A 72,089-nucleotide genomic window follows, 5' to 3' on the forward strand; every position below is an offset into this window, starting at 1 on the left:
CAAATAGCTTGGTTCACAGCACGCTTTAACAAGATTACCAATTAACAGGTTTGCCACAGAGACACCCTGTTTGTTTTAATGTCAAATTTTTTTCACCCTTGTCGCTGTCTTTCGTCTGCTCCTCGTGTTTAAGTTGTCTCAAGTGACACTCGTTCTGTTGCTCTCCCTCCATGTATTGCTCTGTTCTCTGCTCACCCACCCTCCTCTATCTTACTCAAGGATGAGGAGGACATGCTTGCCAAGGAAGGAGGGAATAAAAGGGATGAAAGATGAGTAAAGTGTGGGAGAAAGAAAAGTCAGGGTGACCGACATATGACGAACCGCCATGCCTGAACCGAAGAAGCCAGGTAAGCCTCTTTTAAGTTCATTTTCAGCATCGATTTTACATTTAACACTACGGTATATTTTAATCACCACTATTTGTCATTTTATATGTCAGGCTAATGTAAATGATGCTCTTATACTCTGACTGGCAGAATGCTTGAGTGTCTGGCCCACACTTAACATTCATAATAACATCCATTTGTTGATCATTTCATTCAGCGAGCTGTGTCAGACAATCAGTAGATAAATCTTGATCATCGATTCACGCTTTTTATAAGCGAACTACCTGCTGAGGCAGAGAAATATTGCTTTATTTGCTTAAAACGTAATTTATGGTCCTGAATGTAAACTTATTGTAAGGAGATGTTTAGACTGCCTCAGCTGTGACAGGCGTTGAAAGATGAGTTTTATAGGTTGGGTTGGCAGCAGTAGGAGTGAGAGGTCAATTTTCAGTTTGGGGTTTGACAGTATACTAGACTAGACTGAGAAAACACTCTATAGCTTGATACCCATCAGCTGAATTATATATCTTGGTGACGATTGCTAAGGCTGGAATACACTACACAATCTTTTTTTTTTTTTTTTTTTAAATCTAAACAGATTTGAAAACCTAGGCATCATACACTTACTGACTTCGTAAATGGTTACAGAGGAAAAACTGTTTTAAACAGTCTTTCAGGTCATTTTGAGTACAACAAACTCACATATAAACATGTGCTTCATTGCTAGGAGACGCATGACAAACAAAAACAATATGTGTTCTAAAATCGTCTCAAATTATCAAATGTGTTTGATGGTATTACAGTCTGAAGATAAACATCCGTAGTCAGTGCCCATCATGATTTTTTGTGAAACTCTGACTGCCAAAAAATTCTACAGACTGACTCTAGACCAGACTGTAAAATTTTGAAAAATTTAGTGAATTTCAGCCTTTTATGACTAATCATTAACCAGTGTACAACACTCTTCTGTACCTATAACGAGATGTAAACTTGAAATATATTTGGTCTGAGGTAAAATCACAGTCCAAGAGGGAGAAATAATCAAATTCAAATCACATTATATGTGAATACTCTGAGGATGTCACATAAGGCTGCATGAATATGATGTTTCGCCTGCAGAAATGTTTTCTTAAAGACCTTCGTTCAAATACTCATTGCTCAATTGACCCTGTAAGTAAAATTCGGATCATTATGAAAATGAATCTATTGATTTAAGTAGTGCGCAATTTAAAATCAATAACTCATGAAGTGTGTGGTCCTTAAAGTATTAGTACTGATAGTTGGAGTGGGTTAGTTCTGAACATACAGTATGAAATTTAGTTGCTGGCACTGATACAGAGCTAAAAGCTTTAGCTATACTGCACCTTTTTATAGAGCTTTTAAGGAGAGTGAATTGCAGGTTTAACCAGCAGACGAAATCATTAGCATCAAATATCAGGAGATGATGTCTAAAGATACCAATGTTCATCCATGTAAGTGATGTTGTGAACTTGTGTATCTGACTTATGACCTTCATGGACTACACAGTCTTTGACAGACACTGAAAAACAGTGTTGTAGTACTTGAGACCATATTGTAATGGTCTTGTCATGTGCATTTTGATTCGGAATTGACTCGTACTCGAAAGTATTAGGAATTGGCCTCATTCCCGAGTCCACTCGAATCCCATTCAAAATGATTATTATTGTATGTTATTATTTCTGTAAAATGATGTTTGGTTGACACGTCCAATGATTGGTGATTTTCTTGTGCGCAACTGCGCATGACTTGAGACTAACGTTAGTGCAAAGGCAGCAGGACTCAGGTGGTAGTGGGAAGTTCGGATCATTTTACTGACTCAGATCTTTGAATCTCGTTCAGCAAAATTAACAAATCTTTTTTTTAAGTTACATTTAAAATGTTACATTTTAAATTCCCCAACACATACTTGCGCAAACGTTTATCATATTTGTAATAAAAATAAACTATTGGCTAATGCAGTCACGAAGGCTGAATTATGAGTAAAAAATGATTTGATTAATTAATTGCTTAGCAGGGTTTGAGGCTATGCAGTCTGTTAGTTCACCTCACCTCCAGATCAGAGTCATTTTTTCTTTTGTCACCTCACATTTATCACGTCTGTTCCCCAGAAAGATTAGATACCTCTCGTTTCTAGAACTCCTAACGTTCTGGTCTCGACATATTCTGAACTCGCTCTTGACTCGGACTCGAATGAGCTGGTCTCGACTACAACACTGCTGAAAAACCTCCAGGTGAAAGAGGAAGCACTAAAGGTTGTCAGTGTTTCGAGCTGCTGCTGAATATCTCTGAAGATCCTCATAGAGAAGGCATTACTCCAGCAACAGCAGGATAATAAGCAAAACTTGCTGTTATAGTCTCAAAATGCATTTAATGTACAGGGAAGTAATTGTGGCGCTAAGCTGCTTAACGGTGGATGCTGTTAAGGAAAACAGATATGGATGCTTGTAATTATTGTAAATGGAACTGGAAATTCCAGATATTTAGAAGATGGAATAATCCACAATCAATCTCAGGAAACGGAACCGTTTGTGCTAAAAATATAAAAAAATAATTAAAAAATATAATATTATTTTAATTTTAATTATTTGTTAAACGTACTAAAAACTAATTTATGCAAATAATTTGACCATGTTTAATGGGGCTGACACAAATGAAAAGTCTGCGTGAGCATTTTACATGGTGATTACAATAGCAGTAAAAAAAAATGTCATTTTATATTTATATAGCATTCAAATGTAGATTTTTTTTTTTTTTTTTGTATTATACATTAAACAGATTCAAAACAATTGTACAATGTGACCAATGTGTTCAGTATTCCGTTAAGGTCATCATTTGGGAGCGCATTCTCCTGAAAACGACCCTTTCAAAAAAGCACAAGGTCAGATCAGTGTCATCATGCCTTCTTGAGACCTGCCTTGTCCTTCTAACTCAGCCTCATGACTTGGTGTTAAACCCAGTCTGAGAGCATGACATCGGGAGTGTCAAATAACTGGTAATCTGTTGCTCCTTCTCCTGTCTATCCTTTCGTTTTCTCATTCACACTTCAGACCACACACGAGGCCCCTCTTTTAGTTCATTGCTTCTTAAAGATCACATTTACCACCCTGCACTCAAGTCCCCGGGTCACATACAACGTTGAGTTGGGACCTGCCAGGACAAAGTCTGTCTGGATCTCCTGAAGCCGTAGTGACTGGCAAGGAGCACGATTCCTTAATAAACAGCTTCCAGAATAGCCCGTGGCCTTGAGCAGCTTTTAGGAGGGTGTGCGATTTTACAAATGGGCATGTTGACAGAGGAAAAGTGTTCAGAGAAGTGTGTCTCTGTGCATATTGCTCCATAATTATGCATACTCTGTAATGATAGTACTGTAATAGTGAGTCAAGGCTGTGCGCTATAAATTGTGCATTTGCATTAATATTGGATTGGGACTGAAATAAAGCCGACTGTATGTGATATGTCACATTAATATAAATTACTTCACAAAGAGTCTAATATAATATCCAAGCTTTATCATAATAGTGAAATGTCTGGCCTATGACAGTGTGAGATGGGTGAAGGATTCCTTAGGATTTCTAAAAATGTCCTAAAATGTTTTGAAATGGCTTTTTGATTATTTGGTTGTGGTTTAAACATCTTCTGTGACAATGTTGCGATTAATTTTCCTTCTTTTTAAGCATGTGTCGCCTTTCCATGCTGTAATAATGACATTTATGTCCTGGCAGGACAACAAGAGTTCGGTTCCCTTTAGCCCTGCTAATGAAACACCCAGAGTATTGAGTATTAGTGAAGTTTAAGCCTCTCACTTGGCATCTGAAATGTCATTATTATGATGCCCCCTTTTCCCAAATCCCCCTATTTTCACCACAACATGCAGAGCACAGAAATCCTGACGCAGACACTGTCTGTGAACTCTGTGATCCGGGATAGACAGACTCTGGCTCTGACCATTTTGTTCGTGTGTGACCCACACATACACACACACAAAACTTTACCATACAGGCCTAAATATTTAGAACAATAATAATAATAACAACCTTGCATTCTAATAAATTTTAAATACATGTGAAATTTCACAGTTCTTGTTTCTAATTTTGATACACACAGCAAAAACTAGCTTAACTGATATAAAGTTCAAACATGAGTCAAGTGAACAGTCAGTCAGTAAGAACAAATGAATAAATTACAAAAAATAGCACAAATAAATACAATAGATCAGAAATACAAATGAAGTAGTGCTTTAAGTTTTTTAGGTATATGTCATCTAACCATATTCAGGTGTAGAAATCAGATGTAAAATAACAGTTTAGCCTTTATTCCTAAGGTCTCTTTTGAATGGTATTTGGGGTGGTACACCCTTATGCTAAGGGATTATTTTACATATGAATTGATTTTTCCAATGGAGGGCATCCTTGGACATTCCCAAAGGGAGGTTTTGTATATCTTAGGTAATCCCCTCACAGACACACACACACACACACACACACATGCAGTGACAGTGTCTTAACATTCAATGTCTCATTTCCAGCTGGGATAGTGTAGCATTACCTCATACCAGTTAACATCACAACGCGCTCCTCGGCATGCATCTCCTTCATGATGGATTACACACAGATGTGTGAGCGCTCGCTTTTGGTGTGTTTCTGAATATGTCCTCCAACTTAACTGTAATGGGATATGTACTGCATGACCTGATATCGCTCTATGACTGTATTTATCAACCGCTGTTGCATATTGCGCACCTCAGCAGTGCTCAGTCCTCCTCCTGGAGAATCTGGAGTCATGAAATATTCAAGTAAACCCAATGACCTTGATTAGCTGGTTCGCGAATATTTGATTAGATTTGAACTAAACTCTGCATGGAGGTAAATCTCGTGGAGCGCACTGGAAAAACCACTGTGCTAATTTGTATCTATTTAACTCTTCTAAATCAGTGTTTCTCAACCAGGGGTCCATGGACCCCTAGTGTTCCTTGACATAATGCCAGGGGGTCCTTATAAAATATTTGAATATAAATTTTTGTATATTTTGACATTGACATGTTAGCATAAAAGAGGAAGATAATATATGTATAATGTGCCTGACAATATGACTAAATATAGGACAAGTCATCAAACGTAGCAGTAGTAAATTATACTTGATTGCATTTGGTCGTCACAAAGACATTAATGATACCAATGCGCCATTTTTATTGGGGTCTGGGGTCCTTGAGGATGGTTCCAAATATGATGGTGGTACATGACTCAAAAAAGGTTGAGATTCACTGTTCTAAATCATCAAACTTTTCTCCTGCATTCTCAGCAGCCGCAGTATAAATCATTTCCATTCATGTAAACAAGGTCAGTTTAAAAAAAAAGGTGTATCTTTAATAATTATGCGTGAGTATTGTAAGTAATAAGGTGTTTGCATAACTTAACAAAAAGGATGGTGGCCTGGGACCAGTGTGAAAGAGACTAGACATTTAAAAAACAAACTATTAAAAATGACAAAAACACACAACAAAATGGCTAAAACTTTAACTTGGATTAAAATGAAAATGGAAAATTTTAAATTAAAAACTGACTCAAAATGTTAATAAATACTAGGGCTGCCCTTGACTAAAGATGTTTCTGATCTAGTTGTTCATTGTAAGCCATAGTCGACTAATCGCACTTTTACCAACACTCAAAAAAATGAACTTTCACTGTTGTTAGCTTCACTCAAACCACCCTTGTTCACATTACTTAAAAACTCATGTAACTAAAGTACAGTCCAAAAGTTTGGAACCACTAAGATTTTTAATGTTTTTTAAAGAAGATTCGTCTGCTCACCAAGGCTACATTTATTTAATTAAAAATACAGTAAAAACAGTAATATTGTGAAATATTATTACCATTTAAAATAACTGTTTTCTATTTGAATATATTTGACAAAGTAATTTATTCCTGTGATGGCAAAGCTGAATTTTCAGCATCATTACTCCAGTCTTCAGTGTCACATGATCCTTCAGAAATCATTCTAATATGCTGATCTGCTGCTCAAGAAACATTTAATGTGTACAATTGTACAAAATATTTGTGTACAATATTTTTTTCAGGATTATTTGATGAATAGAAAGTTCAAAAGAACAGTGTTTATCTGAAATCTAATCTTTTGTAACATTATAAATGTCTTTACTGCCACTTTTGATTGATTTAATGCATCCTTGCTGAATAAAAGTATTCATTTCTTTCAGTTCTTTTCAAAAAAATAAAAATAAAAATTCTTACTGACCCCAAAGTTTTGAAAGGTAGTGTATAATGCTACAGAAGCTTTGTATTTCAGATAAATGCTGTTCGTTTGAACTTTCTATTCATCAAGGAATCCTGAAAAAAAAAAATACACAACTGTTTTCAACACTGAAAATAATCATAAATGTTTTTTGAGCAGCAGATCAGCATATTAGAATGATTTCTGAAGGATCATGTGACACTGAAGACTGGAATAACAATGCTGAAAATTCAGCTTTGCATCACAATGTATAAATTACTTTATAATAAATTACTTTGTCAAATATATTTAAATAGTACAGTTATTTTAAATTGTAATAATATTTCACAATATTACTGTATTTTTACTGTATTTTTAATTAAATACATGTAGCCTTGGTGAGCAGACAAAACTTCTTATAAAAACATTAAAAATCTTAGTGGTTCCAAACTTTTGGACTGTACTGTACATGAACGTAATTTAACTGCGTTGTTTCTACTAAAATTGAGTATTCTCAGCTTTACTTTACTTTCAGCACACATTATTGTTGACATAACTAACTGTGCAGTGGATCCGTAGTTCCGAGCATGCTTTGCAAGGGACTGCATTAGGAGAGTAAATTTAGGGATTAAAGTGTTATTTTATGTGTTTTTCAGTAAAGGGAAAGATGTTGTTAGTTTATGTTAGTGTTTAATGTTCAGTTATGTTGGACATTTAGAGTAGTTTCTGTAATGTTTTTGAATTCTGTGGTTACCATCATGCAGAAGAGTGTCGCCTGTGTTTAGGCTATGCGCACTCATATACGCATGCTTATAGGATGAAATTCCTGCTCTCAATTCAATTGAGTTTGTTCAAATAGTTATTTTTTGAGTGCATTTTGATTTTGATTATTCAAAAAAAAAAAAAATGTGTTCACCTTACGTAATCAGCATAACATTGTTAAGTAAACTGCACATATAAATATTATGTAACAGTGACATTCAAATGATTTGTATTTACTCAAAGAAATTTTGTCAGCTTTACTTAAATTTCTTTTGTTCATTCTAAATAGTTTTTTGTACAAATTACTCAATATTGTTGCGTGGGACCACTTGACACTTATTTTTAAGTAAATCCAACAATTCATTTTTTTGAGTGAATAAATCATAATAAAGAGCCTTTAATGCCTACATAGCCTAATCAGCGTATTTGTGAGTGTGCACAAATAAAAGTAGACTCTTCACAGATTCAAAAGATGTATTACTCTTATCTGTATGACCAAAAAAGGTGAACTATTTTAAGTGCAAGTGATCGCACCGGCGCTTCCATGTTAGCTGTCAGTAAGCACGCTACTATTCAGCTTTCACACTCTGCACAAACACTTGAATAGCCCACATTTTTCTAGGTTAATGTTAAAGCGAGTGGCCATGTAAAGTTGCTACCACTTATGTTTCAGGTGATAAGCTATATTTGAGGTCGATGAATGATAGGCGAGCGTTTGGATGTGCTGTAATTATAGACCAGCTGTTAACGATCTATCCGGCAAAGACTGCGTGACTTTGCCACATCCTGTGGATTTTTTTTCCTGCGACTAAGCAACTCATAATTTTGGCCGACTAAGCCTCTGCTTGTCGACTAATGCTTAGTTGACTATTAGGAGGCAGCCCTAATAAATACTGGTTATTTCAGTGATACTAAAATAACTCTGTTGAGTATGTATAATTTGAATTGAATTTTTATATTTATTATTTATTTTAAATTATTTTAAATAGTATTTTACATTTTTCATGCATATACTATTTTTTATTTTTTCATCAAAGTTTTTTACAAAGAAAATTTGTAATATAAACTTAATACACATTGTTACAATTTTAAAAGTTTTGTATGTAAATAATCTCATTTGAGGGGAGAAAAAAAGATGCAATTTATATGTGTGAAACTCTCCCTCCCCAAAATGAATTAAAATGTCTAATCTGCTCTTTTTCCTAAAATGAGAATTCATGGTGATCACTGGCTGTCAAGATTAGTTACAATTTTGCTTATTGGTTTATTAAAAATACAATGTGCTATCCTGAGAGCGGAAGAGAGAAAGAGATCACTGTCAGAAAGTAAAGAGGCCATAATTAATCTCAACACTATCACACCATAAACCACCTTTTGACATTCATTTTATATGATAGCCTGTCTTTACTTCATAAACTGTGGGAGAGAATAATTTTAATTGAATGTTTTAGTTTAAATCATGTTTTGAACTTCAGCTTATGTAAATTATTTTTGTTGAATAAGCTGAAGTGATAATCAGATTAAAATGAATTATAATTCATGTAAAACTATAACTATTCATATAAAACTATATAGGTTGTAATTACATTCACAGCAAGAGCCATAGCAACCAGTTTATTTTTATTCTCAGATCAGATGATCATAATCAAACTGTTTCTGCATAGTCACCATCTCTCTAATCTTAATTTTTTATCCCTCACCATGTGTAGGAAAGAGATATTTACGATCTAGATCCATAACTCAAATCATCAGTACTGTCACGCAGAGACTGATAGATATTGTAACGTTTCTCTTAAGTGTTTCGTCTTGCTGCCAAAAGAATCACTCTCTCCATCCTCATAAAACGGGAAACTTCATCATGTGCGGCCGACCCTCCCTGCACTTGTATCCACTCCAAATGCTTCTAATGCCAAAGATACTCCATCACACACCGCTTGTAAAAATAGCTGCTTTCAATCTGGATGTGAGGAGCTGAATGAAGCCTGAGGGGAAAAAACATCTCTTTTTTTTTTTTTTTTTGTGATATCCTTAGAAACACTACATATATCACTTGGCTGTTCCCATCAGTGTCTGTTTATTTTGAAAACTCAAATATTTTAAATGGAATTCATTAGACATCAGAGTTGAAGTCAAGGCCACCAGACAGTTGCAACAAACTCCTTACATTAGGAGAACCCTTAAAATATAGGTTTAAAGGTTAAAGGGATAGTTCACCCAAAAATGAAAATTATCCCATGATTTACTCACCCTCAAGCCATCCTAGCTGTATATGACTATATTCTTTCAGACAGACACAATCGTAGATATATTCAAAAATAATGCATCCATCAATAAAGGACTTTTTGTAAGAAAAATATCCATATATAAAACTTTATATATTCAAATAACTAGCTTCCGGTGGACGACCGTACGCAGAATGCGCAAGTCGATTTGCAGTGGAAGAGTATCTTTGACCTGACGTACAACGTAATGATGAATGCGGAGACGCAGAGGATAGAGCAAAGCGAATCACCGGTCACGGATTATAAGATTAAATGCGGCCCCACATTCACAACCATTATAAACCTTGGAGGACTAAGGATATTTTTAAATATATCTCTGATTGTGTTCATCTGAAAGAATAAAGTCATATACACCTAGGACGGCTTGAGGGTGAATAAATAATGGGATAATTTTCATTTTTGGGTGAACTATCCATTTAAGGCATTTGTTGCAACAGGACCACAAGACACAGAAAAGAGTACGACTGGGTATCCATACAGATTTCCAGACTCAATTTGTTTCCGATTTACAATCAATTGATTCAATCCTGATTCACTTTGATCAATTAATTTGAGCAAATTTCAGTTATAATGTCCACTTTGCTTACACGTGAAAGAAATGGATCTCATAATGTCAGAAATTATACAGGGATCCTTCTTACAGTACATTACAAAATATTAATTTCAAAAATTAACAACAGGGCCCAAATTTAAATCACAAACTGCTGTGGATGCCAAATGAAGTATACTTTCAGTTTCATTTACTGCGTGAAACTGTTATTATAGAATGAAACACTTCAGTTATAAAAAGCACATAGAAAGTTTGTGAATGATTCATTAAAATAATCGTCTCATTTGTTTGTCACTGGAACTACATGTTTGCACTTTATGTTTTTGATTCACTAAAAGGAACCGGCAGACTCATTTCTTTGAAAATACGACTTTTGTTCTTGTCCGAGACCATTACCGAGACTCGTTAATGTTATTCAGTACTATAAATTTTGTCTTAATTCTTAATTTGCTGACAGTTTGAAAGGTTAATTTCAGCATATATATGATAAATAACAGTATGCCACACTTTCAAAGAGCAGAGATCACAGTTTTTTTTTTCTTTTCAAAACACATTTGAGCCTGACTCTAAACACTCGGACATCCTTTCAGGTTCTGTTTGTATAACACTGCATGTGACAAGTCGGAGAGCATTGGAAGCACATATGTGGTGAAATGCGAAGGGCATTTGTCGACATTAACGCATAGTGGTGTGGGTAGACATGTTAACTCAAGGCCACATACAGTGAGGCCCGTGCTTTCCGTTATCACATCCCAAGATGTGTCTGAGAGACCTGACAATGTTGTGAAAGTTTTTCTTCCCCCACTGGCCTGTCAGAATGGTTGAAATTAACTGACATGTTCTCTCGTTTGTTTTTAGACAACTTATCAAGCCATGAATTGAATTGTCCTCTCTCTGTATTTTGATTGGCTTATGGCTCAAAAAAAGACTTTTTCCTTTGCTGAAGAAAGAGATGTAGAGAAGTGGTGGGGTAAATGTCATAAGAGATTAACTTTGTGAAGATTCCACAGCAGTTACTCGGCCAAACAGAGTGAGGGAGCGAAGAGAGAGGAACAGAGAGTAGAGAGTGATTTGTCAGCAAAGTGAAGGAGAGAATACTAGCGCTGTAGGCTAATGTAACTAAAGTGAGCAAATTCTGAGTGCAGCCATGTATATGATATAGTTTCAAATGCTGATGCTGGTATTTCAGCCTGCTCTCAATTTCAGGGCTTCGTGTGCTTGTTTTTCTAGGTTTCAGAATAGCTGTATGACCCAGTAGCCGAGGGGGTGTCATATCTCAAACGACTATGGATTAGGATCTTCAGACAGAAACGATTACAGACATAAAAACTGAAATATTCTCCAGCCTATATATGGAGTAGATATGTAATCATAGATGTTGTATTTATGGAAATTGGATTCACATTATCGACACAGATAGAGGCATAAGAGACGAGAGGGCATTAGGCCGCTCGTTTACACTTTTCTCATATGATGTTTATGTAACACACTTTTAGATATCCAAGTCTTCTCCGTGTAATTTAACATGACCACATTAAATTGGGTTCTTCTTGCTGACCTTATGATCTCGGTCTGGCTGTCTTTCTCTTTTATATGGAAGCCCATTTCTGCTTCCCTCCTGGTAAAAAATAGAAAAAAGTTTAAAATAATCAGTCAAATTGTGAGATATAAAGGTACAAATACAATAAATTCATTCAGATTGTGATATTTTAGTCTAATTATTTTATTTTTAAAATTTATATATATATATATATATATATATATATATGCTTCCAAACAGACTTCTGTACTATCATTATTGATGTCCCTTTCAAAAAAAAAAAAAATTAAAAAAGAGGGAAACAGGGTAAAAACTGTAGTATTTATTAATATTTTGAGTTCAATTTTATTTTTATATTTTCAGTTTTAATTTTAATTTTAGTTTGTTTTAGTTTAGTTTGATTTTTATTTCAGATTTATATTTAGCTTTAATTTAAATTTTATTAATTTAATTTTAGCTTCAATTTAACCTCATTTATTTCATTTCGAATTTTTGTTTAAGTTTAAGTTTTTCATAATATTTTATTTTATTTCAGTTTTATTTCAGTTACCAAAAACACGTTTATATGTTTTGGTTTAACAATGATAACACTACTGCAGTGAAGGTGGTTAAGTTACATCTCTGTGCATTAGAGTTTCAGCATTAGCATTAGGGCTACACTGGCCTCCATTTGACTTCTTACGACACCTACCCTTTTAGAATGTGTGTGTGTTTGTGTGTTGAGTGCGACCGAGTGAGTGAGTGTCTGTTAGTTTTTTGCGCTGTGGCTGTATGTAGCAGTGACAGGGACCAAGACTGGCAAGACAGAGAGATTGCTGACGACTGGAAACCAGAGAAGACCCAGCAGTTGAGTTGAGTAGGAGATTAAGAGCCCTTAGAGAATTTAGGTCGAAATAAAAATCATTAGGAAAAGTCATCTGCCTCAATATACTGCTACATAATATGTTATTTTATTATTATTTATATACTATTGTAGTAGGGTGACCATATGTGACATTATACTTAATCGACCAATCGTGGCTTGCGAGAAGGCTGGATCTACAGAGAACGGTCAAAGCATTGCAAATACGACAACATTTTAATGCATTGCATGAAGACTGTCAATAAGAACAGTGGCTTGCACAGACCTCCGTTTAGAAATCGCGTTCAGGGGGCACATCGATGTGAACACTTTCACAATTAAAGAGGCAAGGGCTCAAGCCATTTTAGGCAATTTGCAAATCCTGGACAGGATGTGTCCTGGGAAAATGGCACATGTGGTCACCCTAATTATAGTATCTATCAATATTTTGCATTAGCTTTTATTTTTATATTTTCAGTTTTCATTTTAAGTGTAGTAGTTTAGGTTGTGCTTTTGTCATGTTGTATCAGTTTTTTTTTTTAATTCTTTTTAGCTTTATTTTATTTTATTTCAGTTTTAGTATTTTTTTTTTTTTTCAGAAACATTTTCATTTTAAATTTCAGTTTTCATTTTAAGTGTTTTATATAATATTTATATTTTATTTAATTTCAGCTTTATTTCATTTAGTGAAAACTATTTTAAAAGTTTGTTCTGTTTAAAGCTGCAGTCCGTTACTTTTTTTGGTTAAAATTGATCCAGAATCAATTTTTGAGCAAGTACATAAGCAGCCAGTTTTCAAAACTATCTCCTTACCTTAGTCTGATTCACAATGATAAGCTTGTCATAATGTTTTATAATAAAACCGGTACTGGTGGGTTTCCATAGGAAATTCGAACATGCAGCCGATCATCTTTGCATCTTTACATTACGTCTGTAAACAGGAAGAAGTACCAGTTAGGAGGCTATATGGTATGTAAGGAGGCTGCAGGTGGCGAATCATTTATAGCATTTTCTCACAGCAGCTGAAATAATTAAACTTATTATTTTGATGGCGGATTGTAATCCAGAAAGGTCCAAATGACAATCATCAGTAACAACTGGAGATTCACCCGTAGTCAAAAGCAAAAGACTTCGGACTGCGGAGTGGCTACAGAAATTGAAATCTACAGATACACACTAAATACACATAGTCACACAATGCTGCTGTTGTTGACATTAACAATTTGAGAACAAGTATAACAATAATAATAATTTGCACAGCTTGACGTGATCCAAGCTAAGCGATCGTTAGATTTAATCATCATTGGCAGTGTGATTTATTGTAGACCTGATACCTTTTTCCTCAGTTGGTCAGAACAAAAGTGGCAGACATGTTACTTACTTGTTCAGACAATATTTTCCATTGAAAATTCTTATATTGGTCATACTTTCAAGACATAGAATCTGTGATTCTGAAGTTCAGTATCCACACCGGTGTGGTGACTGACACCAAACATCAGATTCATCCGCACTGAGGAGCCGTGACGAGGCACAACACACGTAAAGATGATAATTCCGCAAACAACTGCAATTGTGGGTTTCAAACAGAGATGGCGACAAAACATACGGACTGAAGCTTTAAGAATAATACAAAATTAAAAAGCTTCAGTCAAATTTTGGGACACATTTTACGATGTTATTTTAGCAAAAAGTAAATGTGTGAATGAACGTCCAGCACGCTTTGAATGCTCGACTCGCCACCAGGCTTCTTCTTTTGTTTAACCAGCAAGGCTGTCTTAATCAATTGAATTTTACCAATGAAGTAAAAGATTATTAATAGATGTTTACTTGAGGTCAACAGATGAGAGCAAGAGAATTATTATTGGTTTTCATAGCGACAGCAAACCACATGCACGGCATTGCAGTAGTCTTAGCAACGGATTTTGATTATGATTTTACTTTTTTAATTTTAATTAATGTGTAATGTTGCTGTTTGAGCATGAACAACATCTGCAAAGTTACAACACTCAAAGTTCAACGCAAAGGGAGAAATTTTCCTTTAGAGAAATCGCTTTTTAAGGACTACAACAAACGGCTGGTCGGGAGTACAACAAGCTTCTTCCCGGGTTTGTGACATCACAAACCCCAAAATTTACATAAACCCTCTCTCTGAGAACACGCAACAAAGACGGTGAGGCCATGTTGGGCTGCTTTAGAGAAGAGGAAGAGTTGTTGCAGTAGAGTGTTGTTGACATGCCGTCATTTTACGCCGGACGGCTTCACAAACGAGGGTCGATTCAACGCAAGTTTAACATGACGGGACATGCTAGCCGATGAGTTGAATCAACTCCACAGAAACGTCCAGCTGCATTCGTTGTAACTTCCTGAGTCTCTCCATCAGTGTCCGACTCCGGTTTGAACAATGTAAGGCTGAACACCATTATTGACAATCCTCATTTTGGCTGCGTGAGATTCTCCGGCTTTGTTGTTGTTGAGCAACCAAAGCTGTTAAAGCTCCGCCCTCTTCTGGAAAGTGGGCGGGAGCAGCAGCTCATTTGCATTTAAAGGAACACACACAAAAACAGTGTGTTTTTGCTCACACCCAAATAGGGGCAAATTTGATCTGCTATAATAAATGATCTGTGGGATATTTTGAGCTGAAACTTCACACACATTCTGGGGACACCAGAGACTTATATTACATCTTGTGAAAAGCGGCATAATAGGTCCCTTTTAAGAGGAAAGTGCCATTTTATTAAAAAGCTGACCAGGTCCTCCACCTCAGCAAAGATTTTGAACTACATTTTAGCAAAGCAAATTAACGCTGTCAGACCAATTCATCATGGGTAAGGTGAGAGCTGCTCAGAGCATTTGAGCATTTCCCAGTGGAGTTGTTACAGGTCCTTGTTTGTGTATAGATGTGACCTTCAGATGTCTGGTGATCCTGGTGCGCTGTTCTTTTTTGGGAGGACATCTCAGCCAGCTTCTTAGATCTTGAGGCAGGGAAAGCATTTATAACTTGCCAGATCACCGTACCCCACTCCTCCTCTGGGACGAGGAGATATACCAGAAGTGCCTGAGCCCCATTAACATATTGCACTCTGAAAGACAAACCTAATCAAAAATAGACGTGTTGGTTCCTCAGTATGCAAGCAGATCACGCAATCTGACCCTCAGTGCCATGGCCAAGTGCGGTGTCTCATATCCTTAACACTAAAGAGTGAAAGGGCCTACCATTCCCTCCAGATTCAATCCAAGGCCAAGACTGTAACTTGGAAGGTGACTGTGGTACAATATAGCAAATCTGTTTACACCTAGTGTTGACCAGAGGAACGGACAGAGGAGAGGCTCAGATGCCTGTACTCCAAAATACCTTCTGCCTTCACTCAATATACTTTAAAGAAGTGGGCGGGGTTTTGATACGTGCAGACTTGAAAATAGGTTTATTTAAAAATGTTTTGTTATGAGGATGAACAGTATGTGCATATATAATCAGTGTTTGGGTGTATTTATTCTTCTGATTTCAGTCTAAGTAGAATTTTTCCCTGCTTAACTTGTACTTTAACGTGACCCCAATTGAATACGGTGATTATAAATTTCATTTCTTTCAGGTGCCAAGGGAGGGAAGGTGGAAGCTCCCCCTGCTGGTTTGTTCATGCATTTCTTTACCCTATTAAATATTTGGAATCTGTTTGATGTAATGAATCATTTTACAGCAGTCAGGCTCACTCTCGGTATCTTTTATTTTACAGATAAGTCTGCAGAAGGTGGGTCACTTGCTGTGAATCTTGTCCTGAACGCCATGTCTTCATTCAGTCTGTCAAGGGTACAAGGGGTTGCTTTGCTTCCACAGATGAGCTTTAAGAGTGTGTGTGTGTGTGTGTGTGTGTGTGTGTGTGTGTGTGTGCTTTTGTTTATATTACATTGTGGGGATGTAATATAATGTAATATAATATATATCCCTACGATGTAATATAAAACTAAGTTCACCTACATCGTGGGGACCAGCCACCAGTCCCCACAATGGAAATTAATTAATAAAAATACTAAATGATGTTTTTGTGAGAAAATAAAGGTGTGCACAGTTTCCTGTGATGGTTAGGTTTAGGGTTAGGGGTAGGGGTAGGGGTAGGGTAGGGGGATAGAAAGTACGGTTTGTACAGTATAAAATGCATTGCGGCCTATGGAAAGCCCCCACAATTCACAAAAACAAACGTGTGTGTGTGTGAATGTGGTGAGGGTGCATGTGTGTGCTAGTGCTGCAGGGAGTAAGGATTAGGATTAAGTAAGAGGTGTGCTGAATTACACATTAATTGAACGTGTTCCAGTTCATCTTTTGATATAGCAAATTCGCCAATGAATCATACCTAAAACCAGCTAGCAGTGCTCTAACTTAACTTTCTGCTTACATATTGACACATATTTAGTGCATTGCTTAGTCAAGCAGCAATATAATTATTCATCATAATGCACAACGACATACTAATATGGTTGATCTCCTGCCTTTATTAGTAGAAGCACAGCCGGCTTTAATAAATGTGAATTTAACTAACTATGTTCACATGTAAAACTGTATCTACATGATACAGTTTACATAAATTACAGTATATTGTTTCTACATTCATAAATAACATCATAGCCTACTTAACCGCTGAAAATGCATTATAAGCAAAAGCCGTGCTTGTTGTGCTGTAAGAGATCTTCTTATTGCTTTGCTGCATGGATTTAAAAACGTCATTTTTTATTACTATCTAAGTTAATTTTTTTGAATGCCATCAGATGGCAGAATGTGAGCATGCAGTAAATTAGGGGTGTAATGATACCCTCATGTCATTCAATGCATATTGTGATACTGAATTCACAATAAAATATTATTTTGATAATCCAAGACATTTGGTAAAAGGTTAACATTGAATTTTTTTCTCACACAGTCATTTTGGGTGACCTATACACAATATGTAACAATACATATTGTTGCATTTTTGTATTGCGATATATAGTGACATGATATACTGACAAACAACATAACCATGAAATTGTGTGTGTGTGTATGGATTTATCGGTGTATGTTTGCATTACTTTCAACAATATGTGCACTGAATCTGATTGTGAGCTATTATGATAATGCAGCCCATTACCAGAGCACACACTGAGCATGTGCATATATGGTAGGTGTTTCCATTTCTCAGTTCATGTTAATTTGGCATCATAAAACTAACACCCGCACTGGGGTACAAATCGTTCCCTCTGGACACAGTGTCATGGTTTCAACAAGTGTGGTCATTAGGGCACTTTTTTATTCAAATGTGTTTTTTTATTTCAGAGCAGATGTGTATGAATTCATACATGTAAACAGCCCGCAGTGACCCCATTTAGTTTATAGAACTGAATATAAAAACAAGTGACATTTATTAACTGTTGACAGTGTTTGACAGGTGCTGTCTGTTTTTATTTGTCCAGTTCTGTTTAAACTTTCTCTCCAGCTCTAGACTCCAGGGACAATACATCAGGATGTAGTTTAATGTTGGTGTTTTAACCCGTCTCTCTGTATGTGCTGCCTTAACCTCATTATGCTTCCATTGTTTCTTTTAATTTAGATGATGAGGGCCGCGACGGTAAGGGAAAGAAACACTCCTCTTGGCTCGTTATGTGTGTGTGCATATTTGTCAATGTGCTAGTTGCTTATCTGTGACTGCGCATGCGACCAAATGTCAGTCACTGTCTCTGTCGGTGGTCCGCAGGTCTGTCACAGGGGTTCTGACTGGCCAAAACAAGACCAACAAGCAAACAAATGGTTTGAAATCTGAGATTGCTTTGGCGAATGCCAGCAAGACCATTTTTCGTTCATTTTAGTTGGTCTTTTAGCGACCAAATTGTGTTTTGAGACTCGCAACAATAGAAAACAGTCTCCGCTGTCTATTGAAATTAAGTTTCGCCAAAGCATCCAGATAAAGAATTTGTTATTGTAATAATTAGGCTACAGGTGCTGTAAGTGATTTTAGGCAAATAGAAAAAAATCTCTGTTACTTGAGATATCCCTAAAAAAGCCAATCAGAAGATGCTTTCTTCCTGTCAGACATTTTGAATGTTCTTAAGGCAAACCAATGGAAGTCGGAAAGCAACATTTCCAAGTAAGTTTTTCATGAAATATTTATATTTTATTTCAGCTTTATTTCAGTCACTAAAAATGGCATAAGATGCTAGCAAATAGCGTTCTCCAGGTATTATAGACTCTTTTGTCTCAACAAGGGGCGTGTCTAATTCCATATATAGGTTAGCAGAAGCTCAGAGTGGCTAAAATTGTTTACAGCACCTTAAACTATATTCCTTAATTATAGTTTAGGTGAAATATGTCTCATTGGAGAAAATGTGGATATATACTTTGTTTATTAGAGTGGGTATATATCAATGTATGTGTGCTTGAGTGCATAAACCAAATGATATTTGTTTGATTTCAACCTCTGACCACCATTCTACATTATATTTTAAGAAATGTAATACTATTCCATTCAGACTAATTTGCGTTTGTGTTACATTTATGAATCATTTATCATGACAGACATCGCCTTCATGTCTTGCACCCATGTTTTAATTTAACCTCTTGGAGAAATGTGGTGACCCTTTAAGAAGCCAGGGTTATGCAGTATACTGATACTCTCAAGTGGTTGTCCCTCTAAGAGTTCACCATTGGAAATATCTGGCTCTGTGTATGAGATCCAGTGTTAGAGTGTGATAGTGTGAGGGTCAGGACATTTAGCAACATGAGGTTATTACACCCAGAGCTGGACTAGCATTTTCACAGTCTACGTATATGTTTATTGGCTGACATTGGTGTTAAAATACATCTACATCTATCTAATCAGGGTTAAACGTATCTGGTTAAATCATCTTTATAAAATAGGATGGTTGGGTCTGAACTAAATAACCATGGTTCCAGTAAGAGCCTTATGCAATGCTGTTTTGAAATATAAGCCATTGCTCTGTGACTTTTCATCCTTGTTCGGTGTATCACATTAACTTGCCTATACATAAAACAGAGAGTGATGGTTTTGTTCTCTGGTTTTATGTAAATGAAATGCATCATCTGGGCCTGATCACACCATGGATAATTTATGTAGCCATTTGCTTTGCATTTTAATAAATGCAAAATTTTTGGCTTGTTATAATGTCTGTTTCATGTCAACTTTTTTTCTGTAAAGATGTTATTTGATTCTGAAGTGAGATGGAAAAGAATCCCCAATTTTGTTTTAAATAATTAGCCATCGAAGCCATCCATATAATTTGAGTTTAAAGGTGCAATAAGCGATTTCTGAGAAACACTGTTGAAAGTGGTTCGGACCGAGCACCAAAACACACTTGTAGCCAATCAGCAGTAGGGGGCGTATACACTCATTAGGGAGGTGGTGCCTGTGTTGCATATTAATTTGGGGGCAGAGCTATCAAGACAGGGGTGTGATCCTTTTGGGTATAGACATGTTTGTTTTGGTGATTTCAAATATCAACAGTGTTTCTCAGAAATCACTTACTTCACCTTTAACCAGCATCAACCATCCAAAAAAAAACACCCACCCATCTGTGATCATTATGAGTTGAAGGACACTTGAGTTGTTTGGATTGGTAAGAATGGTTAGTAGAGAAAATGACTTAAATAACAATTATGTACTTTCTTCATTCTGAAAAACTGAAGGACAAAATGATGTCCATTTCTTCATGTATTTGTGTTAGTGTGTACAGTATGTGTTTATGAATTCCTCCAGTCTTAGAAGAGCCGTAATGTTGTACCCTATATAAATTCCTAATGGTTTCCCCCACTCTTTCTCTCTCTTTTTCTTTAATACAGAATTGCCTGAGGATGGTAAGACACACAAATCCTTTAGCATGTATTGTCAATGACATATACATGAAAAAAAAAAAAAAGTTTTATTTTTCATGCAAAAGGAAATTTTGTAAGTGTCTTTCACATCCCAGTGTAGATCCTAAAATTGTAGTTCACACAAAAATGAAAATTCTGTTTTACTCACCCTCATAAAAAAATATGTTCCACAAAAGTAAGAGAGTCATACTGGTTGAGAAAGACAAGATGGTGAGCAAATGATGACAGAATTATTATTTTTGGGTGAACTATCAGTTGAAGGATCTGGAAAGGTTGAAAGGTGAGAGTCAATAATCAATATTGTTTTGTTTTTGTTTTGTAAGTATGGGTATAAGTTTGTGCTAAAAGTTTTAGGGAAGCTTTACCCCAGGCTGCGTACACATCAATATGAACAGTAAATATCATGATTTTTTCAGCCTCTTGTCAGTCATCATTGACTATATCCTGTCTTAGTGTCCATTAATGCCATTAATGTGAGCTTTCAACAATTCATATCAGTTTACACTGTTTCTCTGACTCTGCCGGTAGAACATGTCCCAGGAGAAGAGCATCAGATGTCTGAGACAAGTGGCCTGTTTGTGGAGAAGCCTCAGAGTGTCGCTGTCAATAAAGGTGAGATTCTGAACCACAACTGCACTGCTGAATTCAATCTGCTGTATCTGTAATTTAAACAAAAAATTAGTGTTTTTTTTTTGTTTTTTTTTTGTGACTTGTTCTGCAGGTTAAGTCATTATGCCAGTAGGTTATATGGCATTGAATCATCCACTCATTCGATTTGTTTAAAAAAATGACTCGTTAAAGAATGAAACCAGTGTCTGTGTGATTGAGTCATTTAATCATTCACTCAACCATATCGTTCATAAGCATTCATTCCAGAAACAAATGCTACTACTGTGTATTGCTTAGAGATGGCCAATAGTTAATCAGATTTTTTATTCTTATGGAAATATTTCTGTTAGGGGAGTAAAAATTCACAAAGCAAATGGCAATATTGTTTAAAAATTTACTTAAACTATTAGCTACTTACTGAAATTAGCTGACATAAATGGTCACATATATGATCTACGTATACTGTATAGATTAATGTAATGATGACTAATGTGTAATTTAATAATAATGAATAATTTAGTTCCGCAATGTCACTCATGTCCTCATTTTATTGGTAACAGGGAACAATGTCACATTTGTGGCTAAGGTGGACTCCTCTAAGATGCTAAGGAAGCCAACTATGAAGTGGTTGAAGGGGAAATGGCTGGATCTGGGCAGCAAGGCTGGAAAACACCTACAGTTCAAAGAAACCTATGATAGGAACACCAAGGTGTGTAAAGGACAGTGTGTTTTATTTGAGATTTGTTTACTAGATCACAGAGTTACAATTTACAATTTTGATACCAGATATACACCTATGAGATGACCATTGTTAAGGCTGTGGATGGGGATGCTGGAGGTTATCGTTGTGAGGTCACATCCAAAGACAAGTGTGACATCTGCACATTTGAAATCACCATCGAAGGTAGGATATTACGCATTAGTATAGAATCACACAATCTCAGGTTATCACTGAATCTGGCTAGTACCTCTAGGTAATGAGAGTTGGAGATCCTCATGTACATCATAGGACATTTATAAAGAATATAATTCTGTTTTCAGATAAATAAAGTCAGTTAACACACACCTGGTGTGTGTGTTAGCACACTTTACATTAAGTCTACAGCTGATTCATTATTCAGTAGGTATTTAGCTGATTATATCCTCTCCTGTTAGTTTTGCAGCACTTACTAAATCAGCACTACACATTTATTTGCTTTGACATCAGATTGTGGAGCAAATAAAACATGGTTTTTAATCATCATCTTGAATTTTATGTTCTCCTTCAGCTGCTGAAGAGACGAAGCAAACAAACATTTTGGAGGCATTCAAACGATCGTAAGTTTGTTTGTATGTCTTACTCATTAGTAACTTGTAGATGTCTTGATTTCACATAGTTTCGATGCAGCTATATTTGTTCGGAGGAATTTATTAGTTCATATTCACTTTGTTTAGATACTGCTGTAAGTGCATAGTGGCTTATACACCTCATGTTAATACATGCAAGATTATATGATACTCTTGCATATGATTGAGGGAGCCATCTGTTGCCAGAAGCTGCTCTTCTGGGCAGTAATAATCTCAAGGACGGATTGAGAGGTGTTTTTCCTGTTGGAGAGTTTGGCTTCAGGTCCAGCTCTGGGAGGTTAAGGTTTAGCCCTAGGACTGAGGCAGGCACCTTGATCTACTGTCTGAGCATGGTGCTAGCAATGTCAAGATGATTGGTTTGACTCCCAGGGCATGCCATGAACGTAATGCAAGTAGTTTTGGATAAAACCATCTGCCAAATTCATAAATGTAAATGTTGGTTAAGATGAGGAATGCATCTTGTTCATCTCTAGGGGAGATGCAGGAGAGGATGCAGGTGATCTGGACTTCAGTGGTTTACTCAAGAAAAGGTTTGTAAGATGTTCTACTCTCTCCATGTTTTTTCTTCGTAGTCTATTTATTTTATGTGCAGAATAATTTCTTCATTTTCACTTTAAAGGATTAGTTCACTTTCAAATAAAAAAATAATTTACTCACCCCCATGTCATCCAAGATGTTCCTGTCTTTCTTTCTTCAGTCGAAAAGAAATTAAGGTTCACCTTATAGTGGACTTCAATGGCCTCCAAATGGTTGAAGGTCAAAATGACAGTTTCAGTGCAGCTTCAAAGGGCTTTAAACGATACCAGACGAGGAATAAGGGTCTTATCTAGAGAAACGATCGGTCATTCTCGGAAAAAAAAATGCAACTGTATATACTTTATAAACATAAATTATCACCTTGCACGTACTTTCACTTTCCGTAATTTTGACCTTCAACCGTTTGGAGGCCATTGAAGTCCACTATAAAGAGAATAATCCTGGAATGTTTTCATCAAAAACCTTAATTTCTTTTCGACTGAAGAAAGAAAGGCATGAACATTTTGGATGACATGGGGGTGAGTAAATTATCAGGGGAATTTTATTTGAAAGTGAACTAATCCTTTATCTATCATGATGCATGGTGTCATGCATCATGATGCATGTGCATATAGATCTTAGTAGAAAAAATGTTACATTGCTATTGTTTGGGTCTCAGAGATCCTACATATACACTTGAATAAATGCTATTAATTTTCTTTGTTTAGTGTGCCAGCTGTTGTTTAGTGTTTTTCTTTTATGTTTTTTTGCTGGAGTCAAATGAACTGGAGTCAAATGAACTGCTGGAGTCAAAAGAACTTTTGAATCAAAAATAATAATACAGACCTTTGAATAAGTCAAATTTCTAAAATATTTAAGCATAGTTCTTATTAATAGAATTTGAAGGAAATAACATCACTGGGGTCCTTAGGACCCCAAACATAAAAACAGTCGATCTCAACCAAATATGAAGATTAACCATATTTTTGGTTTCCATCTACCACAGAGAGAGGAAGCAAAAGGAGGAGCCTGAGGTGAGTGTGGATGTCTGGGAGATCCTGAAAAATGCCAAACCATGTGACTATGAGAAAATCGCCTTTGAGTACGGCATCACTGATCTCAGGGGCATGCTCAAAAGACTCAAGAAGATGAAGAAGGTGGAGCCCAAAAAGAGTGATGGTGAGACATGTCATGTGATGGACGCGCACAGACATAGTTCTTCACAAAACTACAGTACATACATACGAAGGTCCCTGGGTTCAAATCCAACCCTGACATATAATTTTGTTGACAAGCCAAGGAAAAAGTTTTGGAAGGATTTTATATGTTAGTGCTATTTCTGTTTCAGCTTTCCTAAGGAAGATGGAACCTGCTTACTCTGTGGAAAAAGGAAAGAGAATACAGCTCAGTGTTGAGCTGTCTGACCCCAACGCTCAAGTCAAATGGCTGAAAAATGGACAGGAGATCAAACCCTCTGCCAAGTATGATCCAGTGTGATTGTGTGTTTAAAAAAAATACTGGAAATAAACTATTTTGTATAACATTTTGAGAGGCCGAAAGGTGCACTGATCGTCATTGATGATGATTGTAAAGACAATGTCAGAGGAGGGCATAATGGGAAGGTTGATGCTCGATGCCTAACATGAGATATGTGCTGAATTTCTCTCCCTATTAGATATATCTTTGAGAGTGTAGGTGGTATCCGTAAGCTCACTATTAACAAGTGCACCCTCGCTGATGATGCCGCTTATGAATGTGTGATTGGAGAGGAGAAGAGTTTCACTGAGGTCTTTGTCCAAGGTACATCATCATCATCTTCATCATCATCTCTGGCATCATTAGCACACCCTCTCTTTGTAAATTCAGCTGTCTCATTTGTCTTCTTATCTGTCGCCGTCCTGTGTCACGTCTGTCCTTGAGTGGTAGCCATCTGCCATATTGATTATTTTTAAAACTCTGTATATGCTGTCAGTCCTTACTTTGTTTTACTGAGCCATTTGTTTTTGAGCCAGGTCTCTGCTTCTGTCAGCTTTACTTCTTGTAAGGTAGATTTTTTAATTTTTTAATGCATTGTAGTTGCCATCTGCCCCTCTTTTTATCTTGTATGTATACAGAAGCTCCTCTGTATGTTGTATGCATTCTGCTGTAAAAGTGTCTACGTTTTGCTGTGTATTTGAATATATTAACCACTTATTGGTGTGTTTCTATGAACAGAACCCCCTGTCACCATCACTAAGATGTTGGATGACATCCATGTTGTGGTTGGGGAGAAGGTGGAGTTTGAGGTGGAAGTGTCTGAAGAAGCAGCCAGTGTGAAATGGTGAGAAACTGGACCAAACTGGTAACCTGGTCAATTGGTCAAAGGCTTATTTAGTTCAGTCAACAGGCCTACAAATAAACTGACTAGCTGCGCAAATTGAAATGCTCAATACATCATTAGCTGACTAAATGAATTCCGGTACTATCAAGGTCAATGTCGCTAATTACAGTAATTTAGCATTAACAAGCCATTATTAACATTAAATAGGCCTAAACAGCAAATTATCAGACTGCTTTTTTGTTTTCCGTTTATTGCCAACAATTATAGAACACAATGAATCATTTAACAATGGCTATAGTCATGTCAAACACCACAGAAACCTATTAGTCTATAATAAATGGCACATTTAGTTTTAGATGATGCATTTTTCTCTGTCATTACCTCTCTGTTTAAAAGAGCAATGTGGCTGAGCGCCGTCTGTGCTTTTCAACATTTCTACTCATGTTCAGACAAGCAGATTTGTCTGGTTTCACTACTTTAATTTTTTCCATTTTAAAGTTTAAGAGTAAATACATTTTTAGTATCATTTCAATGTCATTATTATATTTCTGAACTGATCCACCTATCACTACTGTGTTCTGCTGTATCCACAGGCCTGGACAAAGTTTCATTTCTCTGGCTCTACATCTTTCCGTCATGTCCCATTTTGTCCATCCATTTTCCCTTTTGTCCCAATCTTTCCTATTTTTGTCATTTTGGCATAGATTGCCTTCCTCAGTTTCTTCTGATGAACATCATTTCTTTGTCTCTCTCTGTCTTGCTCTCCTTCTGTCTCTCTTCATCTCTCTCAGGATGAAGGATGGTGTGGAACTGAGCCGAGATGGAAAGTATCGCTTTAAGAAAGATGGGACAAAGCACTGGCTCATCATCAATGAGGCGACCACAGAGGACATAGGAACATACTATGTGTTCACTAGCGGAGGGGAGTCCAAGGGAGAGCTGGAAGTGGAAGGTACTTCTTTTGAAAGAGTAAAACTCTCCCTTCTTAGTCCTTCCACTGTTTGGATGATATTTCAGTATTTATTTTTAGTGTTAATTGCCTCATGGCCCCTTTTTCTTTTCTTTTTCTCTATTGCAGAGAAGGAACTTGAGGTTTTGCAGAGTATAGCTGATCTGACACTGAAGGCAGCAGAGCAGGCTGTCTTCAAGTGTGAAGTGTCTGATGAGAAAGTGACTGGCAAGTGGTTCAAGGATGGAGTAGAGGTCATTCCCAGTAACCGCATCAAAATGACACACATCGGCAGGTATATCGGTCCACTTACAGCCATTCATGCATAAGGAAGCTCACCTTGTCCTTGACCTCACTAATATTGTTTTATATCAGCACACAAAAACAGATTAGTCATTGAAATGTCCATCATTGGCATACGCTTCTTAGGTTGTGGTAACATTTCTGATCCTGGTGTCTCAGGACTCACAAGCTGGTGATAGATGACGTGAAGCCTGAGGATGCAGGAGATTACACCTTTGTACCAGATGGATACGCTCTTTCCCTTTCAGCCAAACTCAACTTTTTGGGTAAGTGAAACAAATCTTTTTTTTTTAAATCAGATTTTGAATTTCAACATTGACCTAGATCTATCTTTTTGTTCCCAGAGATCAAGATTGATTATGTTCCTCGTCAAGGTAAATGTCTTACCTGCCTCAACACATTTAACAATATAATTTTGCAAGGCAACATTTTTAAAAAAAAATCTTTCTATTATCATCTAGAACCACCTAAAATCCACCTGGACACCACTGGCAGCATGGTCAACAAAAACACCATTATCGTCGTTGCAGGAAACAAGCTCCGGTTTGATGTTGACATTACAGGGGAGCCCCCTCCCACTGTCTGCTGGAAAAAAGGAGATACGGTGAGAGCTTGCTGGCAAACTGTCACATACTCTCATCTTATGCAAAGCCAAGAACGCATATGGGCTTGTTTTCATATCAGATTCAGTGATAAAACCCTGCAGAAAAGACAAGCAGTGCTGCTCATCAGCATATGTCGTTTTTCGAATTGTGTCTCTACCAGCCTACCTTAAAGGGTTAGTCCCCCCCAAAATGTCATTAATTACTCACCCTCATGTCGTCCCAAACCCGTAAGACCTCCGTTCATCTTCAGAACACAAATTAAAGGTGCTACAGAGGATGTTTTTTGTTTTTTTACATTTTTGCAATATTACTTGAAACAGTCTTTACTAACTGATAAAAGACTATTTATTAGGTGCACTGAAAGTAATAATATTAATATACATCATCTGTGCACGAGGTAGGGCCTTAAAAACATCAGCCAATTGGCCCTCTGGCTTGTCAATCACTGCCGTGACGTTCCTTGTGAGAGACGAGCGCAACTGCGCGCCAGTAACTTTCCACACTCCACAGGCGCCGCATGCAATGTTTTTGTCAGGAGACAGGAGTAACAACTGCAGATTATGAGTTACCTGCGGTGAGTCCGACATAATGAATCCACTAACACGACACAGCGAATGCCGGTGGTAAACAATCGTGTTCCAATACTCGTGCACGAGTTTTGGGAGGCGTTCCCTCATTTCAAAAACTCAGTAACAGTTTTTGGTTTCTCAGTCGACGAAAAGATCCTCTGTAGCACCTTTAACCAAATTAACACCTTTTGAGGTCCAGAAAGGTAGTGAAGACATCGTTAAAATAGTCAACTTGACTACAGTGGTTCAGCCTGAATGTCAGTAATGCTCAGTATAGGCTGATGCTGTACACGTGAGCAGCACGACGCATGCGTGTGATGACGACGTGGGAGCAGGCGCTCTGAGATAGAATACGAAAGCTCTGCACTGCGTTCACTATGTCAACTGTGTATGACAACAGTTCAAATTACATAAAGTTCGCACAAAAAGTATTCTCATCGCTTCGTAACATTAAGGTTGAACCACTGCAGTCACGTTGACTATTGTAACGATGTCTTTACTACCTTACTGGACCTCAAAAGCTGCCTATATGTGCTTCTGAAACCCTCAGATTTCATCAAAAATATCTTAATTTGTGTACCAAAGATGAATGAAGGTCTTTCGGGTTTGGGATGACATGAGAGTAATTATTGACAGAATTTTCATTTCAACTAATCCTTTAACCATCGAGAGTTCAATGGTCAACCAGTTTACCCAGAAGGAGCATGCTGGACGTCCCCATTCACTCAGGTTTTCCTGGTGAACACCTAGGCTATCTTTCCAGCAGGAATATATTCTATCTCATTTTCTTACATCACATAGGATATGGACATCAACTTCGAAATGTTTAACATCACCAATATATTGCACTTGCTTGAAAACATGACATTTGTGTGATGCAGGAGATCTCTGAATCTGAGGGCCGTGTGAGAGTGGAGACCAGGAAGAATCTGAGCTGCTTTGTTATTGAAGGGGCCGAGAGATCCGATGAAGGCCTTTATCATATCACTGTAACCAACCCAGCAGGACAGGACAAGGCTGATATCATGGTTAAGATAGTTGGTGAGTTCAACCATCTGCAACTTCTTCTTTCTGTCCTCATTATCTGCTATGTGCCATCTGTTTCTTAGGGCTCTTCATCCCTGTATTTTTTCTGTGTTGTGTTCAGATGTGCCTGATCCACCTGAGAATGTGAAATGCACTGGAGTGGGTGAGGACACGGCTGCCATCCAGTGGGATCCACCCAAATTTGATGGTGGAGTTCCAGTGAAAGGTACCTGACATCCAATATTACATTTTTGTAATGTTTTGACTGTATGTTATCAGTCTTGTTTCTTGGAGATACTTAAGAAAATATTTAAGTAGGTAATGAATTACCACTTACTACTTTAGTTGTACTTCCAGGTTACCTAATGGAGAGGAAGAAGAAGGGCTCTTCCAGATGGACAAAGCTAAACTTTGACATTTATGAGTCCACAACATATGAAGCTAAAAAGATGATTGAGGGTGTGCTATATGAGATGAGGGTGTTTGCGGTTAACGGCATTGGCATCTCCCAGCCCAGCGTCAACTCCAAACCTTTCATGCCCATTGGTTAGTTCCTCATCAGCAACTTTGGGCTTTCTCACAAACGCATTTCAATCAGCATTCATTCTCTTTGTTTTCCTACTCCTTCATAGCTCCAACTAGTGAACCGACACGACTGATGGTGGATGACATTACAGATGGTTCCTGTGCTCTAAAGTGGCTCCCCCCCGAGAGGATTGGAGCTGGTGGCATCGACGGGTACATGATTGAGTATTGCATTGAGGGAGGTGAGGCACAGCGCAACTTTGCTATAGAGCTGGCATAGAGTGCCATCTCAGTTTCAAACCATCACTGTGAAGTAATCATTTTTGATCATTTTTTGACATGTTTACATATCTTGCTGGTTTGCCACTTTCTTTGCCCCTGGTGGCACTCACAGCCACTGAGTGGGTGCAGGCCAACGAAACCCCTGTTGAGAAGAATAGTTACAGGGTCAGAGGGCTGCCTGTTGGAGAGAAGATGCTGTTCAGGGTGACAGCTGTGAACATCGCTGGCCGTAGCCCTCCAGCTGTGTTGGCGCAAGCTGTCACCATTCGGGAGATTGTTGGTGAGACTCGCATACACGCGTACACAAACAACATACAACACACTCTCGGGAGTATATCGAGATTGTTCAATGAAATCACAATGGCAGTTTGTTAGTTCATGTCAAACTCCTGAAAATATGCATTTAAAATGTAGTTTCTGTCTTTCGAAAATAGGGCTAAATATTACTGAAAACAAGATTGGATCTCACTGACTTTCATCGTGTGGACTAAAACATTCTTTAGTTAACTACTCAAATGCAGATATAACACAGACACAGCACACTCATTTATGACACATTGATCATGAAGTATATAAACACCCCACTGTGTGTGTTGTCATTTTCAGCACGTTTTCTTCCGTCTTTTTCTCCTCTCAATCTCCTCTCTCAGAGCGTCCTAAAATCCGCCTCCCTCGGCAGCTTAGGACTAAGTACATCAAACGAGTGGGTGAGAAGGTCAACGTTGTCATTCCCTTCCAGGTCAGTCATGCACGTACATTGTTCTGCTCTGTACTTGTGTAGTGCTACTTCGCTGTTCAGTCGCTGGTCTTTACAGCAGATCAAATGATCAACTTACACCATGTTAACTGTTATCAGGGCAAACCACGTCCAATGGTGACCTGGTTTAAGGATGGCGCACCTATAGACACAGCGCTGGTGAATATCCGCACAACTGGTGTCGACACCATCCTGTTCATCAGGCAGGCAGTCAGAGAGCACTCCGGCCTGTACACCCTGTCCGTGCAGATTGAGAATATGGAGGACAAAGCCAACCTTGAGATCCAGGTTGTAGGTTAGTGTCAACAAAGTGATTCGGGTAATGTTTTAATAGGGATGTGCACAACAACATAATTTCAAATTCAAGAGAGCTGTGGGTTGCCTGAATTATTAGTTGGCTTAACTGAAAGCCATGAATATTAAAGCTGGCTTAGCATTCATCTGACCTAGGTGAAAAAGCGGAACGAAATAGCGGAATGGGATCGGGATAGGACCTCAAGCGTCCCAAAGCTCTGTTGAGTGATATGTCGGAGCACTGCCCACAAGGCTTTTCGCTCTGAGTTTTTTCAACTTGACATGCCGTCATAAAGATGCAATACTAATGGCGGGATGCGCAAAAAACAGAGATGTGATGCAATGGCTGAAGACATCCTTCACAATGTATATGGCAGTAGTGGCGATGGTTTAAAGGTTATATGAAGGTTAATTTAAAGACACAGAGGCCCGGTTTCACAGGCAGGGCTTAGATTAAACCAGGATTAGGCCTTCAGTTAGGACATCTGAATAGCTTTTACGAACGTGCCCTAGAAAAAAAACTTTTCCGGTGATGACAGAAAACGAAGGCGCTGACATATTTTAAGATATGACAGGGCAAGTTACTTTCAGTTAAAACAGCTCAAACATGCATTTTACCCTAGGACTAGCTTAAGCCTTGTCTATGAAATCGGGGGAGAGTGTTTTACCTTGCTAACAGTTTAGCTACAAAAATAGATTAAAGGTGCCCTAGATTCAAAAATTGAATTTATCTCGGCATAGTTGAATAACAGGAGTTCAGTACATGGAAATGACATACAGTGAGTCTCAAACTCCATTGTTTCCTCCTTCTTATATAAATCTCATTTGTTTAAACGACCTCCGAAGAACAGGCGAATCTCAACATATCACCAACTGTTACGTAACAGTCGGGGTGTACACCCCAATATTTGCATATGCCAGCCCATGATGTTCCCAACATTATAAAGGCATTAGACAAGGGCAGCCAGTTAACGTCTGGAGCTGCACACAGCCGAATCATCAGAGTAGCTAAGCAAGCAAGAACAAAAGCGAAAAATGGCAGATGGAGCAATAATAACTGACATGATCCATGATAGCATGATATTTTTAGTGATATTTGTAAATTATCTTTCTAAATGTTTCGTTAGCATGTTGCTAATGTACTGTTAAATGTGGTTAAAGTTACCATCGTTTCTTACTGTATTCACGGAGACAAGAGCCGTCGCTATTTTCATTTTTAAACACTTGGAGTCTGTATAATTCATAAACACAACTTCATTCTTTATAAATCTCTCCAACAGTGTAGCAATAGCCGTTAGCCACGGAGGACAGCCTCAAATTCACTCAGAATAAAACTTTTAACATCCAAATAAATACTTTACTCACATAATTCGAAGCATGCATGCAGCATGCATGACGAACATCTTGTAAAGATCCATTTGAGGGTTATATTAGCTGTGTGAACTTTGTAAATGCGCTGTAATATAGTCGACAGCTCGTGTGGCAGGAAGCTCGTGTCTTAAAGGGGCGGCGCCGAGTGTAAATCAGTGCATTGTTAATGATGCCCCAAAATAGGCAGTTAAAAAAATTTATTTAAAAAAAATCTATGGGGTATTTTGAGCTGACACATTCAGGAGACACCTTAGACTTCTATTACATCTTGTGAAAGAACGTTCTTGGGCACCTTTAAAAAAAAAATCGGGTGAGCCATTCCTACTTTTTAAAGTTGTATTGAGGCTGATTTCTCCCAAGGTTTTGTTGTCCATTTCTGTCACTTTAATGCCCTGACAGCAAAATAGTGTGGCCCAGATCCGGCCCACATCTGGTCTGCGTATAATCCACAAGTACCAAATGTGGGCCGGATCTGGGCCACACTATGTTGCTGTCTGGTTGGAGTTTGGGTTCCTTGCCACTGTCGCCTTTGGCTTGCTTAGCTGGGGTTTAAAAGACACTTAATATTCTGTTATATTATCAATTTGACTGCAGTGACAATATCAGATGAGAACAAAACTGAATTGAGCTGGTGTATGACACCACATCAACACTGTTATTGAACTGAATTGAATCAACTTGAGCTGAATAATGACACTGTTGTCTTCAGTAGAGCTGCTTTACAGCAAAATTTGAATTTGATGAAATTTGCATCATTGTTATTTTCTTGTATATTACTTTTAAGCTGCTTTAAAGCAAACATTCTGTATTGTATAAAAAGCACTATATAAATAGGTTACTTGACTTGACTGTTTAGGGTGTTGCAAATTCATTTAGATCACTCACATCAACAACATAGTCATAACTAGGGCCACAAATACAGCGATGACATCAAATTAAAGAATTAAACTGCACAGTTCAAAAGGTTCATTTCCCTACGAAGTGAAGAGTGACTCAGGTTAATATTGTTAACCCATGGAAACTGAGGATCACTTTCAAAAGTGACTCTGAATTTCTAAGTCCTAAACTGTCAGAAAGGTTTCATATTAAACACTTACACTTTCATCAAAATTGAGGATGTCATAGGTCAGTTCGGTTGCAGGGATTATTCTGCGGGGTTTTGTTTGGATTATTCCTGGTGTTGAACGGGATTAGGATAGGATTAGGGGACACTCACTCTGTGTTCCCGCTGGGAGGTAAGCTAATGAGAGTGCAAAAACCCTTCAGATGAGCCAGACAGCCATTTAGTCACAGTTTGCTGCCAGCATCCCAGCAGCCTGCCCAGGATTAATGCCAACCGCTCCCAGCCGCAAACTCAAACTCTCTCGCTCTCAATCTTTTTTCTCTTTTTTTAGCTTGATCTCACTATCTCTACCTCACGCTCATGTTTTCACCGTCTTTCCCATTTCTTTTTTTCCCCTCTTTCATTTTCATCATTCCTCTGCTCACTCACTTGTAGCTTCTTCTCCAATTAGCACACTTTAATTAGTCTCATGGTTAAAATTAGGACAGCGTATTGGTGTCAAGCTCTACAGCAATACCTACAGTAATTTTTTTCTTTCCATTCCCATACTCACAGACAAGCCAGGGCCACCGATTGCTGTCACTGTAACTGATGTTTGGGGTTTCAATGCTGCTTTGGAATGGAAGCCTCCAAAAGACAATGGCAACGCAGAGATCACTGGCTATACCATCCAAAAGGCCGACTTGAAAACCAAGGTAAACCCAGACCAGCAACAGTACAGTACTGGCCAAATATATGTGGACACTGCTTTCTAATTAACAGGTTTAGTTAGGCCCCTTAAATCTTAATGCGACAGCATGCAGTGACATTATAGGGAATTGTGTATTTCCAACAGTTTTAGATAAGACCATTTTCTGCTCTTTCTCCATGAGGAAATGGTTTACTGAGCTTATTGAGTCTGGTGTAGAAGAACTTGACCAGTCTGCAATATTTTTGGCTGTTAAAAGATTCACATCAATAAAAAACACCTGTATGGTTGTAGGTGGCCTATAGTATGGATAAAATTGGAATTTTGCAAAAAAAAAAAAAGTAAAAAATTATTACGGAAGAGGATTAGGGCCAAGCAATAATAAAAAAATAAAACCATCTTGAGATTAAAGTTGTTAAATTTCGAGAAAAAACTCTAGATAAAAAATGTTGAGATAAAATGTTGAGAATAAAGTAATTAAATTACGAGAAAAAAGTAATTAAATTACGAGAACAAATTCATTAAATTATGAGAAAAATGTTGTTAAATTTCGAGATAAAATGTTGAGAATAAAGTCATTAAATTATGAGAAAAAAGTCGTTAAATTATGAGAAAAAATTCGTTAAATTAATTTTTTCTCGTAATTTAATGACTTTATTCTCATAATTTAATGACTTTATTCTCAACATTTTATCTTGACTTTTTTCTCGAAATTTAACGACATTTTTCTCATAATTTAATGACTTTAATCTCAACATTTTATCTTGACTTTTTTCATGAAATTTAACGAGTTTTTTCTCGTAATTTAACGAGTTTATTATTCTCAACATTTTATCTCGACTTTTTTCTCGAAATTTAACGAGTTTTTTCTCAAAATTTAACAACTTTAATTTCAAGATGTTTTTTTTTTTTATTATTGCTTGGCCCTAATCCTCTTCCGTACATTATTTATATTCTATATAATGCAACATTTGTGTTCTTATTCTCAAATACATTTTAAAAATATTTTTTCATTTTATTTTTTACAAGAAGTAGCACAGGAAACCTAGAACATCAACTTTAGGGGATGTCCCAACCAATGGTGAATAGAAAAAAGGAGATCTTCCTACAAGGACAATGACAGCATGAATGCAATTCACAGAGCAAGCATATAAATGTACTGTTCGTTTGTCAACAATTCTTTTTTTTTTTGTGTGTGTGTGTGAATAAATGTCTCTTCTGGGTTTCTCAATTCAGAGGTTCATTATTTGCATGGCTGTTTCTTAAACGGTTAGTTCACCCAAAAGTGAAATTTCTGTCATTAATTACTAAACCTAATGTTGTTCCAAATCTGCAAGACCTTCATTCATCTTCAGTACACAAATGAAGATATTTTTGATGAAATCCAATGGCTGTGAGGCCTCCATTGACAGCAATTTAAAGACCTCTTTTAAGGTCCAGTAAGGTAGTAAAGACATTGTTAAAATAGTCCATGTGACTACAGTGGTTCAACCTTAATTTTATGAAGTGACGAGAATACTTTTTGTGCGCAAAAACAAAACAAAAATAACAAGTTTATTCAAGAATTTCTTCTTCTCCCTGTTATTCTCCTACACTGTTTACATTGTAGACGCAGTGTAGCACTTCCATGTTCTACGTTAGATCGCCAGCTCCTGCATCTGTGGACTGTTTTAGCAATGTCTTTACTACTTTTCTGGGTCTTGACATTGGTAATTAATTGCTGTCTATGGAGGAGTCAGAGAGCTCTCGGATTTCATCAAAAATATCTTAATTTGTGTTCTGAACGAAGGTCTTAAGGGTGTAGAACGACATGAGGGTGAGTAATAAATGACAGGATTTTCATTTTTGGGTGATTTAACCCTTTAACAAATCTGTCTCTCACTTGTTTTAGGAGTGGTTCACTGTTCTTGAACACAATCGCAGACCTAGTTGCACCGTGTCTGATCTGGTGATGGGGAATGAATACACCTTCCGCGTGTTCAGTGAGAACATCTGTGGCATGAGCGATGATGCTGGCATCAGCAAAAACACCGCTGTCATTGCCAAAACAGGTACCTGCAATACTGGCCATTTAAAAATTAATCTTGAAAACACTGCATGTTGCATCACATGACGATTAGTTCACAAGTGTCTCTGCTGAAGCGACATATGTAACAGGGAATCCTCTTCCTGTCTCTTTCTCTTAGGTCTTAAACAAAATATACAACCCTACAAGGAAAAAGATATGACCAGCTCTCCTAAATTCATCACACCTCTCGTGGACAGGTCCGTCATCGCAGGTTACAGCGCTGCCATCAGCTGTGCTGTCCGTGGGTACCCAAAAGTAAGTGTTATACGTGACTGTTTAAACCTATTACCCGTGCAGATGTTTATAAGCCATTTAAGCAACAATGCTCTTTCTCATTCTCTGTTGTTCTCCTCCCAGCCAAAGATTATATGGATGAAAAATAAGATGATTATTGGAGAGGATCCAAAGTTTCTCATGCAGAATAATCAGGGTGTGCTGACTTTAAACATCCGTAAGCCCAGCTTGTTTGATGGAGGGAAGTATACATGCAGAGCCGTCAATGACCTAGGAGAGGATGAAGTGGAGTGCAAGCTGGAAGTTCGAGGTAATTTAATAACACTCATATTTGCACTCTTATCAACACTCTTATCAAACCTCTAAATTCATTCCTAATGTAATATTATCTGCTTTTCCTGTTTAGTTGTAACAGAAAAGGTGGAGGCAAAGAAGTAAACAAATTAGCATGAAGACACCCTAAAGACGGCTGAAAAAGAGGCACCAAGAGAGTGTCAAAAAGCAATAAAAATGTTTTGAATGATCGATTTGGAATAAAGTTGTTATAATGCTGTCTTTCCTTTGCCTTTTTAATTTTGACTCTAACAAAAAGTACTGTGGCGGTACCTGATAATACCATGGTTCTCAAGGATATCCCTTACTCATTTACCTTGGTATTTACATTGTACTTCAAAAAACACCAAACAACTATGGTAATATGGTACTGTTTTGTGTTTGAGTAGGTTTTTTTCTTCTCCAAGTATGCTTTGACTGTATTTCTAGTTAAATTGCTTGAAATAAAAGCACATTAAAACAACTTCAAATGTGTTGTTTCCATAGTAAACTTAAAAGTAAAAGGCGTCATGTAGACGTTTGTTTATAGGTTTGTGAAAATTGTATCATGTCTGCTGGCTGATTCGGGAGAGTTGGAGAATCAGGGTCTCATTAGCATATCACACTAGAGACTCATTTACGCACCCATCAACACTGCCCCAATTAGCTCTCTCCCACGTCATTACTGAGCAAACGAATTACGGCTAATTTACACACCAGTAAAACAAACACACACCACCGCAGCTCCGCCGGGAGGATCTGCGGCCCGAGGTTCGCTCGATCCAGGACGGAGCTGCTGAATCCCTGATACCTGCGGCAGAAGGTGGGCTTGAGAATTGATAAACAGTTATTTAAATTTAACAGTATTAAACAGAAACATAAATAAATTCAAATGAATTTTGCAAGGGAAACACCACGCACGTTATTAAAGGAGGAGTTTTTGAACCGAAACTAAACAAAAGCTTCTCGAAGTGACCAGCAGATAGCGCACCTAACTTACTCAACAATAGCTTCAGGACATTCACATGAGTATAGCTGTAATGAAGTTAAATGTGCCCTTTACTTATCTCTGAAACCATATGAATTAATAATTTGCTGACAGTACAGCATTTAGGTTACTACAGCTAAAGGCCCACCCGCTGTGTTACTTGCCTTTCTCTTTGCTGAGAATGTGATAAGAGCATCAACAGACGTGAAAATTTGTACAGTGGTCACATGTATCACAATTAAAACGCATTTTCTGCGACTGGGTGACAACTGAAATTAATTCAAGAGCAAATGCACATGTAATTTGTTAACAGGCCTACACTTGTTGGAGATGTTCCATCGACTTATAGCCTATTGTTTTATACTGAGCAAATTATATTTTCTGTAACCGTTCACTTAACCCTCACACAAATACTTTTAGATCTCCATTAAGGCATTATTTTAGTCATTTCTGATGGCTGTTCCTCAAGATAAAACCTGACCCACACATCTATTATCCTAAAATAATTATTGTTTGTGCCTCTTGCTAAACAACGTTTTTTTTGTTTGTTTGGTTTTTTTTTTTGCATTTTTAGACTTTCCCTTGGCTATCTATATGAAATTTTAGCATTAGTTGTGTCCCAAATGACATATTAGCCTATGCACTTCATATGAACTGTGTATGAAAAGCTGTGGCAGTTGAGTGCATTAAGTGTCCGACATTCCACACTTCTTTTTTTACTAGTTAAAGCAGAACTCAGTAAGATTTGCGAAGCAAATACTCCAAGCGCAGCTCTGGACTACAACGACTACAACACTCACCAGCGCAGTAGTTGTGCAAATGCAGTACACTAGATGGAGTTGGGTCATTTTCGATTTTTGTCTTATAAAGTCATAATATATAGGAATTACCGTAAAGCATTTTGTCACTCTCGCGTGGATGTAAACATGAGGCGAGATTGTGTCGGGTCGGTGCAGCTCAACTTGCAAGTGCTGTTTTCTGGCTAAGGCGTGCCAGAGGGGGATAGTGCTCGCCTCAAACACACCACTACAAGTCAATTAACCATCGTAAGGACTTAGAAAATTATTTATGAAGTTAAAAAAAGTTACTTAATTCTGCTTTAATAAAGTGCATCATTTTGGGTATTTTTAAATGCACTTTTCTTTTTTTTGGAATTTTCAGTGTAAATATACAGGGGTTTGACAATTAAACTAAAAACACCTGGTTTTAGACACAATAATTTATTAATATGGTGTAGGGCCTCCTTTTACGGCCAATACAGCATCAGTTCGTTGATAATGTATTCCATCTGCACAGTGGCCAGAGGGATTTTGAGCCCTTCCTCTTCCAGGACAGTGGTCAGGTCACTGTGTGATCCTGGTGGAAGAAAACGTTTTCTGATTTGCTTCCCCAAAATACCCCAAAGTGGCTCAACAATATTTAGATCTAGTGACTGTGCAGGCCATGGGAAGATGTTCAGCTTCACTTTCATGTTCATCAAACCCTTCTGTCGCCAGTCTTGCTGTATGTATTGGTGCATTATCATCAACCCCCTTCACCCTCCGTGCTTCACTCTGGGCACACAACAGTCTGGGTGTTGACCATTTTCGGGGCTTCTCCACACCATAACTCCCATGGATATGGGAAAGACAGACTAATCAGAGAATAATTCACATTGTCCACAGCCCAAGATTGTTGGCACCAATGAAACTGACATTTGGCACTGGCACGAGTGACCAAAGGTTTGGCTATAGCTGCCCGACCATGAATATTGACTCCCGACAAACAGTTTTGGTGGAAACCGGAGAGTCGAGCTGCGCATTTGCTGCAGTGAGTTGTGGTTTTATGTTTTTTTGGATACAATCCGGGTAGTACCTGCACATCCCTTTCAGACAGCTTCCTCTTGTGTCGACAGTTACTCCTGTTGAACGTGGTTCATATTGTGTGGTAATATGCCGACATTACTCTGGACACCATAGCTCTTGATACACAGCAAAGACTTGATGTCCTGGTCACAGATGAGCCAGTGAGACGCACATAAAATTTGTCCTCTTTTGAACTCTGATATGTCTCCCAATATGTTAAGTGGATTGCACTATTTTATGTACAGCAGTGCTATTACTCGGCTAATTCAACCTTCACACTCTGATCTTACTGATGGAATGTAAAATCAGTGAAGATTGGCCACCAACCCGTGCATATATAGACATGAAACCTCCAACACTTTATTGGCCAGTGTTTCAGTTTCATTGTCCAAAACTATGTACACTGTTTATACTAAAAATGGCTGCATAAGCGAAATGGGAGACAGCTACAGCTCTTTAAGTCCTAATCCTGTCAGAATGCATACTGCTATTTAAGAATTTGTCTTCAAAGTATAACAAAATAAAACCCCACAGACATTTCTAGAGACCTAACATCCAGCTGTCATGGTCCTATCAATGCTCCACTTTAGCTTTCCATGTTCCTTTACTCCCTCATCAGAGAAATTCTAATCAGTCTTGCTAATTGTACCTGCTGGGACATCACATTCTCTCCATAAAAATGAAATGGGGAAAGTTGACAAAGTTGCATCTCTCTTACCAAGCTCTCCTAACTCCAGAGCACAAGGACTCACACAAACACTCGTCTGAAGTGTACAAGTAGGGAGTGTGCGGTACTTTTTCTCAGCAGGGTCTCTCACATACTCCATTTCGACAGTGCTCAGGAGAGGCACTGTAAGCCGCTTGATAACTGTTGCGATACAACGGCCTATACGATATGTTTCTCAATCCGAACGAACTACAGAGAGAGTGCTACGGTGAGCAAGACAAAACCATAATGGCAGAATGGAGAGAACTATAATTATGCAAGTAATTATGCATGAATTCCATGAGAGAGACCGAGAACAGAGGGAGATTTTCATGCATGTAATTACAGTATAGAAACTTGGGAAGGCAGAGGAGTGAAACTCTGTAACATTATCCACCTCATAACCTCATTTATGGGAAACAATCGCACACGGGCAGATATTCTTCACTTTTTAAAATTACAGTGACATTTACAGTAAAAACAAAATGGCTGTAGATGGCAGAAGTTTATCGTAAATATACAGTAAAAAAGTGAATTTCATTAACTAATGTTAATGAACCCTTAACTCCACCCCTAAACCTCAATACACTGTAAAAAAAAATCCCAGTAAAATTTACGGTAAAATAACGTATTTCATTAACTGATATAATGTTAATTTACCAACCTAATGAAGTACTAATATCTGTTTTGTACCTTTATAATACACTGACAGTCACCAAACACAGTGGTGATAAGAGTCACATGATGATCACAAGCAGATTTTCCACAAGCTGAGAAGGACAACACTAACATACAGAAGGTGCACACAGTGTCATTCACACACACACTAAATACCATCATGATAACATGCATGAAATTTAAAAAATGCAATAAACATTAATTTAACAACATTAAATTGTAACATAAAACCATAATGTACATAACTGATTAGAATTTTTTTTTTTAGAAAAACTAAGAAGAAACAGAGTTATTTCAACGAAAATATATCAAATGTGAAGTGTCGCAGGGAATTGTGGGAATGTCAATTTATGTTTTTTCACTGTAAATTTTTACAATTAATTGTTATTTTTCACTTCCAAAAACTGTGGATTTAACTGTATTTTACCGTAAAATTACATTAAATGTACCGTTAGATCTATTACAGTTATTCACCGTATATAGTACGGAAACTTTCTGTAAACAAATTGACAGTTTTTCACCGCAGCATTTTTACAGTCTTTTACTGTTAAAATCACGGTCATTTTTTTTACAGTGTAGGTTTAGGTAAAATCAGTAGGACATAAAGCAGATTGTACAAAAACGTACAAATTCATATGAATTAAGATGGGGTCACATTAGCTAATTTAAAAAAAAAAAGGTCCATTGTCAATATAGAGATGTAAATCACAGCAAATACAAAAGTCACTTTCAAACCAAGCAGCTTTCCATCACCGACACCATGGCAAATTCACATAAACCACTTGAGAGTGAAATCTGCATGGGGAATTTTTCCACCTTCACTCAAAGCTCCCAAATATGCAGATTTCTATCGGAATGAATGGATTCCACCTGTGAAGTTTCGTAGAGCAACATTAAATATGACCACACCTACCTTTAGCCACCAATTCACCAATACAAAATAGTTACGATTGTATTTAAGACAGGCGTAAATACACAGTTTCCACATGTATTTAAAATGGGTGCTGGTGGTGGTGTATTATCTCTGCTGTTCTGTTCAATAAGGTGGCAGGGCTTTGAATTTGACTCATGACCAGTGTAATGAGCTAACTGTATCAGAGTGAGTGTACTCATAACTTCAGTCTTCATTTCAGAGTAATACAGACTGACTGTTTTATGCATTGGCATACAAGCAGTGTTACTTTAAACTTATAGACATCTGAAATTTAACATTGAGCATGGCTGTCATTTTTATTGGCCCATCGAAAACGCTTCACCAGCCTTCCCTATGAAATTCCTCATCATTTCCATGTGAACGCAGTCAAATTGTGAAGACTGCATGGTTTTGCCCTGTTTGGCTAATTGTCAGTGACACTTCTGCTGTAGGTGTGTGGGCTCATCTGCTATCACAGACTGTCTAAAAAGGCTCCGAGGTCTTTTAATTAAAAGAATTACGCTAATTACAGTTTAGAGGCTGTGGGAGAAAAGGAAAAGGCCTTTTATTTCTGGATGAAAATGGAAGGGAACAAAGATAACACACACAGGAAGCCTTGAGACAGAGAGGTGTGTTGGGAAAATATACTGTTGATGGTTATCCATTGACATCCTTGTGACCCCAGAGCTCACTGAAACAATTCTTTATTTTATAAGATAGATAACCATATAAGCAAATTTTGACTCTCAAGTGACTTGACATCCAATTTATGGTTAATTTACCGCCATACATTATAAGGAAGATCAAATTCTACAACCTAAAAGTTTATGTTTATGCAATGAGGATCATCTCAGTTCCCTTGAGATGTCGACATTGTACTCTGACTTGGTCTTAACAGAACAATCATGAGAGAAGTTTGCAGCTTTCAGAGACAAAAGAAAACTTTAAAAGTCTCAGAGACAGGCAAACACATCCTCATTTTCAGTCGGCAACATGCTGGGACTCAGGACCCGATTTAGATCCACACTCACAGGCGCAGTGGGGAAAACGGCAGAGGTGGGAGTGAGTCGCACATATGCAAGTCACAAGCATGTCTCAAGTCCTCAGGTTTGTAATGAACACAATCAATCCAGCAAGAAAGAGTCATGTAAAGTCAAAGTATAACTAGGAGTAGTTTAAAATTACTTATTTCCCTGCAGGATTTATGAACTTTCTGAATAATTAATTATACATATTAGAGGAAACTTACCGTTGCTTCTACTGTATATTCCATTCTGAAAACTACTTAACCATCTTACTTGATTATCTCTGTAACTGCAGCTTATTCTGGCCAAGAACAGCACACTTAATGTGGTCACATTTAATATTGTTCAGCAGATTTTCATGGGCAAAATCCAGACATTCCAATAGGAATCCAAGGGCGAAAGATTCTACTCGTGGATATCTAGGTTCCAAACCCTGGTACTGTAGTACCACCAAAACTGCTGAAAGATTATATGTATTTTCATCATATTTAGTCAGATGCATTTACATTGTGACTGTGCCTCAGATGCAATCAACTCTATCTGTGTCTGTGAAGGTGTGAACTAAATGAGCCATACAGATGTATGGCCCACAGAAACTGATGGGTGTGAATGACAAAAAACCCCAGCATTGCTCAGAGTAAATTGCAGGGTAGATCGAGCTCCTGTGGGAGGTCCTAACAGATTTCTGTTGTTTATAGCCCTTTTGTCTTCAAGTATAAAGTTCTGTCCCACAGACAGAACTTTGGGTTGAGATATTTTGAAGGCCGACATGCTGACATCGCTGCTGAAGAACTGTGCTACACTACTACCTTCAATAAATTCTTCACCCCACAAGAACTCTGGTCAAGCTTACTTATTTTACACTCTAAAAAAAATGTAGCACCATATCTTTAAAGGTGCTCTACAGCACCTTTGTCAAATGGTGCCATATCGCATTTTATTTCTTCTACAAAAATGATGCTAAAACAGTTCTTTGGCCCATAAAGAACCTTTAAAGGGGCTTAACAGGTTCTTTGTACGGCAGTGGTGCTATATAGCACCTTAACCACCCCAAAGAACCACTGAAGAACCATACAGGGGCTTAACAGGTTCTGTATACAGTAGCGGTGCTAAATAGCAGTCATCCCAAAGAACCACTGAAGCACCAAGATTTGGTGCTATACGGCACTTAAAGTGGTTCCCCTATGATTATGAGCCAAAGAACCACTTTTAGTATGGAACCATTATTTTTTTTTTTAGAGTGTATGAATTAGAGAAATCAAAAGATTGCTCAGACAAATACAGCAAAATCTAACACTGCACATCTGATTAGGGAGACATCTAAAACATGCAATGGAGTTGACCTACTCCAGGGCCAGGGTTGGGTGAAATGATCTACAGTAGTTAATGTACTACAAACAAAATCAACTGATTGATTTACAAAAGTGCTCAATCTGCTACCTGTTAACATGGTTTTGTTTCCATACAGACTGATGAAATAGCCTGTGTGTCTTTACACCTGGAAAGTTTGTCAATTCAGCCAATTCACTGATCTCAGCACGTTACACTGAGCAATACATTTCTTCAGCTCTTATGGGCCATTTGTAAATGTGTACTGCTGTATATGCTGGCAGTGTTAGAAAGAGAAGCATTTGCATCTTTCCACTCATTCAGTTTCCCATGGCTGTTTTAAATCCCATGATTGGTTACCCCTTTTAAAAAGACCAACCACAGCTCTGAGAGTCTATTTTGGTTGTCGCAATTCCACTCACTCACACACAATGTGTCATTACACGTCAGAAGATGATGTGTCTGTTACGCTACTTCCATCACTGCTTTGGTAGATTAAGTCAAGCTCACACTACACAATTTTGGCTGGATTTTGCTGTCGCAGACAGATTTCCAAGGTCAGCGGCAAAACCCCCGGATCGCCACCAAATCGTTGCTGTCATGACGTGATCTGAGCCTGTCTCGAGCAGTCACAAATGCTGCGATATTTTCAACCCTGTTTGATATATTCGCCATGTGATCTTGTAACGTGTGCGATGTCTTGCGTGAATTCATGTGAGAAAATGTTTTTCGCTGTTGGTCAAGGGTTGCCACTTGGCCAAAGATCTTGTAGTTTGTGCACCTAATCGGCATTGTGTTGTGTAGTATGAGCACTGCTAAGACAAGAAGATGACAGACCACAAGAAAACTTGTGAGCACCATGGCGATTCATGTAGTCTCATAGTTCTTAGTGTGAGCTTACCCTTAAAAGCGGCTACGTGGAGACCCTAAGCCGGGTATCATAGTTGAATCAAATGTGATACAAGTATTTAATACATGGTTTCTTTTAATATGTATAACCTGACTCTGAAGTTCTATGATAAACCCCCCAAAACACCACTGGTCAAAATGGCCTTATAATAGAATACTTACATCTCTTTATGCTGACAGTAGAGGGTCTGTTGAGGCCCTGAAAATACAGCATGATCTAAAAAAACACCCAGATTTAGCTCAAAGGTTATTTGTACTTCAATAATTTAGGGAGAATTCATTATGTTCAAAATGTTAAAGTGATTTATATGGATCTTCTCAAATTAAAAACATTAATAAAATATATACAAGTTTGTCTCCCCTTGGTTAACACCTGCTCGTAACACTTCTAGATTTACATGGATTGCATCCGAAAGCTTAGGCAGCTGACTTGTTTGTGCACACAAAGGTACCTCACGAAACTGATTTCAGATAGACTTTGGAGGCAGCGTAACGTTTTAATGATCTACAACAAAACAGTGTGAGCTTTGGTGATAAATAAGCAAATATTTAATTACTACAGTAGTATTTTCTCACTAGAAATGACACCAAAAGTGGAAATGTTGGCCAGAAACATACATTTACCCACAAACTGACCACCAACCACAGATTTCAGACACCATGTTTATTTTAAAGCTCATCTGCCAAAATGAAAAGCACAGGATTGAGGGATATCAAAGACAGCAAAGGATACATCTATGCTGCCTTCAAAAATCAATCAGATAGAGGTATCTCAGGAGAGAGGAAGTGAAGCTAACATTGGATTCGGAAGTGATGCCTTCCTACCTTTAAATGCATCCTCTGGTTAAGGCAGCATTTTTAAGCTTTCAGACGCAGCCAAGTTTTTCCTCGAGCCTTGAGTGATTTAGATGTAACCTAATTTTTAAATCAGTTATTCAATTTGCATTATTTCTTATTTGGAAATAATATTTATTAATGCTCTTTTGAACCTAATGTGGAAAGACTGGGCAGTCTTTCACAGCAAAACAAATTTATGTAACATTCAGCAGCACCCTATCCAACTGAGAAAATACTGTGTGGGGATGGTGGTGTAGATCAAAAGAAATCTATATTTGCAATTTCTCTTTTAAAAGAAGTCATAAATATAGCTGCTTATCTTCACTGAATCTTCTTTGCAGTCCATTAGTGGTGTGAGAAGATTCACACATCAACTTTTCACTTCGTTACTCAATGAGATCTTTACCAAACTGTGCATTTCACTCCAACACATTTGAATATATAAAATCCACATTTAGTTAGTTCAGAAATTGTTGTGTAATTGTCCTAGAACAAACCACATTGCTCTTGGGACATTCTTGTCCCCCATCCATTATCCTGCTGCTCTGGGACAGTGAGAGCAAGTACGCCTTCATGCTTAATCATTAATGCTGTAGAGCAAGAGTTCATACATGATAATTAGCAGAGAGGTGGAAAGGTCATTACTGGTCCTCTCATCTCTCCAGATACCATACAATGTATGAACGCTAGACTGAGCTGAAAAAGAAAACACAAGCAGAACTTTGAGAATTAGACTAAATCAACGACTGGAGTGAGCAGAGATGTCCTCACACAGGAAAAAAGGGTATACTGTAGGCCTTTGTGACATTGTCAAAATGAGAACTGACCAACAGATGTTAAATAGACCATGGAAGCAGACGTCACAGTTACGTCACTTGCGGCGGTAACAAGTGGTGGAAAATGGGCAAAATGAGAAAGAGAAAAATGTTTTGTTGTGCCTTTGGATATCAGAATCGAAATGCAAAAAATATAGTCTTCATTTTGATTAGAATACCGTCGTTGAAGACGCTCTTTGAAGCTAAACGTAGACGTTTATGTTGCAAGTCACAGGCTGGACTAAAGAAACCTGCCATGATTAGTATACTATTAAAGCATGAATTTGATAAACAGTAAACAGTAAGTGTACATAATATTCACATATGCAGTTCACAGGGGACATACATACATAGCAGTTACAGCATGAAATAATATTTAAACCTTTTACATAGATCACTTTTAAACATAGCCTATATCAATTTTAACTCACAACTCTGACTTTTTTTCCTTGCATTTGCTTGTTTATATCTCCTAGTTCGGACTTTCCCAGCTAACAAAAAGGAGTTGTCAGAACGTTTTGTTAACTTTCTCTTTAAGTTATGAAAACGTTATTTTGGAATGTTTTCTAAACGTTCAAAACGTCCAGTTTTTTTTAATGTATCAAGAATGTTTTTTCTTGGTTTATGTTAACGTTTGAGGAACATTCCATTCTATCATTTTGGAAATGTTATAAAAACGTTATTTTGTAATATTTTCGGAACGTTCAAATTCACTGTGTTTAAGAACGTTTTTTTCTTGGTTTATGTGAACATTAGAGGAACATTCCATTCTATCATTTTGGAAATGTTATGAAAACGTTATTTTCTGAAGGTTCAAAACACCCTGCCCCGTTAGAAATTTTACATTCCCAGAACATTCTCAAAACATCCCCACTGGTGTTAAAGATGATGTCTAATAATGTTCCCAGAACGTTCAGAGACAGTCACGACGTGGAGTTCTTTTAAAGTTTGGGGAACGTTATTTGGCGGACATTCACAGAACATTTAGGGAACCATATATATATATATTTTTTTTTTGCTGCTGCCCTCGTCAAAAAAGTCGATTAATAAAAGTATCTGCTCAAACAAAAACTAATTTTTCTTAAATGTCTTAAAAAACAAAACAAAAACAACAGCACATGCAAGCGCTAATGCAACTACTGTATCACTGCATCAGCAACTACACAGTTACTGTCTTTAAATAAAGCAACATGCAGCAGAGCATCTGTGTTTCTAGATCATCACTGACTGAAGGACAGGCTCTATTCTCCAGCACAATGGCAACCTCACAAAACTCAGATAACAGAAACAGAACATTAAACACTAACAGATCTCTCTAGATATCTGCATCTTCACATTACAAACCACTCTGACTTTGTTTCTTTCATTTAAATCTTCTTAATGAAGTTTTGATGTTTTATCAAATTTATAAATCTCACCGTTATGGAGGTAAGCGCTTGCTTTAGTTGGGCTCCTGACTCTTAACCTTTTGACTATTTTTCCCCCAATTGTTGCAATTGTATTTTTTAAAGTATTTGTTGCAAAAGAAATTGTGAGGAAATAAATGTCTGATCATATGGATTTGGCAGCTCATTGTTTATGATTTTGTCATCATACAGTGACCTTATTCTCTGGTCTCTGAATATTGTCTTTCATGTTGTTGTAGTCACACGAATGTATAAAATCCTGTCCTGTTTTGATATTCTGAAAGTTTTCATTATTTGCCAGAAATTATTCAAACAGCATCATACAGATTCACACAGACATCAAGATTCTGTGTATGATCCTCAACAATGGTGACAAAATTTTCAGATAAACAGATTAAATCTGAACATCACAACACAAGCTACTAAAGTCACAAAAAAGATTTTTGTTTAGTGTCACCATCATTGAGGATCGTACGCTGATTCATGATGTCTGTGTTAAAGATATAAAAACCTCGCTTAAATCTCTTGTCTGTATAAAGAATTAAATACAAATATGCATTAATAAAACTAACAGTTAATACATTCACATTTTGAGGTTTTAATGAAGATCAGCAAATCAGGACATTACATGATGACTGAATCACCAGCACTTAACCCAAATCATCTGATCAGAATTTCTTTTGAAAGCACACTTTTGATCAAGTACAAACCTTGGAATGAAATCTGTGGATTTTTGATGACGACATTATAAGTACAGATCCAACAGATCAATCCCAATATTTCTCTTGACTTATTTCACCATAACAGCTGTGTCTTACAAACACTGAGTTACAACAGCCAGAGAAACACTAATGTTAAAAGTCAAGGTCAAGAGCCCAACTAAAGCAAACACTTTCCACCATGATGGTGACATCAAACTTTATTATTTTCAACAGTATCTCCAGTTTAATACATACAAATAAATGTATGGTCCATTGTTGCAACCGAGTAAAAAATGCTTGAGAAATTTAAGGCAGTTTCTACATAATGTGAACAAGATTTTTAACATGACTGAACTAATTTGTAAAATTGAATTACCAATCCTCAAGATTTCCAAGTACTCTGTACTGTGTGGTAGCTAAACCCAACAGTTTAATTAAGCTTTCTTAGTAAACTCAACTAATTACATTTTACAGTGAATACTCAAGATTACTAAGTACTCTGTACTGTGTGGTAGCTAGTTTTATCAATTCAAAATGATGAGTTAACTTACTTGCTAAATTTAAGGCAATCGGTTTCCTTAAGTTTTTTAAGTAAACCCAAAAGTTTAATTAAGCTTTCTAAGTAAACTCAACTAATTACATTTTACAGTGTATCAGTATTAACCTGCCCATGATTTTTTACAGATGTCTTGAAAATGACGGTTGCTAACAAGTGGCTAAATCGGACTATAGAGGCTGTTGGCGACATTAAACGTCATCATCATGCCGAACAGGTATAAGCTCAGTCTGCTTACAGCCTAGTTTTGCTTATAACTGCACTCTTACAGACTACTCTAATTCAAAATTTCAGGAAAAATGTTTTTAGATAAAGAGTTTCGGAAGCTTAGTGTTGGTGACGTTGGAATTGTGCGCCTGTGGTGTAGTTCGGTTTTAACCTACTTTTACCTTTTTGCTTCTAGTGACTGCATTTAGGCTTTAAAATTCATTAAAAAAGTTGTGTTCATTTTTGAAAATGATCTTGATGGACAAAATGTGTAAGTATCATAAACCTTTGTTGATCACAGAGCTTAATCCAAAAGCCTACAGGAAAATCCTATTGGATTTTTGGCAAGGGAACCCACTCTATATCTATACAGAAATGTAAAGCCTACAGTGGCTTCTTCAGCCAGACTTCAAAAATGGAGAAAATATTTGTTTTAAACAACAATAATAGTACAAAAAAAAAAGAGAGAGAGAGAGAGAGAGAAAACACAAAACAAAACAATGATTATCAAAATGGTGGAAAGTGCCTGAGAACCTAATTACATCTGTGTTGTTTACTGAACATTTGTTGACTTTATTGTATTAATAATAAAATATTAATATTATAGGCTATTATAAATACAGTCATGTTTTATTACTGTATTACTGAAAAAAATGGTTTTAATAAAAAAGTTAAAATATAATTGCTTGCTAATCGTTCTGATGAATGGCACATGCCTTTAACCTGGAAAATGGAAACTGTTTAAACCTGGAATAAATGTCCATCCAAACGCAGAGCAGAAGCTTCACAGATGTCCACAATCTGCCATGGGCAGGATAAGGTGATTTTGTTTTTGTTTTTCCAGCATTTGAACCAGCCTAGAAATTTCTTGATCTTTTTTTAGCTGGAAACTATGGCATATAAACTGAATTTCCACTCTGACCTGTGCGATGTCTGCCATATGTTGTTAGATGACATCCAGAAGGATGACCGCACATTTTCCACCTGATGATATTTCAGTCAAATTTCACCTTTATCATGCGTATGTTCACGTGGGACGCGACTGTGGCACCTGTGGAAAACGCGTGCATGTGTTTGCGCGTCCACGGTAGCTGAAACAAGCGTTTACATGCAAGTCGCATGCTCATTTATACACACAGTCGCATGCATACACATTCACTGGCTGGCTAGACGCGCAGAGAGAGAGAGAGAGAGAGAGAGAGAGAGAGAGAGAGGGGGGGGGGGGGGGTTGAATGCAGCAGTTTTGAAAGAGCGTTTGGCTCGGTTCAAATAGTTGCCATGGTTTCAAGAAGTTGCCATGGAAACACAAGCTGCCAATAAAATGAATCTGAATGCAATCTTTGCAGAGAGAGATGGGATGAAGGGAGGAGAAAGGTAAAGTGAGGCTGAACGAGAGAGAAAGCGCCCCTCCGGATTGCGTCCTACAGTAAAGTGAGCAGCAGTACGGACGGCGGAGGTTTGGAGGGGTGGGGATGTACGTTATGCTGCTGGGAGGTAAGAGAAGAAAACAGCGCCACAGAGAAAGCAGGGGTGAGCGCTAACTATTTTAGGCCGCCAGTCGTCATAGTAACGACAGCCTCGCCATAGCATGAGGAGGTAGTGTGAGAAATGTGAGGCAGAGAGATAAACAAACAGCAACGCTCTGGGGCTCAGAAAATGTGTCCTACGTGAGTCACGCCGATGACTCTCCTCAAAATGTCATCGCGCGCGCGATGAGACCCGCAACTTCGTCTGTTCTTCGGCCTGTCGGCAGGTCTCGTTTCTCTATTTGCATCTCTCGCTCACGGTCCCCTCAACCGTTTCTCACCCCCACGCGCTTTCTTCCGAGCATCGCGCTCCCTCTTGCTCCCTCTCTCTGAAGGACAGAGGTATTCCCACATTTCTCGGTCGCCATGGCAACGCTGCAGCAAGAAATGAAGAGAGGCCGCGCGAGGGAGGAGGGGAGAAGGAGAGATGAGGCTGGGGATGTGTGAACAATGCTAATGCTACTTCACTGATCACCAATTGTGTATTTACTCCTCCTCCATCGCCTCCTCCGCTCTCTTTCCCTCTCTTTTCTCGCTGGTTATCTTCCTCTCCTCTCCTGTCTGCTCTCCTCGCGCGCTGAAAACTCTCTCTTAAAACAGTGCTGCCATTGTTGTCTGTATTATTGTTGGGCCATTTAGCCGACGCCGGTATCCAGGGTAACCGGGGAGATGTGACATTGGTTCCCCACGTGAATACAAATATAGACAAGTATTCATCAATATCCAAAAGAGCCATTATGGATGTAATAGCCGAGGCATCCCTGTCAGATCGCTCTATAAATAATGCAGTTTCATTAGAATACAAGTCCACCAGACTTCATTTGAACCCGATTGAGTTTATGCCCTACCTATGGATGTGTGTGTGTGTGTGTCGCACCCAGTACCAGTGTGAGTAAATATAACCCTGTCAGCAAATCAACTCTTGTACTGGATCTGGTGCCAACAGGTGTGTGCAGGGCCTAAAACGAACTTTTTGCCACACCTGGCAATGGCCGGTGACTTAAGAGAATTTACCGGCCATAAATATTTTTTTAACCAGCCATAAAACATAGATTAATCCAAAAATGAAAATAATGTCATTTATTACTCACCCTCATTTCGTTTCACACCCATAAGACCTTCGCTCATCTTTAGAACACAAATTAAGATATTTTTGATAAAATCTGATGGCTCAGTGAGGCCTGCATTGACAGCAATGACATTTCCTCTCTCAAGATCCAGAAAGATACTAAAACATATTTAAATCAGTTCATGTGACTACAGTGGTTCAATATTAATGTTATAAAGCGACAAGAATATTTTTTGTGCTTTTGTGCTGCTTCAGAGAGTTATGAATCTTTTGAGTCGAATCATGATTCACGTATCAAACTGCTGAAATTGACTTTGGCGCTCCGATTCACTGATTCGATTCGAAAAGCTCCGAAGCTTCATGAAGCAGTGTTATGAAATTGACCATCAGATATTGTTAAAAAGTCGTTATTTTGTTTTTATGGTGCACAAAAAGTATTATAATATTAATATTGAACCACTGTACTCACACAAACTGTTTTAAATATGTTTACTACCTTTATGGATCTTAAGAGAGAGGAAGTACCATCACTGACTATGCAGGCCTCACTGAGCCATCGGATTTTATCAAAAACATCTTAATTTGTGTTCTGAAGATGAACGAAGGTGTAGAACGACATGAGGGTGAGTAATTAATGACTGAATTTTCATTTTTACAAAAGTTATTCAGTCAAGAGCAATGAGTGGTTGTTCTTTGTCTTTTGTTGTTTGATTTACATTAAAAACACAGACAGCAGCAGGAATATTAGGCTGCTGTCACTTTAAGAGCTAATGCACAGACCCAATAAAGCCTACTGTTACACATGCATTTAATTTCTCAACTGTTTACATTCAGTTAAGACATAATTATGTTTAAGGATGCTTGCCAACATGGGAATTTTGACATAATTTAGTTTGAATATGTTCAAATGCAAGATGTGGAAGAGGACTTAATTCAGTATTCTCGCACTGTTAGAGACACAGATTTCTCGGCATGTGCTTCGGATGTTTGCTGACAGAAAACCTCCCACACTGCACACGGGTATTGAATTGAGTTCTCTTTTGTGTCTTCTTGAGCTTAAATATTTAAATTGGCAAGCCTTAAACATTTATGACGATGCAGCACTGGCAGTATTTGGCGCTTAACGAGTGTTAATTTTAGGCCCTGGGTGTGTGTGTGAGTCTGCTGGTATCACCTATATTTACATGCAGAATTCGTCTTCTTCCGCTCCACAGCGTGTCTCTCATCCTAAAGGCTTTTCTTGGTTTAATCCATAAATAGATATGCTTTGATATCACTAATTTAATGGAACGCAACTTATCTCCTGAAATGGCCTGTTTAAATGGAGAAGTTTACCCAGAAATTAAAATGGTTTACTGAGATGTTGATTCATGTTTGGTAGCTCTTTTGCATGCAGTGAATAGGACTGGGGGATTTCAGTTTATCAGTCAGAACTATCACATTGAGTATGTGGAATACTTTTTAAGCTTAAAAGCTTCAATATCTATTAACTGCATTGAAAATGGGTCTAGATTCTTTAAAAACCTTTTTTTAAAGAATCTAGTTTCTAGTTTCACACACACACAAATTTTTGTTTATGGAAAAGGACCCAGGTTAAACCCTGATTTAATGTATGTAACAATACATACAGTAGTATGGGTCAAAATTATCGATTTTTCTTTTATACCAAAAATCATTAGGATATTAAGTAAAGCTCATGTTCCATGAAGATATTTTGTAAATTTTCTACCGTAAGTATATATATATATATATATAAAAAAAAATGTTTGTGAGTGGATATGCATTGCTAAGGAATTCATTTGGACAAATTTAAAGGCGCTTTTCTCAATATTTTTTTGCACCCTCAGATTTCATATATTCAAATAGTTGTATCTCGGCCAAATATTGTCCTATCCTAACAAACATACATCAATGGAAAGCTTATGTATTCAGCTTCATATGATGTAAAAATGTAAGGGTAAAAAAATGGACCCTTATGACTGGTTTTGTGGTCCAGGGTCACATTTTTGTCCCATGGGGAAAAGAGTATTACCTACCAAACCATGTGTATAATAATAATTATTTTCCCATGAAACACAAATGGAATCATTAGCAGCTTAGCTTGTTAATATATAAAATAATTATTATTAATTAATAAAAAATTATGATTATAAAGGATGTCAAGAAACATGGAGAAACCCCATTAAAACTCCACAATAATAATATTTTTTTTTATGTATTAAATATTTTGCTTACATTTTCAGTATAATTACTAGAATGTCTTATAGACCCAATGCTTTTAAATGATAAAACCAAAAACTGATGTGCTATTATTATTGAGCGCCCTGCATTTCTGTACGTCTTTACCCAGAAAAATGATTTTGAACTCTGAGCACACAGATCCTCAAGCCCCTCAGTGCCATGGAAACAGCATATCTCCGATAGCAACAGTGACCGTGGTGACATTTGTGATGTAACCTGATGTTCTGTCATTTCTGCAGTGGAGTTTTTTTTTTTTGTTCCACAATGTCCCTAATTCCAGATCATTTGGAAGTAAGAAAGTGTTGTTATTGTTGTTGTATTTAAAGATACAGATTAAAATCAGATGTTGAAGTAAGACAAGCTCTATCTTCTCATCGCCTCAAATGATCTTTAATCTGACAGAGGTGTGAACCAGAAGACCTGTAAATTTAGCTGTCTCGCACATATTTTGCTAGACTTTTTAGTCAAGTCGTTGGCAACATAGGCACAGATAGCTTTTTATGTTACCATTAGTGCTGAAAGGCACTATTAATAATATTCCATTAGAGTATGTGCATGGATTTGTGCAATATGGTGTATCTGACATAAGATTGTTGTTATGTTGTTGATGTGTCATTGTACTCACTCTCTGATTATCATCCTGTCTTTCTTTCCTTCACTCACACACTCATGCACCCTGCTTTGCGATCAATAACTCATCTTTCAGCGTCGATTTTCCTCTTCCCCACAGGAAAACAAACGTCCTTCTACAGGACAAACAAAAGGGAGAGAGGGGGAAAGAGATGATGACACACCAGAAAGAGAGGACAGGATGCAAGGTTTGATCCTTGGAAAATTACAGAATATACTGAAACAGAAACATACTGTCATTTAAGAGGAAGGGAAAAGTGGGCCAGGGTGTGCTGGGGGGAGATTGAAAGGGTAGTTATGGGATGGATGATTAGCCCTCATCTCCAAGGTTACCCTTTACAACTGTATTAGCACAGAGCGGATTGGGAGAGACGAGGAGGGGTTGTTTGGGGGGATGGCATATGGAAGGGATGGAGCTTAAGTCAGCACAGAGATCAAAGACCCGTATTGACCTACGGTACAGCTGCATTAATTTCTTATAACTTGGGCTGCGAAAGACAGACAGGTTTTAAGGCTCACAAAGTGAAAATGATACTTGGCTCAGGACTGTAATACTGAGTATATGACTAGGAGTCTTCTTAAAGGGGTAGTTCACCCAAAAAAACGTTTACTCAACCTCATTTAGTTCCAGAGGTTTAGCGTCTGCTCTTTTCCATACAATAAAAGTGAACCAGGGGCTGTCAAGATCCAAAAATGACAACATAACTGTGGTACATAAGACCTATAATCTTGAAAACGTACAGAATGTATATAAATAAATGAATTTTGGAATGATCTCAGGGTGAAAAGAAGACCATTTTTGGCTGAACTGTCCCTTTAACTTCAAACCTACAGAGAACAGCTGGAACATCTATTAATAATAGAGCTCAACAGATGTAGGATACAGTTTTTTTGAGTGTGAGTGTGGTTCTGTTTATTAAGTTCAAAGGTGGAAACAGGGGTCAATACAAAACACAAAACCTCCAAAAACACATGTGACTAGATTCATTGAATTCAAAAGAAAAATTTAAGAGGCAGTATTTTCACAGCACCAAAGATGTAACAAATATTTATAGAAAAAAACCCGAAAGCATATACGTGACTCAGTGTTTTGGTTTTGACTGGAATTTTGTTGATTTGACCAGACCTTGACCGTTTCAAAGATAGTTTGGTGGGATATCAACAAAGATCCAGGATTCAGGGATGCAGTGCGAGGTCATTTGCATGCATTAGAAGCAGTGTAAACATTCAGCATGTTCAGACGGAGGCCAGCCGAGGCTGTGGTAACATTAGTGTACTCATGTATGTGTGCTGTGAGGTGAGAATGAGGTTTGTTAAGCTGCTTACATAATTTATTCAGTGCGAGTGTGGATCGTGCACCCTGGGTGAGGTGTGTCACATCAGCAATGTGAAGGGCGCGCACTAGGCTGCCTTCAGCTGAACTCCATACCAAGAACATAGGATGGATGTCAGAGCTTTGTGATTTAAAGATTTGTACATCAGTTTTGTATCAATTTGGCACTTGTATGGTTGAATTAAAATTTATATTTGAAGCCACCAACTATTAGAACAAGAGTACATTAATATATATATTACATTTTACAACTATTAGCATATTCAAATATCATGGTATTTTCATGGAAAATGCAAAGGTACTTTAAAGAAACACTTTCCAAATATTTGAAATTATCATGATGCTATATATGGGGGAAAAATGTAATAAATTAGTTTTTGTTTTTTCTTGCATTTTTCCTGTAAATAATTGCTTACAACAAGACAAATAAAAAATACATATATTAACAAGAAATTATACATTTTTGTTTTTTAAATAAATCAAGACAAATAAATTATATATAATTAAGTTGTTTTGTTTTATGTGTTAAGCATAAAATATATTTATTTATTTTTATTATTTATTTTGCAAATTTGATAAGGAAAAAAAATGCATTATGTCTTGTCTTAAAGGGTTAGTTCACCCAAAAATGAAAATTCTGTCATTAATTACTCACCCTCATGTCGTTCTACACACATAAGACCTTCATTCATCTTCAGAACACAAATTAAGATATTTTTGATAAAATTCGATGGCTCAGTGAAGCCTCCATTGACAGCAAGATAATTAACACTTTCAGTGCCCAGAAAGCTACTAAAGACATATTTAAAACAGTTCATGTGACTACAGTGATTCAACCTTAATGTCATGAAGCAATGAGACGAGAGTACTATTGAATACTTTTGTTCACCAAAAAAAACAAGATAATGACTTTATTCAACAATATCTAGTGATGGGAGATTTCAAAACACTGCTTCATGAAGCTTCAAAGCTTTACGAATCTTTTGTTTCGAATCAATGATTCAGGGCGTGTATCAAACTCAAAAAGTCACATGATTTCAGTAAACAAGGCTTTGTTAAGTCAATTAAGTGTTTCGAAATTTTTTTAAATTTCAATGGTTCACGTGACTTTGGCAGTTTGATACATGCTCCAAACCAAAGATTCAAAGAAACAAAAGATTCATAAAGCTTCGTAAAGTTTTTTGAAATCGTCCATCACTATATTGTTGAATTAAGTAGTTATTTTGTAAAAGTATTCTCGTCGCTTCATGACATTAAGGTTGAACCACTGTAGTCACATGAACTGATTTAAATATGTCTTTAGTAGCTTTCTGGGCATCTGAAAGTGTTAATTATCTCGCTGTCAATGGAGGCCTCACTGAGCCATCGGATTTTATCAAAAATATCTTCTTTTTTTTTTTACATCTAATAAGATGAACGAAGGTTTTACGGGTGTGGAACGACATGAGGGTGAGTAATTAATGATTAATGAATTCATGATCTAAACCTTTAAGGCTGTTTAAATATTTTTACTGGAAAATAAGACAAAAACTGATTAAGTTTGAGTTAACCATATTCATCTGTGTAATGCTATCCCTTCATAAAGACATGGATACTCATGAACATTTGCATACTTTTATATATGCAATAAGAAAACGCCTCCACTGAGGTGGAATGAAACGTCAGCCAAAACCTTTATGCAGAAGCATAGTGCTGCTCTTGAACGATCTGCCTGTCCCTTGTTTTTGTATCTAATATGCAAAACACAAATGGACAGGAACACAATCACAATGTCACCCTCATATACAGACTAGCATTTACACCCTTAGGTTAGCCAATAATTGTAACCCTGAGTCAGTTGTATTCAGATGCTGACCCCATAGCTAACCCTCAGCCAGCACAGGAGGCGTGTAGACTGCAGGCTAAACATCAGCCCAGAGAGACACACGTACACACACAAGCTCACGCGCACAGTGCAGGCGGAGGTCAGCCACTGGGGTCAACCTAAACACCCTGCAGCTAGCAAGTCACAGCTCTAGTGTCAAAGCAGTGATAACACATTGATATAATGGCTGCTAAACGCACATACACCGATTCCATTTTAAGACACCCATAAGCTCACACAAATAACTGAGTCAGATGTTAAATGTCAACATGACATCAAAATGAACCCTATTAAATGTCTTAATGTTCTTATTGTGTGTGATACATGCATGTTGTTCCCTTAGAGAAAACGTCTTTGTGGTCTTTTATCAAAATGAAATGACTTGCTCCAGCACTTAAATAACTTTTTTTTTCTCTGATGTCATCAAGTCCTTACTTCTAAGCCCCTCCCCTCCACATTTCCCAATCCAATCAAATCCCAATGATATAAAATCAAATTATTCTATTTCACTGAGAAATACGTACATTTACTAAATTAACATCGGCTGTGACTGTCGTTTCATGTCGACTTTAAAATGTACGTCATACAAACGAACATGCAAAATACACACTCGTGTTCTCACATCTCTCATTTTGCATTCGTTGTTTGTTTGATCCTGCTTTTGACATGAAAAACATCCAAAATAACCACCCACAGTTCAATACTCATTTTGTGAAAAAAGAACATCTTTTATTCCATAAATTTATCAGTATGGCACATGAACAGAGATTGAATGGTCTGAAAAAGATTTGGCACAGAACCATTACAGCAGAACGAATCTGCCCTCCTCCACACACACACACACACACGCACGCACACACACACACACACACACACACACACACAACACATTTCAAATGTTAATAATACACACATTCCAGAGCGATTTATTTAACAGGTTCAAACTGAGTCAGGAGAAACAATCACATTAACAACTACTTTCAATATTTCAGAGGGACTCAAACAACCCAAAGTGGCAGATGGGGGGAATGTTTAATTGAACAGAGGGAAGGAAATATCTGAGGCATCAGTTTGCTTCTCTGTTGTGTTTCTGTTTTTTCTTCCTCTCAAGAGAGGATTGTGGTTGCAGCGTGTGTGTTTGTGTGTTAGACACCAGACAGTCGTGAATTTCTGGTCCTTCAAGAAGAAAGGATAAACGAGAGGCTGATGGGAGAAAGAGTGAGAGAGAGAGAAAGAAAGAAACAAAAGCCATGAAACTAGGAAAATATGGTAAAATGGCAAAGGAATTAAGGGATCGTTCACCCAAAAATGAAAATGATGTCATAATTTACTCACACCGTCGTTCCAAACCAATATGAATTGATTCCCATAAGATTAATTTTTGAGGAATATTTTCAATATAATGAAGTGAATGAGGATTCAATCTACAAAATGTGAAAAAGCACCATAAAAGTATAATAACAGCGGTCTATATGACTCGCATGGTATATTTAATCTTCTGAAGCTTTGTGTTAGAAAAAAAAAAAAATCATTTTAAAATGGTGTTTAAAATAGCAATGTCTGATTCATAAATGAATCATTCATGTGCAAAATCGTTTCAATGAATTATTTGCTCCAGTTCACAAAACCACTCTGAATGATTCAGACTGATTCAGTTATTTTCTTTCTCAATGGTTCAGACTGATTCGGAGCTTTAGTTCAGCTCACTGACTCAATGATCCGGTCATAGCGGTTAACAGCTCACTGGAGGAACATTATCAGTGAATAGGAACTTAAATTTCAAACTGCTCGTCACACACAACTACTGTACTTCAGAAGACTTGGATTACAGTGCATGAGTCAAATGGACCGCTTTTATGGTGCTTCTGCTTCTTTTTTGAAGCTTTGCAGCCCCCCTTTACAGCCTCAGTTTCATTACATTCTATTTTTTTTTTTGCAAAAAATCACCTTTTGGGTTCCACAGAAGAAAAGTAATACAGGTTTGGAACAACATGAGGTTGAGTAAATGATGACAGAACTTCTGGGTAAATGATCCCTTTAAAGGGCTGAATGAAGAGCATGAGGTACGAAGAGAAAGAATGTCCCTTTTTTCTCTCTTTCATTTTCTTTCTCTGTAAGTCGGTGACTCAGAACAAAAAGGTCTGATGTGTTATCCGCATGTCGAGAGATATAGATGTAGGGAAGGAGGGAGAGGGTGAGAAAAGGAGAGAGCGGGGTGATGTCAGTTGTGCGCCTCTCATTCCTGCAGGTTACTAACAGTGAGGTCATCACAGCCCACAGCAACGCTTGACATACAAGGATAGCAATGTCCCTGCGCACACACACGCTTGCACCGAGACACACATGACTCAATTTTGGCAGAAGGACGGACGTCCACATGCTGGCTGTCAGTGACCAAACACACAGAATGTTCACACAGACACCTACAACATACATTATATACACCTTCATGCACGTCATTCAAACGCACGCTCCTGTATGCCCACACACTCATTGTTTGGTAGATGTACAAACACCTTTCTTACTTAGTTCACAATGTCATTGGCGCAGACATGCCTACACGCACAAACGCTCAAATAAGACATGATGAAAAGTGACAAGATATGTCAGAACGTCCTATGACAGCCAGCCTCATCTCATCGCTCCTTCTATTTTCTCTCCTGATCTTGTTCTTTGTCATAGATTTATCAGCAGAATTAGCAAATAAGTGCATGAGATTATCTGCAGGGAAAAACTTCTTCATCCTTGATTTTAGCCCTGGTTTGAGATTTTGTGGTCTGGGGCAATGATTTTTGACTACAGAGCAAGAGCTCACAAGTTCAAAACTTTAAATAGTAAATTAGCAATTGGTGCCATATTTTGTTCGCGACTTCACTGTAACGGAGGGTGGCCCACATTTGAGCCTATAGGGGTCAAGGTTGTGATGGCTTGGATGGTCTAGTTACCTCCTGCTGTTAGATAACAGGGGTCCATGAAAATTATTTTATTTACATTACAAAAATATATTTTTAGGGCTGTCAAAGTTAGCATGTGCATTTAAAGGGTTAGTTCAACCAAAAATTTAAATTCAGTCATTAATTACTCACCCTCATGTCGTTCCACACCAGTAAGATCTTTGTTTATCTCTGGAACACAAATTAAGATATTTTTGATACAATCCAATGGCTCAGTGAGGCCTCCATTGACAGCAAGATCATTTCTTTCGAAGCTTTACGAATCTTTTGTTTCGAATCAGTGGTTCAGAGTGCCAAAATCACATGATTTCAGTAAACAAGGCTTCATTACGTCACAAGTGTTTAGAAATTTCAAACGTTCATGTGATTTTTGCAGTTTGATACGCACTCCGAAACACTGATTCAAAACAAAAGATTTGTAAAGCTTCGAAGCTTCATGAATCAGTGTTTTGAAATCGCCCATCACTAGATATTGTTGAATAAAGTCGTTATTTTGTTTTTTTTGGTGAACAAAAGTATTCTCGTCGCTTCATAAGATTGAACCACTGTACTCACATGAACTGTTTTAAATATGTCTTTAATAGCTTTCTGGGAATTGAAAAAGGAATGATTTTGCTGGCAATCAAGGCCACACTGAGCCATCGGAATCGAATTTCATCAAAAATATCTTAATTTGTGTTCTGAAGATCAATGAAGGTCTTACGGGTGTAGAACAACATGAGGGTGAGTAATTAATGACAGTATTTTCATTTTTGGGTGAACTAACCCTTTAAGACATGAATGTAATGTGGTACAAGTTATATACAATCAATTTCATTCTGCTTTTTAAAGGTGCCCTAGAATGATCTTTCACAAGATGTAATATAAGTCTAAGGTGTCCCCTGAATGTGTCTGTGAAGTTTCAGCTCAAAATATCCCATAGAATTTTTTTAATTAATTTTTTTAACTGCCTATTTTGGGGCATCATTAACTATGCACCGATTCAGGCTGCAGCCCCTTTAAATCGGGCGCTCCCTCCCCCCCAAGCTCTCGACTATAAAACAGTACATAGACAAAGTTCACACAGCCAATATAACCCTCAAATGGATCTTTACAAGATGTTCGTCATGCATACTGCATGCATGCTTCGGATCATGTGAGTCATAGGCGCCGATCCCGTGGAGCACCCATCGAAATGGTCGAGCACCCACGGAAAAATACGAGATATTCTCCATTGATTTTAACTAATAGAAAATCAATTGGAGCTTTCAGACACTATCTTTACCATTTTTTATAGTTTATTTAAGGCCGTTTATATGGCAATATTTTAATGGAAAACGTCGAGAGCGCATCCAAGTGATGCGCGAGCACAAATGGCTCTGCTCTTGATCAGATACATCGCAACGCAAAAACTAAACGCGGATTTATCTGTAGTATAATATATGGGGGTTGATGTGGTGCACTGGGCACCCACCGGCAGAAACATAAATCGGCGCCTATGATGTGAGTATTGTATTTATTTTGATGTTTACATTTGATTCTGAATGAGTTTGATCGTGCTCCGTGGCTAAAGCTAACATTACACACTGTTGGAGAGATTAATAAAGAATGAAGTTGTGTTTATGAATTATACAGACTGCAAGTGTTTCAATGTGAAATGTTTAAAAATGAAAATAGCGACGGCTCTTGTCTCTGTGAATACAGTAACTTGGTAACTTTAACCACATTTAACAGTACATTAGCAACATGCTAACGAAACATTTAGAAAGACAATTCACAAATATCACTAAAAATATCATGATATCATGGATCATGTCAGTTATTATTGCTCCATCTGCCATTTTTCACTATTGTCCTTGCTTGCTTACCTAGTCCGTTGATTCCGCTGTGCAGATCCAGACCTTCTGCCCTTGTCTAATGCCTTGAACATGAGCTGGCATATGCAAATATTGGGGGTGTACATATTAATGATCCCGACTGTTACGTAACAGTTGGTGATATGTTGAGATTCGCCTGTTCTTCAGAGGTCTCTTAAACAAATGAGATTTATATAAGAAGGAGGAAACAATGGGGTTTGAGACTCACTGTATGTCTTTTCCATGTACTGAACTCTTGTTATTTAACTATGCCAGTGTAATTTCAATTTTTGATTCTAGGGCACCTTTAAAGAAATCAAAAGATAAACTGAAATTGTATTATTCTATTACAAAACACTAGTTTTTAACAATACAGATTTTTTTTTTAACATAAGAGCTCAGGTGGCCTTGAGTTCGCAAGGCTTCCAGTGTCAGATGCTTCAGTTATTTTAACTGTACAATAACAGTCCGTTATGTTGCTTGATTTTTTAAACTGGTATTTGTTAACATGTTATTTTAATTTATTATTGTAATCATAAATTCCCTAGTTTGTAGCCCAAATACTTCTATAGCAGATAATGAATCTTAAGTCTCAAGCAGTCACAGGAAATAGCTTTTATAAAAGTTAAAATAAAAGATAAATGGCAATTATTTAATTTTGGAAACATTTAAATTTTCTTGTATTTGTAGCATCACATGTATCTCAATATTTTTCTCACACAGTATAAACTGGTAAAAATTCATAGCTGCCTTTATATTTTATGAAAGGGACCTTCATATTTGGGGGTCCCTGACATCCAAAGTTTAAAAATCTCTGGGCAAGAACATGAATGTTGTCTAATAATCTTCAGTGTTTGGGGTTTTTCACTGGGGAAGGATAGAATGGAAATTGTTTTACAAAAATGATTGCTCCATGAACATAAATCAAAAGCTTGAAAGCTGACAGAAGGGGGGAGAAGTTTAAAGTGAAATCAATAATCCTAGTTAAGCTTTATTTCATATTGATAAATGTTTACTGGTGTGCCGCTCTGTGCCTTTTAAAGTTATTGCACCAAAATCAGTGTGTGAGATTTAATGTGTTGAGATAATGGCACGCTTATGTTTCGCCTCTTCTGCAAATCTTGTTCTGCGTTCCACCGCGCTACACTGTAACTGGGTCACATTCAGATCCTTCAGTTCACCCAGTCTCAGACGGCACCGGCGCTCTGACCCCGAGACCCCAGATCAGGTCCTCTTGCAGCTCTACCGTGGGTTCACTTTATGGTATCCCAGCATGAGCAGGTTCATCATGAGGTGATTGGGTCACAGCTCATTGCTCTCTCACCAGCCCCTCCACAGGCTAGCTGGAGATTGTCCACTTTAAAGGTTTTCCAGTGGACTGCCTCTCTAACATACACCCTCACTTTCCAACTTCATTCAAACAAACTTCACACAGGGCATCTAGCCATTACGATGCCCAAAAACCATAAACAGTAACTGTGTTGGAGGCTGAAGAGCCACAAAAGGCATGGTCTGAAATTCAACTGAGAGTTTATCCTCAGAGAGAAACCAAGATGTTGCTTCAGCAGTTTTAACAGGGCAGACTCATTCAGGACGCTGTCACACATTTACACAACCCTACACTGCAAAATAATCTAGTATTTTTGTCTAGTTTTCCAGTATAAATATCTGAACATCCTTATAACAAGAGGATTTTGCTACTTCAGCAGCAAAATTGCTTAAGCTATTAAGATTTTTAAGAGAATTTACCTTGTTTGTTTAAACCTAAACCTCTTTTGTTTGTATGCTTAACAAAAGAAAAACTTTATTCATGTATATTCTTTGAACACTAATCTTAATATTTTATGAGGGGGGGTTTAAACTGGTGTCCATGCACTGAATATATCAAATGCAGTAAAATATGTTTAAAGCTGCAGTCCGTACGTTTTGCCTCTTTGTCGCCATCTCTGTTTGAAACCTGCAATTGCAGTTGTTTGTGGAATTATCATCTTTACGTGCATTGTGCCTCGTCACGGCTCCTCAGCGCGGATGTTTGCTGTCAGTCACCGCATTGGTGTGGATACTGTACTTCGGAATCACAGATTCTACATCTTGGATGTATGACCAATATAAGAATTTTCACTGGAAAATGCCATCTGAACAAGTAAGTAACATGTCTGCCACTTTTGTTCGGAGAAAAAAAAGTATTAGATCTACAATAAATCACGCTGCCTATGGCGATTAATGCTGTCTTTACATGCTCTCGGAATTATTGTAAATATGAGTTTCCTAGGTAAAAATTTGCACATGAACGCCCTCCCATTTTGATCACGACATCAGAAGTGGGAATTATCAAATTTCCGATAGCACATGAAGGCAGCATAAATCTAACAATCGCTTTGCTCGGATCATGTCAAACCATGCTAATTATTATTATTGTTATACTTTGTTCTCAAATTGTTAATGTTAACAACTAGGGCTGCACAATTTATCGCAATTAAACTGAACACGATTTGGCAAAGAATGCCAGTGCAACTCGGCTCTATGATCAGTAATAAATGCTTTTCCATCTGAAAGCCAGAGGGCGCTCATGCACAGAAACTCCAAATATGCCCTGCTGCAGAAGAAGATAACACACATCATATCGCTGTAGCTGAATAAACAGAAGATTTAAATGCTTTGATTGATTAAACATGACTAATAAATAAACGACTGCCTTATTCTGTGTAAGAAGCCACTTCACCTCACAGAAGGATGCTCAACTGTCATTATGAAGTGAGTTTGGAGTAAAAACATGTTATTAAATATTGTCTTTTGTTGGACAAGATATTAATGAATGCTTCTCATGTCTGAAAAGATGTTTGACGCATGCTGCTTGTTCAAATGTACATTATAAGCGACTCGAACTTCCAGTGCTTTCAGATGGATTAGCATTTGGAGCCATACTTCATTGACAAGCTGCACATAAAAAAAATAATTGCAGCCTTTGCGATTTCAGAATCGTACTAAGAATAGTGTTTATAGTGTTATTTTTCGTATTGTGCGTTAAATAGTGCAGACCCATCAACAACAGCAGCATTGCGAGACTATGTGTATTTAGTGTGTATTAGTGTTACCTGTAGATTTTAATTTCTGTAGCCACTCCGCAGTCCGAAGTCTTTTGCTTTGGACTACGGGTGAATCTCCAATTGTCAATGATGATTGTCATTTGGACCTTTCTGGATTACAATTTGCCATCAAAATGATAAATGTAATTATTGCAGCTGCTGCGAGAAATGATCCGCTACCACATCCTCCTCACATGCCATATAGCCTTCCAGCTGGGACTCGTTCTTTATGTAAACAGACATGACGTAAAGACGCAAAGACGAACGGCTGCATACTTGAATTTCCCACAGAAACCTTCCAGTCCCAGTCTAATTAGAAAGCATTATGACAAGCTTACCATTGTGAATCGGGCTAAGGTAAGGAGATAGTTTTGAACACTGGCTGGTTATGTACTTGCTCAAAAATTGATTTTGGACCATTTTTAAAAGTTACGCACTGCAGCTTTTACGCAATTATCAGTGTTATTATTATCATATTGCTATTTTATTCTGTTTTCTAAAGACTGGCCATGAAAACCCCATGCTTTAAGCAACCTTGCTTCTAAAATGAAAACAGCAAAAATACTGATAAAGAAAGTGATTTTTTTGCAGTGACTCAACAAGGTTGCAAGACTTTCTAAACCAGAGGAGCCGAACACATCACTGTCTCTAAAACATAGAGCATTGTGGGAATACACACAGGATTGAAGAAGCATGAAAACAATATTGCAAGGGATTTGTCTTATGAAATAATCTATGTGAACTGAATTTAGCTGTGTAATTCATTCCCATTAGCAAACACACTCAACTGTAACTTTATCTTCATAGCCTTTGCATAACCTAGCTATTTGTTTTAAAGGAGTCAATACCCCAAAACATGGTCCTTCTGATGTTTCCAGGAAACACATGCACAAAACAGGATGATAATAAGCCATCACAAAACCTCAAAGTTCAAAGCAGGCAAGTCAAACCACAACATGCGGTCTCTTAAACCAGACCTAAGACTTGTCATGGAGCTCCGGCACATGGTGTGGATGGATATTACTGCAGACATGCAGAAGCACATACAACATGTCTGACCCATGTGCATTTACCAGCCAGTCAAGTGGCATCCAATCAAAAATGGCAGTGACATTTGAGAAGCTCGTACCATGGAGGTTTACATTAGATGACAAGGCACAAAATCACGCAGAAGACACTGATGCGGTTTCTGAGTCTGAGGTGTCACATGCAATTATCAATGCCTCTGTCCGTAGGCGCGTATGTGCGTTCGAGGGAGGAGGCGGGTAAAAGCACTCTTTATTGACTAAGGTGAGGGTCTAGAATACAATGTTGCATTAGTGTGTGTGTGCTCAGGGGCAATCAGTGTTTGACAAGCTGCTGCAGGCTCTTGTACAGACCAGTGCAATGACGCAAAGAGACGCCATGAACAACTGATCTCATTCTCTTTATAAAACCCCTCAAACACACACGCACACATAAATGCCCTGATGGGTATCAAGGAACCCACACAACAACTACAATGGCAAACGAGGCACATGTTCAAACAATCCATACACAAGCTCCCTAACACGATAAATCATTATGTGTGATTTTTGCCAGCACACACTCTCAAGCTGCTTTAATGCTCAATTCCAGATCTGTCACACACACTCAATCTCAGGGGCTAAATAAGTTTTTAGTGTTGAACAACACACTGGTCCTCTCTCTCTTTCTCTTTCACCCTTGACATCGAAGCAGACTATAGTTTTGTGAGCACTGACCAGCAAATAGTAAGCCAATTACAATAATGGTAACACTTTACAATAAGGGTAGCCTACATGAATAATCATGTACTAATACCTGAATTAATACATGAACTAATGATTATTGAAAGCATGATCTAATCATGAACCAAAGAAGAGCTTTACTTTACTATGACTGGAGGAGTCATATGGATTCATGCATGAATAACGGCAGCCTTAACTACATGTTAGTACATGTTTGATAGTTAATGATTTAATTATCATTTATAGCTAAACCATATCTTTAAAGTGCCCCTATTATGGATTTTTGAAAATTACCTTTCATGCAGTGTGTAATGTAGCTGTATGTGTATGTGAATGTAAACAGACCGCAAAGTTGTAAAGCTGAAAGTGCATCATAAATAAAGTTATTGTCTCTCAAACGAAAGAGTCGACTCTGAACCGCTTAAACGAGTCGTTTTTAGTTCGAATCCCACGCTCGTTCGTGAACATGTCGACAAGGCGCTGTGCGCTGGGCCGTGAAAGGAAATTCAGTTTATTTTCACTTCCAAAGTGTGAGGCTGTGAAAAATCAGTGATTAAAGATGGGACAGTGCCTGCTTTATTTGGAACAACTTGTTTCTCAGAATCACAAACTGTAAGTGTGATTAATTATTGATGTGTTTTATACCGAGTGTTCAAAATACATAGTTTTGTGTTTTAGCTATAATGTGTAGGTCTCCGGTTAACTCATGTTATTACTATCTTACTGAAATACTTCTGTAAATCAGCTGTTGGCCACTATTAGGCCTACCTAAAACTGTGTCCATTAATACAGACTGTCTGTCGTTCTTACTAGGCCTAACTGAGTAACTTAATGATAAAGGATGGAGCAAGATTTGTTTTACAAACTTTTAATGTTACATCAATCATTCACGCAGTGCTGTGCTAACATATGCACCATTATTGATACAGTTATGATAAAGTTACATGTGCACCGCAATAAATTAGAAATATACACATCGGTTTGTTGATGGCAGGGATGCAAACACATCAGGGGTGAAAAAGGGGGTAAACTACATTTATGTTATAGCTATATTTAATATTCATATTGACTTATGAGTTGAGAATATGCGCTAAAGCTGCGCAGATAACATAAACTTCGCTAGCATATTGAGTGAACATAATTTGTGAAACACAACTTGCCAAATTGCCTAGCGTATTGATTTGACATCGTTACCCTCCACAGTTGGCTTTTGCCCGCATTTTACAGGTCTTCATTTCACACCCTGTCATTATGAAATTGCACAGAACATCTTGTGTGTGTAAAAGCAAACTGTTTCATTACATTATGACAATAGTAGAGTTCAACTAAAGTTGTGTTTGTTGGCAAAATGGCAATGTTATTAGCATTATACAAATTTTATTTGGAACTAGATGGAAAAAAGTTTGTCAAGACAAACTTTAAGTTGACTTGAAAAAGCCGGTCCAGAAAGTTTGGAGCCAATTTAAAAGTGTTCAGTTTTAAAGTTTTAGTTTAGTAGTTTAGAGGTCAGGGTAATCAAGGTGGTTGCTAAAGTACTTGGGGTGGTTGCTAAGGTGTTGCTATGCGGTTGCTATGGTATTCGGGTGGTTGCTAGGGTGTTGCTATACAGTTGCTAGGGTACTCGGGGTGGTTGCTAAGGTGTTGCTATGAGGTTGAATTTGAATTTTGACAGTTGGAGTTTGAAAGTCTTGGCTCATTTGAACATTCCGTCAATGAAAGTCAATGGGATTTTTCCGAGCCTTAATAGTAATTTTTAGGAAAACCGTAAGTTGGATCAGTTAGAAAAGATATAGCACACTAAGTCAAAACAGTCTGAAGGTCTGAGCTGAGTTTAGAGTTTGTAGAGTTAAAGCTCTAGGAGGAGTTAGTCAGAAATTTTAGTCTCAGAAGAAAATAGCATAACAGTAAGTTGAAGTATGTTCGATTAAGTGGAAATAATGAAACAGTGGAAATCACAACAAGTTTTCATGATTTCATTCACTGTGACCCTGTCCAAATACGGTTCTCTCAGACAAACCCCCCCCCCCTTCAGATCTATGCGAATCTCGTAGGTGACCTAATGTAACACTGAGAAACTCATGCTCAAGTAGTTATTGCGATGGAGGTTTGGGTTGAATAACTAGTTCTTCTAACGTTTTATCGTTGGACTCGTGCTCAGATTGCGCTATCGTTACTGTCTTCACAGTGTGTAAAATCACTGAGCTTTAGGAAGCCTACGGAGCTGAATCAGTCATGGTAATGGACGTTTGTTTCCGGCTTGTGACCAATCACAACAGAATGTGCTGTCTGGCCAATCAGAGTAGAGCAGGCTGTGGGAAAGGAGGAATTTAGAGAGACTGAAGCATCCATCGGGTCGTTTGACAATCATTGAACAATGTGGTGATGTGCAATGCATATTATGAGAAAATGAAAGTGTTTTTTGACCTGGTATGCATGCAAACCTGGAGACCTTCAAAACAAAATTGGGAACCTTTCAAATACCATAATACAGGCACTTTAAGAAGGAATAAGAAGTACTCTGACTTTGAAATAAATTTAATTATTATTATTAGATTTTGAGCTTTTTCATAAACATTACTGGATGGCACAGAATTAATTGATCCTCCTCATAAAATGTTGAAAACACTAAATAACTGATCTTTAAAGTCTTTATCTGTTTTGTGTTGTTCTCTTTCCCTTCAAACTCACCCTACTGAAAAGTATGCGCAGCTAAATAACAAAAAAAAATCTGTGGAACTGTTCCCAAAGAAACAACCAAACTGGAATCATGGTCAGAACGTTTGCTGGGTATCAGTACAGTTCAGTCTCTATCCAGACGCAGGCCGTGATGATACTGTACCTCCACTCGCTGACTTCTTGAAAAGCCACACGACATCACTTAACTGGCCTGAATACTAGTTGTGTTAGTACATATGTACTTGATAGTAAGTTTAAAATAAGTCATGTGCTGAATTTAGTAAGTAGTTAACAGTGAAATACAAATATTTTGTCAATTTGAGGCATTCTTGCTAAATTAAATTAAATAAATTCTATTGATCCCAAACTTTTTTTTGTTTGTTTTAAAAGTGCTTAAAACAAGAACAAATAATTTGCCAGTTGGGTAAGAAAAATAGATTTTAGTCGAAATTTTACTACATACTGATATACAATCAAACCAAAAATTATTCAGACATTTTTTATATATTTTTACTAGTGGGTGCAGGACACTATAGTTCATTTATGTAAGTGAGGATAGCAAGATAAAGTAAACTGTGACATATTATACCCAAAAATTCTTCACACAGTGGACTACCAGTAAAATTGATTAAAAAAAATTTGGGAACAAAAATTATTCAGACACTTTGACCTGACCATGTTTTGCTTAAGTGTTATCTGACATAATTAAGATTATTTTTTTCTGACACAGTTTAACTCTGAGATCTTGTCATATTTTATTACCATATAGTGAATGAACTGTATTAATGAATGAAATGTTCAAGGTGTCTGAATAAATTTTGGTTTGACTGTATTTTTTAAGTCTTAAAATATAAAAAGTATTTAAATACTCAATTTACGTGACAAGCAAAAAAAAAATTTCATTGCACAATGCTGTTTTTTAAACCCGGCATCACAATTGGGAGCATCGGTGTCAGAGCGCCGTGACAGGCTGTGGAACTGTGGTAAAAATTGTGTTTTTTAGGCACACAAGCTACATCCACACCCTGCCATAAAAGATTTGTCTGTTCTGTCTAGCCCTGACAATTACAATGAACCAGTGTGAAGAATGAGACCATCCCTCGCAGCTGCTTTAGAAACGTACCATCACTACAGCTTCCACCAGTAGTAGTATGATTTTTAACTTAGATGTACTTGAAATTCAAGAGATGCACTCTCAAGTATGCAGAAGCTCATTGTTTGTGTGTTCTACTTGGTTTTGTGGCTCAGACTGTGACATCTCAGGGACCAATGCTATAGATCTTCTGCTGATGAATCCAAGACCAAAGTGCAAACAACCAAATACAAACCTTTTAAGTAAAGGCTGGAACAAGATATTTACCCCTCACACCCAAAAGCAAGAGCTGTCCTAGATTTGTCTGTCAAAGCCTGAGCATGACTGCAGCTTTAACACAATAAAACAGGGACCATTGTCGCATGTCTGAATTTCTGAATTATGTATCACGACGGCAACTAGGGAAGTACCTCCCACCGTTTCAACTGGTAGGAAATTGGCACGGCTGGCCCCTGACTTCTCGACTGGGGTATGTAGGAAAGAAAGGGGGAAAAAAACAGAAAATCCCCAACTGATGTTTTTCTCCATTCTGGCTAAGAGCATCATTCAGAAGATCATACACAAGCCTGAAGCATAGTATGCTAAAGTGATTTAAACCGGGGATTTGAAAACGGTCTGACTCTCGCCGTCTCTCACGACAGTCTCTTTAAATGCAAAGAAAAAAACACAGATAACGCAAACATACATACACAAGCTCAAACACACTGCAGTGACAACAGAAAACTGTCTCTTATTGTAAAACACACATCGCAAACTCACTCTTTCCCACACACACATAACACACAAGAGGGCAACAAAAATGATATCAATGAAAACATTGGTTGAAATACTTGGATGTCTTCAAATAAGCTTACAAAAGCTGAAATGGCCATTTCCAAAGTTT

The 72,089-nt window shown here is 37.5% G+C and overlaps 1 protein-coding gene across 5 annotated transcripts; it reads left to right on the top strand.

Moving 5' to 3' along the window:
- Positions 1 to 310: 310 nt before the first annotated feature.
- mybpc2a (myosin binding protein Ca) lies at positions 311 to 36,714 on the top strand. 5 transcript variants are annotated; one of them, XM_067381933.1, is made up of 30 exons: positions 311 to 347; positions 16,138 to 16,173; positions 16,279 to 16,293; positions 20,367 to 20,381; positions 20,928 to 21,011; positions 21,569 to 21,717; positions 21,795 to 21,912; positions 22,277 to 22,325; positions 22,829 to 22,885; positions 23,878 to 24,050; positions 24,220 to 24,352; positions 24,547 to 24,671; positions 25,086 to 25,191; positions 25,983 to 26,143; positions 26,270 to 26,435; positions 26,603 to 26,709; positions 26,788 to 26,817; positions 26,905 to 27,047; positions 28,499 to 28,658; positions 28,765 to 28,869; positions 29,001 to 29,189; positions 29,276 to 29,410; positions 29,563 to 29,730; positions 30,101 to 30,189; positions 30,307 to 30,502; positions 33,491 to 33,630; positions 35,515 to 35,674; positions 35,810 to 35,946; positions 36,049 to 36,235; positions 36,332 to 36,714. In XM_067381933.1, the coding sequence occupies exons 1-30, from the start codon at positions 326 to 328 to the stop codon at positions 36,361 to 36,363; spliced, it is 3,387 nt and encodes a 1,128-aa protein (XP_067238034.1). In that variant the 5' UTR covers positions 311 to 325; the 3' UTR covers positions 36,364 to 36,714. The 5 variants fall into 5 exon arrangements, with proteins under 5 accessions (XP_067238034.1, XP_067238039.1, XP_067238037.1 ...); XM_067381938.1 differs by lacking the exons at positions 35,810 to 35,946; positions 36,049 to 36,235; positions 36,332 to 36,714 and adding an exon at positions 34,653 to 34,704 and having other exon boundaries at positions 35,515 to 35,594; XM_067381935.1 differs by lacking the exons at positions 311 to 347; positions 16,138 to 16,173; positions 16,279 to 16,293 and adding an exon at positions 20,723 to 20,793 and having other exon boundaries at positions 18,149 to 20,381.
- The last annotated feature ends 35,375 nt before the right edge of the window (positions 36,715 to 72,089 follow it).

The sequence above is a fragment of the Chanodichthys erythropterus genome, chromosome 3, assembly GCF_024489055.1.
Source record: "Chanodichthys erythropterus isolate Z2021 chromosome 3, ASM2448905v1, whole genome shotgun sequence".
In the NCBI taxonomy this organism is placed as follows: domain Eukaryota; kingdom Metazoa; phylum Chordata; class Actinopteri; order Cypriniformes; family Xenocyprididae; genus Chanodichthys; species Chanodichthys erythropterus.

What these genes read in the sequence shown, in the direction of transcription:
- mybpc2a (XM_067381933.1), top strand. Translation starts at nt 326, where the DNA reads ATGCCTGAACCGAAGAAGCCAG. An exon ending in AGTGGTTTACTCAAGAAAAG is followed by an intron (nt 22,886 to 23,877) that starts GTTTGTAAGATG and finishes CATCTACCACAG; the next exon opens with AGAGAGGAAGCAAAAGGAGG. An exon ending in CGCTGTCATTGCCAAAACAG is followed by an intron (nt 35,675 to 35,809) that starts GTACCTGCAATA and finishes TCTTTCTCTTAG; the next exon opens with GTCTTAAACAAAATATACAA.